General features: G+C 43.0%; 2 protein-coding genes across 2 annotated transcripts in view; both read left to right on the top strand.

Moving 5' to 3' along the window:
- The window catches only part of jmjd7 (jumonji domain containing 7), a 10,944-nt gene extending 5,578 nt beyond the window's left edge, over nt 1-5,366 (top strand). The window contains exons 6-9 of the mRNA XM_079528213.1: nt 944-1,039; nt 1,454-1,530; nt 1,625-1,784; nt 2,861-5,366. Coding sequence (XP_079384339.1) covers nt 944-1,039; nt 1,454-1,530; nt 1,625-1,784; nt 2,861-2,973 — 446 coding nt within the window. The 3' untranslated portion in view covers nt 2,974-5,366. The remainder of the gene's footprint in view (nt 1-943; nt 1,040-1,453; nt 1,531-1,624; nt 1,785-2,860) is intronic.
- Nucleotides 5,367-11,557: 6,191 nt separating this feature from the next.
- Nucleotides 11,558-25,957, top strand: LOC306942076 (peptidyl-prolyl cis-trans isomerase E). Its single transcript, XM_079527776.1, has 10 exons — nt 11,558-11,682; nt 15,291-15,389; nt 17,271-17,314; nt 17,465-17,491; nt 17,934-18,015; nt 18,130-18,233; nt 20,285-20,408; nt 23,482-23,667; nt 24,570-24,712; nt 25,619-25,957. Exons 1-10 carry the CDS (start codon nt 11,598-11,600, stop codon nt 25,685-25,687), a joined length of 963 nt encoding a protein of 320 aa, XP_079383902.1. The 5' UTR covers nt 11,558-11,597; the 3' UTR covers nt 25,688-25,957.
- The last annotated feature ends 46,132 nt before the right edge of the window (nt 25,958-72,089 follow it).

Below are 72,089 nucleotides of genomic sequence, written 5' to 3'. Positions count from 1 at the left end.
ATGGACCCTGACAGGTGTGCAACTCTGGTTCCATTTGTTCACTCTCAGAGTTATGGGAGGCCTTAAAATGAAAAACGCTTGCGAACCACTGATATATATACATTCCATTAATAATCATTAAAGTGCAGCTACAAGTAGTAGTATTTAAAAAAAAACCTTTTAAAATAGTTATATATAATAGCCGATCTACAAGCTCACAATGTCTATGTAGATCGGCTAATTGAACTATTTTAAAATGTTTTTCAAAATAGTAAAAAATGGCAAATACGTTTAGGGATAAGGGATAAGGGATAAGGGTTAAGGGATTATGGATAAGGGTGGCGCAAGATGGAGCCGAGTATAAAACACAGGTAGTGCAACATCAACTGAAGCGTTCCAATTAGAAAATTGATTACAATCATCACGTGATAAATTATGTTATGGGAATGGCATAGACTGGCATACTCGCCGACGCCGATACCAACATTTTAGAAATATGGAGATAAAATGTCCTATAGTTAGTTAGTTGCTGCGAGAGTGAGGTCTAGCCAACACCAACTCGGGATTCCTGGATCGCTGCCCTCCACAAATTCCTATCCAACATCAGGTTCTTGAGCTCTGCAGTGTTGTCAGCCAAGCTGTCGCGCCGCAGCACGTCTACATAGGTGGTACGCTTCTTTCCCCTCCTGGCTTTGCCCTGGGTTGGCTCCCATAGGGTCAATTTACTTGCCTCAAGTTCTGGGTGCCTGACGCAGTCCCCTGCCAGCCTCATCCTTCTCTCTCTGACTTTGTCCGTGACGCGTGGTAGGTACTAGGTTCCCATAGAGGTCCACATTTCTGATACGGTCCGTCCATGTGACACCTAGTGCCATTAGTAATAGTAATTAGTAATGTCCTATAGTAATGTTTGTGCATGTTTCACTAATGACTGCAATATGTCAACATGTTTCTCTGTGTGTTTCAGTGCATAAGGACCACTATGAGAACCTGTACTGTGTGATCTCCGGAGAGAAGCAGTTCATCCTCCTGCCTCCATCAGATCGCCCCTTCATACCCTATGGTAAGTAACCATGGTAACATAGCTTTACCACGCCTTGCACTAACCCTGGTGATAACACGTTAACCACACCTTCTGGTAACCGTAGAAACCGTAGCGGTGGTGCAGAAGGATCCAAATGATGGCCTTCAAGAGACAATAAAGTGGCCGCACACTCGTAGCCAAAGTGCTGATTTATTCTGGATGAAAACCAACGTTTTGGTAGCTAACTGCCTTCTTCAGGATGTGAAAAGGGCAGGTAGGTGCCGAAACGTTGGTTTTCATTACGCAGAATAATTTATTATGCGCGCAGAATGAATTATTAGCACTATGGCTACCAGTGTGTGCGGCCACTTTATTGTGTCTTGTAGACTATCATTTGGAACCGTTGAAACATTATCACACCTTTTGTCTACTCTCTCTCTGTCTCTCTCTCAGAGTTGTACCAGCCTGCGGTCTACAGACAGAAGCCTGATGGAGATTTTGAAATAGTTGATGTTGCGGCGTCCGAAAAGGTGAGCCATTTTCTTTCGTACTTCTCGTCTTCCATGTACAGAAGAACACCATCTCACCGTCCATCCATCCATCCCCTCTCCTCTTCCCGTAAAGGTCCCGTGGATTCCGTTGGACCCGTTGAATCCAGACCTGGTCCGTTACCCAGCGTACCGCGGGGCGCGGCCACTGAACTGCACAGTGAAGGCAGGAGAGATGCTGTACCTCCCCTCACTGTGGTTTCACCACGTTAGACAGACACACGGCTGCATAGCAGGTACATAACAGTACACACAGGCCCCTTTTCCACCAAAATAACTTTGGTTCTAGAACTGGTTCGTTCTATATTACTTGGAAGTTGGAATCATGGTGCTTTCACCGTTTCACGGAACAGGCGGCCATTTTTTGTTTCCAGTTGGCAGTTCAGTGGAAACACTCTGAACTGGTTCAATATTAGGCAAAAAAGAACCGAACCGTTTCAACCCCGATGGAAAAGGGACCACACAGGAGACTGAAGAGTTCTCTGTATGTCAATTGGTTGAACGCAATGTCACCGATGTAGGATCTATTCGTTATTATTAGCTAGACCCTCCTATGCCCAGCTGTGTGTGTGTGTGTGTGTGTGTGTGCGCACGCACGCACGCACGCACGCACGCACGCACGCACGCACGCACGCACGCACGCACACACACACACACACACACACAGCTGGGCATAGGAGGGTTTAGCTAATAATAAGGAATAGATCCTACATCGGTGACATTGCGTTCAACCAATTGACATACAGAGAACTCTTCAGTCTCCTGTGTGGTCCCTTTTCCATCGGGGTTGAAACGGTTCGGTTCTTTTTTGCCTAATATTGAACCAGTTCAGTGCGTGCGTGATTGGCAGATGTAGGCTACAGTATGATAAGAGCGCCTGTCACTTCACATGAGTTGGATTTTTTGATTGATTCAATACTTGTAGTCAGAAATGTAAACAGCACACAAGGTACAGTCAGACATTAAGGCCAAAAGGATAACACAAAAAAGTCCTGGGGACTTGTTTGTGGTCTATTGTGGTCCTATGTATTCAGTTCATCAACATAGCATTAAAACGTAACACAATACAATAATACATACAAAAACAAATACAAAACACTATGTACAAAGGACAGGCTCCCCCCTGGGGACCCTGTCCTTTGTCCTGGAATAGTAGGGGTTGAGGCATTACATTTCAGTTCTACAGATAAATATTGTAAGAATATCAGATCTGCAAGCTCACAACACCTTGCAGGATCTGATCATTATACTCCTTTATTGGGTGATTGTCTGATGTCACTGATCTGGGATCTGATCTTGTGTGTTTCTGCAGTGAACTTCTGGTATGACATGGACTTTGACATCAAGTACAACTACTTCCAGCTGCTGGAGTCTCTGGCCGGTCTCACGCTGATGACATCAGAGGATGGCCAGCCCACATCATAGATCTCTCTGCATGGCGTAATGATCATAGACATAAGTAGGTAGACAGACGGCGCCTTATTGGCCAGTGGGGGGTGGTCCGACAACTTCAGCCTACCTCAAAGCTCAAACCCTAAAGTAACCATAATCGCAAGCACGGAGCAGCGCATGTTCGCCAACCTTAACGCATGTTCGCCAAACTTAATCCAGTCGTTTTCCGCAAGTCGGACCAATGACTGGGCGGAAAAGTGTATGGACCCCTTCAACAACCCACCCCCCCCCCCCATATCATACAGGGACATGTCAACATGTCATAACTCTATTTACGTACAGTTTGTCTGAGTCGTACCTGAGACTAAAAACGTTTTTCTGTTTTTACAAACGTTACTGTCACTATCTTTGTAAGGCGCCCTTCACACTCGAGAGACAGCTTTCTCCTCGGTGTCTCCTGTGTCTTCTGTGTGTCGCACGGCTCGCAATGCATTTTCAATGGGAGTCACGTGGTTTCCCTGGCTGTCTTCTGACCTCTTCCCCCCATGGAACAAGGTTCCATATATCTGAGATGAGGACACTGTGGGGACAGTTTCGAATTGCAGCCATCCGTAGGTGCCCCTAGCTCCTCCTATGTCCAGCTTTGAGGGTTTGTGTAAACACAAACATAGTGTTAACATGTTAACACAAACATTGAATGCCATAGACAATTCAGTATTTTAGCCGTGACGTAAGCGCCCCCTCCAGAGCTACTTCCGGGTCCTACTGTTTGTGTCGCTTTTGTGTCCCCATAGAGTTATACTGTGTCCCTCCGTCTGACTAAATCTGAGACTAAAACAGCCACCGCTTTCCTTGCAACAACAAAGCTACTAGTCTCCCATATCGTGGCTGTGACATGCCGTCTGCCCCACACTGAATACTATCGCCATTATATGTCATTGTGTCAACTAAATCCTCCATTATCCATCGTATTAATGCAAACTAGATTCAACGTACTCAACCCTGCACACATTCTAAATATGCCCCCGAAATATTGTACTGAGTAAGGACTGTTACCACCTTCAATAATAATGAATATTAATAGTCTTTATTGTCTCCACATCATATATCTTCTTTGTCATGGACACTTGTACAGAACATTAATAATTCTACTCGAGTTGGAAGCATTAAGACCCATTTTAACCCTCAATGGCTTCCTTTCTGAAAATTAACATTATTGTAAAAAGTTTCACACGTTTAGATATTTACAATGAGAAGCCGACGGGAGCTGGTGCCACTTGGACCTGGACATAATGTAGGACTACAAAATTACGTTGGACTTAAATACAGAATGAATGGCCAGCTTGAACATTGTGTTAACACAAACATTGAAGACGAAGGTGAGGACGCAAATTGTGATTGGCCGGAATGAGATGATGTATGATGATAAAAGCGCCCCTCACTTCACACGGGTGTGATTGTTCAATAGTCAAAATAATTTGGCTGGCTTGTTTGGGCTAGCACTATATAAGCATACCAAATAAAAATGTATAGGCATAGTTCCTGCTCAGTGAAAATTAACATTTGAGTATTCTGCCTCTTAGGCCCCTTTTCCACCAGTTGATTCGGTTCAGTTCTTTTTGGTTCTTAGTCCATGAGCCAGAGCTCCAAAATTGGAACTTGAATTATGAATTGAGTGGGCAAAAATATACCTATATTAGATTGTTATCACCATGAAACGTCCCCAGTTGATTACTTACACAAAGACAATGATTTATTGTATTACAAATTTAATTTTTTTAAATATGCAAATGAGGCATTATGTAGGAAAATATGCAAAATAATAGAAAATGTGAAAAAGCTAAGTTGTGGAAGGGTTATCATGTATTAATTTACTTGTATTGATCCTATAAACAATTTAATATAGGTCTAGTTTTTCAATTTTGGAGCTCTGGCTCATGGACTAAGAACCAAGAACTGAACCGGTTCCCATTGGGAACCAACCGGTGGAAAGGGAGTCTTAAGGTGGTTGCACACCGGCCGCGTTTTTCGGAAAACCGATGGAGAAACGCTGCTTAAAAATCCGAATTTGCGCCCGGTGTGTGGAGACCTTTAGTGCCATGCTCTGTGCCCAGAGCATGCCATGCCTGGGTCGCCTGCCTCATGTTTTCCCCCCTTGTTCCCCGTGTTTGTCTCCCCTCCCCTGTGCTGCATTGAGACTTTCCACCTGGGGGCACGGCTGAGGGCAGTTGGACTAATTCATGACTCTACTATTAAGTGCCTTGTTTCTGGGACTCTTGTGTTGGATGTTATCAGTTGTGTTCGCCCCTCACCCCGTGTGCTGCTGTTCTACTGAGATTTCTACTTGGTTGTATAAGTTATTGTGCCCTGTGAGGCGAAATCTCTGTTTCCCTTCTGAGTTGAAAAGTAAAGTGTTTTCAGTTGCACCTTTTGTCCGCTTTCTGCATTTTTGGTTCCATGCACTGTCCGGGTTGGCATACATGACACTTACAGTATATCAAAAGCAGTTAAGATAATTTAGAAAATATTTTTTTTCCCACAGGTAGTCATGGGTGCCAGTTCCCACCTGATATCATGTGGGAGTTCTGACTGTTCCAGACCGTACTGAATAACCGCTAGCTTGCATAATGTCTGCAAATCTAGAATGGAAAGGTTATTGTGTGCGTGAAAAGATCGAAAGAAAAGGATAGGGGCGCGCATACCCTCTATATTATAGAGGGTATGCGCGTGACATCATCATCATACCCAGAGGTTATGTGGCTCACTGGCTACGCCTACTAAGTGGCAAAACACTACTTTCTGGCCTTGACAGACCATACATCCAAACAGAAAAGTCCTAACCTATTGCATTAAACGATGTTAAACAATGTTAAACTCACATTGTCACTCAATTTGCCATTCACTTTAAGCATGTGCATAGGTAAAAGGGGGAAAAAGAGGAATAAATATATACAGTACGGGAAAAAGGGGGTGGGGAGGGGGCAGTATCGAATTGCAGCCATCCGTAGGTGCCCCTAGCCCCTCCTATGTCCAGCTTTGAGGGTTTGTGTAAACACAAACATTGTGTTAACACAAACATTGAAGACGAAGGTGAAGACGCAAATTGTGATTGGCCGGAATGAGATGATGTATGACGAATACTCAAATTAACATTTGAGTATTCTGCCTCTTACTGTCATGCTCTGTGCCCAGAGCGTGTCATGCCTGGGTCGGCTGCCTCATGTTTTCGCCCCTTGTTCCCCGTGTTTGTCTCCCCTCCCCCATGCTACATTGAGGCCCCCGCCCCCCGTGTGCTGCTGTTCTGTGTCTACTGAGATTGTTACTTGGTTGTGTAAGTTATTGTGCCTTGTGAGGTGAAACCTGTTTCCTTTCTGAGTTGAAAAGTAAAGTGTTTTCAGTTACTCCTGGTGTCTGCTCTCTGCATTTTGTGTTCCATGCACTGTCCGGGTTGGCATACATGACACTTGCAGTATATCAAAAGCAGTAGATAATCCAGATTTTTAAAAAAAACATTTTTATTTTTGAGTGGTGCAACCACTCCCTTACGGAGCTATGTGTGTGGCTGGCTGCCTGGCTGGCTGGGTGCCTGGCTGCCTGCCTGGCTGGGTGCCTGGCTGCCTGCCTGGCTCGGTGCCTGGGTGGGTATGAGCACGTGACGAAAATAGCATGTTTTTTTTTCACCACCTGTGCGCAACCTAACACACACACAAACACACACGCACATATTAACTGTATATATGATGATCTCGGGTGTGCCAGTACGGTACAGTGACAGTACAGTAGAGCGTACAGTAGAGGGAGCCCCACACGCTAACTCTGTCATTTCTCAACCGTTCTCAAACTTTGTGCTCCACTACAACATAGAGGATGGCATGGCCATATATTTTAGGTGCTGCTTTCAGATGCACCGTCCAGGACACCATTTCTCAGACTGTAGATCAAGTTGGAGAGTCCTATTGTGCGTGCTACAACACCTGATACCTGGGTTGGTACAGAGATTTATTTCTTCCAAGTTGGAGTTTAGAGCTGGTAAAAGTCTTACATATGTAGTCTTGCAGATGTAGTGCAGATGTAGTCTTGGTGGAGGCTATATCGGTGAGCTGCTTCTTAAGAGTTCATTGAATTCTCTTTGTATCACCGTTGGATCTGGATCTAACTCTTACATTCCCTTTCCTTTTATATGGTTGGCTATATCATATATCAATCATATCCATATATGGAGTCATAATTTCGGTCATTCATTCCCAAAGATTGAGTCTATAATGTCAGAATTGGATAGGTATTTCAGTTAGCTCCTTATGGATTTCCATGCATTCTGTGAAGTGGTCTAACTCTAACTCACGGTGATATTCACCAGAAAGACGCCCTAAAGGGCGAGGTCACATGCACGCATCTGCCTGGGTGTATACTTGAAGTAGAGTGGTCTTTTGGGACAATTCAATTCAATTCAAAGGAGCTTTATTGGCATGAGAAAACATATGTTTACATTGCCAAAGCAAGGCAAGCAACGCAAGTTTCACAATAAAATAAAAACTGTTGAAAATGGGGAAAGTATAAGTTGGAGGGGGTACAGTATTTTGTGTAGACAGAGCTATGTCTAAGCTTGTGATTGTGGCCCCTAGGTGTCATAGAGACTAATGTTTTGTGGGGGAGCGTTTTACCTATTGCTGGCTGTGTGTCTGAATTATAGAAGAAAAAAAGTCATTACAATTTAGTCCTGTACCTGCCTGTAGACCTCGCAATTTGGTGTTGGGGGAATTTCTCACTTGAACTGAGTCAATGGGTCCCTAGACATGAAAAATCAACGAGGTGCTCGTCCGCCATAGTGCCACGAATGGCGCAATGGCCACATCAAATATGACCGCCATCGGCTATGATGAAAATACAACTTTTTTGTTTCTGGGTGTATTTGCACATGTAATACCTCCATCCTGACTAATTCAGGTATGTGGAATTCATTTCTGATATTTTAACCATTGTGGGTGATATTGACCTTGAAAGGTCATGGTCAAGGTCATTTTGCCATTCTGAAGACCTTGGCCATAACCTGGCCATTGTTAGGAGTAAGAACAGGTGCAATAAGTCTAATGCAACTAATTGTGACATTTTCAATTCATTTCTGATACTATTTTGACCATTAAGGATCATCTTGTCATTGAGATATAAATATAAATGTTTTTATTCAATAATTCAATTCCGATTTTTGTCATTACTGTCACTTTTATTGTATTTTTTCCACAATTTGTTTTATTTATAGACATGAACCTAAAAATATAACAATTGTAAATGTCCCCCATAAAATCTAAACAAAAAAAACAGTGCACCATTGTGTGTATGCAAGTTAGTGTGATGGGTTTTTACTTTTTACATGAGGGGTTTTCCATGGCAAAATATTATGCATGGAACTCCATCAGCACAGCAGCCACATCGTCAAGTGTCACTTCCCTGCTCACTTGCATACTGTGAGCAAACTGGGTGGTAAGGGCTTCAGACATTTTGATGGCAGGAGTGTACCAAAGTACTCCTCCCATCCATGTTCCATTGGCTCTAGTCTTGACTTGGGTTCCTTTGCTGTCTCAAGCAGGTGGCAAGCCCTATGCACCAGAAAGCACCTCGTTGGATGTGACCTCTGATCACACTACTTGTGGGAGGGAGAGCATCAATTTCAGCACTGGCACTGGTATAGCTTTCCACCCTGAGGTCATCAAATGTCTCAGCAGTTGTACTTGACCTGGCCCCCGTCCAGACACGCACCAAGTACTTGCCAACGCTGCCAACGCTGCATCTTGTTCTGTAAAGGTGTCAGTTAGTTAAATATTTTACTGGGTCAGAAGCCATAGCTGCATGTTTGGTCCCCACCTTGCTCATGCAGTCTTCTCCAGTCAGGATATGTGCCTTGATCACTGTCTTTGCTAGTGGTGGTCCAAGACGAGAGACTGCTTGATGCAGTGGAAGCATGCACAGCTTCTCACCAGTGCAATACTGCTGCCAGATCTCCTTCAACCCCAGTGATTGGACGTATGGGGTGTAGTGTAGCAGTAACAGGTGTCTGTATGACAACTCTCTTGCTCTGCTTCACTCGAACAGCCCACTCCACATGCACCACCAATCTGGTGTCAGCCTCCTCAATCCAGTTCAAGAGGTCTGGGAACTCTTGCTGGGAGCACCTCATCATCACAGACAACAAAGCTGACAATGATGGTAGCATTACCAAATTTGCCATAGACTTGATGGCACACCATATCCCGAACTAGCAGCTGGAGATTCCGTTTGTTTTCCTCAGACACCCAGAATTTGTCAAGTTGCTGAGGGATAGTCTCTGTTCATGCCAACAATGTCGATTCCTGTTCTTGAATCTGTGCGCCGCATGCGCACCCCTTCCTTTAGAGACATCTCAATGTACGAATCGAGTATGATATGGATGAACTCTGGGATGATGTTGACCTGATGATGGTATTGAAGACAGCACCTAAAGTAGGGAATTGTGCTAGTGGCATCTGCTGCATTTTCGCCATGAAGTCTACTACAACATGAGTGGCAAGAGTAGACTTTGGACTCCATTGGGTGAGGTCAAGTTCAGGCTCAATCTCACTGGCAGGTTTTGACTTGTCGACATGAGCTGGGAGGTCACCATCAAGCAGCGGAAATGCTGAGAGCACATCATGAGTAAGTATCTCCTGGATATTCATGTCCCACTCCTTAGCAATGTCCATACTCCTATGTGCCTCGGCCATGTATTTGGACGAAACTAACTTCTACTCCTTCAGAATGGTTGTTGGTGTCTTCTGTGGTTGCTCGTTGAAATGAAGTATTTTCCGCTTTGGTATGGTTGTGCTCAATGTCTTGGTCTTCCCAACTAACATTTCCTGTCTGTATGAGCAGTACACACGCTCCCCATTTTTAGACAGTTTAGCAAGCGTGCAGCGACCCTTCGGTCAACAGCCTGCTTTGTGAGCAGATTGTGCAGTGTCACAGGCACATTGACCGCTATCGAGTATGGATTCTGACGCTCTAGCACAAAGTCCATCAGCTTCGCCACATTATGATTGAATGTAAGGCTCAGTGCATGTGGGAGATGGCATTCTGTGTCTTTCATGGTGTGGTTGTTGGTGAGAATGTTGGGGACATTGGTGATTGACCCAATCTTGTGGAACAAGAAATTCTGCCACAGAATTTGCATTGTGTGTGGCTCCTACTACATAGTGACCACCTAGACCCTTTGACACTCACTGAATGGTCTGCTCAACCTTCATGTCACCTCCTACAGCGCAGAACCAGCCTGGGTGATCCTGAACAACTCAATGGCCTACAGAGAAGCGCCTGTAGAGCTCAGGATGTGTGAACTCTAGAACCTTTATTTGTTCAAGATACCATGAGCCATGCCAGGTACTTTATGCAGTCACATTCTGCAAAGATTGGCATAGAGTCGTTGATAGTAGCCACATGTAGATTCCAGTTTCCATCTCTTTTGGAGACTACAGCATTCTTGATGATCCAGCCAAACTCCAAATAATTGGCATGCCGATGTGGCAGCCGTGCTGCTGGAGTCTCATGCATGTAAAACCCATCACACTAACTGGCATGCACACAATTGTGCACTTTGAGTAAAAGTGTTATTTCATTTTGTGTTATTATTTTGTTTGTATAAAACATTTATTTTCTGCATACTTATATTCTAATTAAAGCACTCAATTAAAATAAAAGTTAAAGAGGGACATTTAGAATTGTTATATTTGTATGTTCATGTATTTTGATATAATAAATAAGACATGATTATGAGAAATACAATAAAAGTGAAAGTAAAGACAAAAATCGTAATTGAGTTATTGAATAAAAAGATTTATATTGATACCACAATGATAGGATGATCCTTAATGGTCAAAACAATATCAGAAATGAATTATAAATGTCAGAATTAGTTGAAATAGACTTATTGCACTTATTTTTTACAATGGCCAATGTCTTTGGAATAGCTAAATGACCTTGACCATGACCCTTCAAGGTCAATATCACCCACAATGGTTAAAATACTATCAGAAATGAATTCCACATACCTGAATTAGTCAGGATGGAGGTATTACATGTGCAAATACACCCAGAAACAAAAAAGTTGTATTTTCATCATAGCCGATGGCGGCCATATTTGATGTGGCCATTGCCCATTGTGTGTATGTCCCCCAAGGGGGCAGGCAGACTTTCCAACGTTGAAGCTCTCCTCCCTAGTGGTAGGAGGAGGGACTACAGGCGGACCCGTGGATTCATGACCGGGAAACCCCGTGCAGCTGGGCTTTAACATTGAGCGCTCGGTTGCACTTCCGCATTTGACCACCAAAATTTGGTGGTCACCAAAATTTGGTGGTCAAATGCGGAAGTAGACGTTCTGAGATGGTACTTCCGGCAGTCTTCCGGGTGCTTCAAAACGCCACTGAGCAACTTCCACTGACATGAATAGCTGGGGGGGCGGAGCTTCGCGCCAGTTCAGTCTCTATTATATATATACTCTATGATGTCCCCCAACACCAAATTGCGAGAAGGTCTACAGGCAGGTACAGGACTATTGCTTATAGCTACTTTCAAGTATATTTTATACCGCCAACAGCAGGTGGCGCTGTGACAACCTTGCGGCCTCCCACCATCCATCCTTTGGTAGCAAACCAATGACGTCAGTCACGCTGCTGACTGAGGTCAAAGTTGAACGCTTTCGATCCAACATGGCGGCGACCAAACGAGTGCTTTATGTTGGTGAGGATAATTTAAAAACATTTATTTTTACCCAACACACATTTAAAGCGTTTCTTTACCCAAGACGCGTGTAATACATGTTGTTTCAGTGGTGTTACATTACTTGAGTTATTCAGGAGGAATGTGATTTTTATGTCACGCTTTGTCTTTGAGACTCACGTAGGCTTTGTTTTCTATTCTCCCGTTGGGTTGGCTCCTCCGAATTATATCGGATCTATAAGCTCAGCTCCACTCACAAAGCGACTCGTTGTCGACTTGTAGATCGGATATTTTTCTACGCTCGGCTGGACACCGTCATACGACGAAATAGCCTACTATTATATATATAATCGGGCGACGCTACAGAGTAGCCCCGAAACATGGAGACAGAGAGGACCTTTTCTGTTACCTTTTAGCCTTAATGTCTGACTTACTGTACCTCGTGCTGTTTACATCTCTGACTAATAAAGTATTCAATCAATCAATAAAAAAAACTAAACTAAAAAAACTAAACAGGGCTTGTTTAGTTTTAGCAGTGCTTCCCAAACTTGTTCATGTCAAGGAGGAGTCCGTACCCCACGGACCCCCATTGGAGTCCGTACCCCACGGACCCCCATTAGAAAATATATACAAATATATGTGAAAAGTATATATTAGCCGCAATTTGCAACTCTAGATTTTTTTATAATGGGATGAATCTAGAGTTTTAATACCCTCCATTGACTCCCCACTCATCCAATTTGGTTTGTGATCTGCTTGTCTTAAACGACGTTAAACTCACAAACATTGCAGCTATAGTCCAAGCTTGAATTATCCTCTTTCAATCTGCCGAGCTTGTTTTTCATAAAAATCCCCCATAGACATGGTATGAGCTACTTTCTGTCAAGACATCCTCTGCAGGTGATTCTTTTTCTAAGTGTTGCAGTTTGGAAGCACTCGTTTTTGTTAACGGGTCGCGCTGCTGCCTCCTGCATTATGTGCAAATTCAAAACAGGTGGTACGCAGGGCCGTTCAGTGACTTATGACGAGTGCTTCCAAACTCCAGCACATAGAAAAATAATCACCTGCACAGAATTTCTTGACAGAAAGTAGCTCATAACATGTCTACGGGGGATTTGAAAGAGGATAATTCAAGGTTGGAAGTTCGGTTGGACCTGAATTAGGCTACGGTCCCCTATTTAATGGCATTTCTATCTCTGGCACCCCAATTTATATTGTAAAATCAAAGTTAATTGAACTCTGAGAGTGTACAAATGGGGCAGTGATGTAAATAGGTTTTCAATGTAATGAGTTCCGGGATGCAGGGATGGTCTTTTAGATTATTCCCAGGGACATATTTTGCCATTTTTACAAATTGCAGCATTTAACTCCCATTTCATTTTATATGGTTATAATGTGGTTATATCATATCATGTAGAAAACAGAAGAAGAAATGATTATTATAACTAATGCTAGCAAAATAAACTAGAATAAAAAAACAGTACAGTAGTGCATCCCATGGATGCAGAAGTCGTTGTTTTATTGCGTCCCTTAACTATAAACTGCATTTTGGAATGCAAAATGCACCCTATTTTAATCTCTGATTTGTACACTCTGAGTTACAGACCCATAAGGGTTCATTTGGTTCCTAATTATCATTTAGCTGGGGACCCCCTGGAACTCTCTCAAGGACCCCTAGAGGTCCCCGGACCCCACCTTGGGAACCACTGGTCTACAGAGTACAGACAACAATATAGGTGTGAGTTCACATTCAAACATAGCCTGTATTCACAACCAAGTGTCACTGTTGCGCAGCCTAACACACACATATTAACTGTATATATGATGATTTGGGGTGGTACAGTACAGTAGAGGGACCCCCTGGGGACCCCCACACGGTAACATTTCTCAACCGTTTCGGAAGCGGACAGCTCACCGGAATCGGCCCGGCCCCCTGGGTAAGTTCCTAGGGGTCTGGATGTTCCGGAGACCCCCAACATGGTAATTCTCATTTTTCCCCGGACTCCGGGGACACGGAGTTGCACCACTCACTTCACACGGGTGTGATTTTTGTAGAAGAGGCAAACTAAAATTATTTATGCCATTTGCTTTGATTGAATGATTGATTGAACACGTACGTTTATGATTTGATTTGGGTGTTCTACATTTAAGTGTTAGTGTTGATTATCGTGTATTAATCTAACTAGCCCTTACCAGTTGTGAGATATCCCCCCCCCCCTTGTGGCCACAGGGGGTACTGCGCCCTGGGTGCGTTTTTAATTCACTAATAAATTCATTATTAATTTATAAGTTGTTAAATTGGAAAAAGGGCTTCGTTAAGACCTCCATATTATTATGGTCAATGCCTGTGTGAAAAGTGGGAGTGATTGGTGCAGGCAGTGAGGAGCTACGGCAGTCACAGTGACACACAGACAGACAGACAGACATTGTCAGAATTATAGTATGATGATGGTGGTGGTGACGATGATGATGATGATGATTATAGTATGATGATGATTATAGTCAAACTAATACTATTATACTAAAAAAAGATAAAGATCAAGGGAAAAGATACCTTTTTACAGTACAATAATGTTTCAAGTTTACACATACTACAAATAAACGGCATGAACAATATTAGTTTGCCTCTTCTACAAAAAGTCTACAAAAAGATCCAGCATAGCTATATCCACCATGAGGACAGTCAAGATGTCACAGGCAGTGTCGGTAGGCCAATCAGAGGCAGACGGGGCGTTACCATGTCTATGCTCGGACGTAGAATAGATATACGCATTTCAAACACGTCTGTGCTGTGCCATTTAACTGCTAGAATAAACTAACAGTTGAAACCGAGGCATCTTCACCAAACCTGAAGTGTGGGAAAGGGTAAAGTAAATAGTTGTTGATAAAGTTAAGCTAGTACTAAGTACGGGACGGGATGTCCTTCTTTCGAGATAACAAAATATGCGGATAGTGATGACATTCAATATCAAAAATATATACAGTATTTATGGCAAATGGCATATTTTAAATTGAGATGATTATGGTGTTTGGAAATTGGAATTATATTTAGCTACCAATTTGTCATTGTCTATTATTAAATATTGTGCAACGTTCTACTCTGGATTTGAACCCGGTTTCCCTGCACAAGTGCTGACATTTTTTTTTACCAGAGCCTGCCTGCTTGCTCAGGGGATAAATTGAATCTTAATTCAAGATTCATGTCAGATCCTGTGTCTAGGTGAGACATGACCTGGCTTTGACACCATCTGAATGTCTAAATAAATGGTGCATTTTATTATATAGTGCCTTTATCCAAGGCACTTTACATAGAAAACCGATGGAGAAGCGCCGCTAATAATCCAAAAAACGCGCTCTGTGTGCAGGGACCTTAACCCTAGAGGAGCCTGGGATTGAACTGGGAACCTCACGGTTGCCATACAGCTGCTCTACCGGAGACAAAATACAACCACCCCAATTGTATAAGTTATATTGTATTAACATACCATACAGAAAAGATTAATTAATTTAAAAAATAAGAGTTGCATAGTGCCACTTTAACCAGCCGCTGTTTTTTCCCCCCTTTTTTTAAACTTTTCTTTTGACAGTTTTGATACATTTATGTAAGATATTTGTTGTGTTTGTGACAGGTGGCCTGGCCGAGGAGGTGGATGAGAAGGTGATGCATGCAGCATTCATTCCATTTGGTGACATCACAGACATTCAGATACCATTAGATTATGAAACTGGTAAGGCATCAATTAGTTATGTTGTATAAGTGTGATAATAGTGCCACTATTATTAGTGTATGTAACACCAACACCTAATAATAACAATAATAATTATAATTCATCAAACTTTAATAGATACAGATTTAGCATCTCTATTTTGTGTCATTCATTACTAGGGATGCACCGAAAGGGAAATTCTTGGCCGAAACCGAATATAGGAAACCGTTGGCCGAAAACCGAATATAACTATTATATATATTTTTACCTACCATCGCTGCCATGGCCGTACCTTAAAGCTACCAGATTTATGGCAAAATAAATGGTTATGGCAAAACTTAACTTAAATAATAATCACTATAATGGGTCCATAAAACCTTTATTCAGCTCTTTTGAATGCATTAATTCTATACACTATTCGGTGATATATTTTCTGCCTATTTGGGCCGAAACCGAATAGTCCGAAAATGCTTTTTTAGCCATTTTCTGCCGAATATTTTCTGCGGACGAATATTCGGTGCATCACTACAGGAAAAACCTCTCTCTCAAACAGTGACATTTATGGATGGAGATGAAGTATAAAATGGGGCTTAAACTGGTTAAAGCAAAAAATGAAGTAAAACTACAAGAAACGGCTAGAAATAGAATGTTAAGATTTGTTTAAAAAAATATTAAGATTTTGTATTATCGTGAGAACAATGGCTTCCATTATCGCATTGCAACCTTTCAGGAATAGAAAGCCTGCCGTTTCTATTAGCTTGGATTCCCCATCGATGATGTCACTGGTGGACGGCTACTTGGTGGGGGTACTCTAAAGTTTAGAGCCTTGTAGGTGGCGAGGAGTGTTTTGAGATGTCTATGCATGTCGACTGGGAGCCAGTGAAGTTGATGCAGGACTGGCGTGATGTGGTGATTGTGGTCACGGTTGCATAAATCACAACGGCAAAACGCAAAAGTGTCTCTACTTCTATGGAAGTCATGGCTGAAAGACGTCTGTGTTACTGTTGACAGCCACCATCTTTGTTTGGTGATCTGATAATGACCATAACCGATGCTTCTTCACTTGGAACAGATGCATGTGGATTGCTTACTTCCTCTGTGTAACAGGATAGGTGGGCAGTGCACCAGTGTTGTTTTTGGCAGCACATTTTGATTTTAGTTTTAGTCATAGTCTTAGTCACATTTTAGTCACCTGGAATATTTTAGTGTTAGTCTAGTTTTCGTAGACTACATCTATAGTTGATTTAGTCGACTACAATGTGTTTTGGCGGTGCCTTGATGCTGTCGTAAAGACTGATTTTTGCACCTGCTGAAAATAGCCTTGTAGATCTGCCATTTTCAGCATGTAACCAAGTGTAAAATGACTTATACTGGATTTCTTGTCCACTAGTCCCTTCCTAACATTTTAGTCTAGTTTTTATTTGTTGACGAAAATTGTCAGTATATTTAGTCTTAGTTTTAGTCAGCATAGCTTAGATTTCATTTAGTTTCCATTTAGTTTTCGTCAGTGAAATAAGTTATAGTCGACGAACATTTTTCGTCAACGTTCTAGTCATCGAAATCAACACTGCTCTGCAGGCCAAAGAGTACGCCGACGTGGTTACTGATCGCATGACACCAAGGTTTAGACCTCAGTTCTAGGCTAATCAGAATGGGGCGACTGTTATATTATTTCCACACAACTCTTAAGTTATAATAATGATATAGTTCCATGTTGAAAATGAGCATTTTTCAACACATTACATGTTACATTTGTTTTAGTTTTTCTTTTTGACAAAAATACACATCGTTATTGTACATCGAGGTGACCTGGATGTCCCTAGTGCCGACCTATCCTGTATCCGTTTTATATGCATGACTTTTTGTTGTAGATTGTTGACTTCTTCATTGGTTGTTTTTCAGAGAAGCACAGAGGATTTGCCTTTATTGAATTTGAGCTGGCAGAGGTAAGTTACTGCTACTGTGTGCAGTGACTTGTGTTGTTGTACTGTAGATTGCCACCTTGTGGACGTTGTAGGTCATAGCTTTGTCACAGAGTATGAGTGTTTGATCTGCATTTGTGATTGACATCTCTTTCTGAATGTTGTCTTCCATAGGATGCTGCGGCTGCCATTGACAACATGGTGAGTTGAGTTCACCTGACTCGCTTAAACCACTTTGAAGCTGGCGTCCCTGTTTTGGGCATGTCAATAAACAGATTTATAAAGAAATATAGCTTTATTTACTTTTTATTTTTTCCAAAAATAGATTCACCATATATTAGCTATTCTACTTGGCATAAATGGTAAATGGTGCATTTATATAGCGCCTTTATCCAAGGCGCTTTACATAGATTGTGCATTACATTCACCCATTCACACACACATTCATACACCGATTGCGGCGGAAGCCATGCAAGGTACCAACCAGCACATCGGGAGCAATTTGGGGTTCAGTGTCTTGCCCAATGAAGTACATTATATGTGCTTAAGTGATGACAAGTCCACAATGTCCACACATACAGTATGTGTCAAATTTCTAGTATAGTGAAGAAATGACACTGGGCCTCTGCTGTTTTCTCCCCAGAACGAGTCTGAGCTGTTTGGACGAACAATCCGGGTAAACATCGCCAAACCGATGAGAATCAAGGAGGGCTCATCCCGACCAGGTGATTATTAATGTATGACTAGTCTAAACTAAGTATGCCCCCCCTGGAGGGTATGTACAGATCTAAACTCTGTGACCGTCCTTCATCCTGGCTCCCTCTGTCTTCGTCCCTCAGTGTGGTCCGATGACGACTGGTTAAAGAAGTTCTCTGGGAAAACCGCCGAGGAGGGTGAGACGGAGGAGTCCGCTGGGGACGCCGCCAGTACCACAACGCAAGATGTGAGAATGCAGTCTTTTCAATTCACCCTTTGTCAGTAGTGCTGCCAGAATTGGCCAAAAATGATATTCGAATATTCCTTTTATATTGTATTCGAACAATTTTCGAATGATTTCGAATGTCGAATGTATATGATTTTAATATGAATATTGCAGCCTAATATGCTGTAAAACTTGATCTTTCTTTATCTATATGGTCCGGTCCTGTATGGGCTGTGGTTGGTGCTGAGAAATGCACTCTCTTGAGTCTTGCAATATCAAATGAATGATTCATAATTATCTTAATAGCCTAATTTTTGTATAATGTTTTAGTTTACGTGGCACAGTAAGTCTCGGCAGAACTCACACAGCAATTTTATTGTTATTTTTTTAATTTGAATCTTAATTTAAAATATTCGATTGTTCTTTTATTTTTTACATTCGAATATTCATTTGAATATGGAATATTCGTTGGCAGCACTATTTGTCAGCCTTCTGATTGGTCCCTGACTGAATAACCTTGTTTCTGCCTTGTTCATGTTGAATTTGCTAAAACATCATTGTTGGGGAAAAAACTAAAAACAAACATGACATGCCGAGTCACCATGTGATGTTCCTTTTTACTGACACCAAGTTTAACCCATTTTGGGCGGGAACCCCTTTTGGTGTTTCAAGCATTATGTTGTACTTTAGCTATTGAAAAATAGCAGATCTACACTGGGTGCCGTGCTACAAGCTTGTACATGAAAAAGGTTGAGATCCACTGACATAGAAAACTAGGTTTTTCAGAAAAGTCTTAGAATTTAGAAGCCTTTTTTAGACGGGTGAATTGTGTGTTGACATGGTCTGGTCTGTCTTTTTTTATTTTATTTATTTGGCAGGGACAGTACAAAACTAGAAAAAGTGCCCTTCTGGGCACAGGTCTCCACCAGGAGGATAGGAGTGTGAGTGTGATGTTTGGCAAAATGTTTAGAAGCAATATAACCGTGTGTGTGCGCGTGCGTGCAGCGTACATGCATGCGTGTGTGTGACGTGGCTTGGCCTGTTGTAGCGCCACCATGAGGCTGATTTGAAAACTCAAATGGCATTTCTTCCAAAGCCTAGTGGGAATATGCATGCACAGTTTCACCACAATCGGACGCTGCGTTGAGTAGTTGTGGCGATTTGTACAAAACGGGTACAAAGCGGGCTACTCCTGAAAAGTTTAGAAGCCAATCGTAGCTCTAGAGAGACTGTGTACCAATTTGCGTGATGTTTGGACAAAATCTGTAGGTGTACTGTCCAAAAACTTGTTTTGCACAAAGCGGCCTCCTGGTGGCGCTATAACAGGCCGTTCTGGAAATTTTGGGGCAGAGGTTCATCGTTGGCATCCAGGTGTGTGCAAAATTTGGCATCGACCGGGTTTACGGTGCCGGAGATTAGCTGATCACAGACGGACGGACGGAGTGCAAAACATACTCTCTCCCCATGCCTTCGGCCTGGTGGAGACAAAAAAACAATGCATAAAAACATGAAACCGTTGCGTTGGTTTATAGCCATGGCTAATTTGCAACCCCAGTCCATGGTTAGGCCTTTATATACAAAATATGATCTACCTATGCTATGCTAACAATAATCGTTTACAGAGAATACATGCAAATGCATCTGATCTAATAATATACTACTGGTATGCTAATTATAGTTTACAACAAAATGACAGTACACATTACATTAACCTACAAAACAGAGCAAACATAATCACTCCGATAACCAGTCAGAGACTATACATGTGAGCACAGTTGATTTGATTTCTACCATAGTTTGAGTCCTTTGTAGAACACGTTACCGTCCGTCTCTAGTTTTAGTGCCGTAGGTAAGGCGTTCCAAAGGTTTGGCCCCTTTACTGAGAAGGCAGACTGTCTGAATGAGTTGTTGCACCTGGGAACAATACAGTTAGTTACCACTCGTGGAGGCTTGTGTAGTTGCTCTACCAGAGCTCGTCTTGTGGATTATGGTCTGTCTTGTGGGTCAAGACAGTATGTTGTGATTGTCTGTTTGAGATTGTGATAATATTGTCTTATTATTCTTGTTGCCAGGGTGAGCCCCCAGCCAAGAAGGGCAGAGTCAACCCTCAGGTCTACATGGACATCAAGATTGGGAACAAGCTGGCAGGAAGACTTCGATTCCTACTGCGAGCTGACATCGTTCCCATGACTGCAGGTCTCTCTCTCTCTCTCTTTCTGTCTCTCTTTCTCTCTTTCTATTTAATACAGCTTTCCGTTAGACTCTGCCAGAAGGTTTTTTTTTTTCATTTTTCTTTTTTTTCATTTTTATTTATTTATTTCGAACATATTAAAACATAAAAGAACAGGCAATGGAAATAAAGGAAGAACTAGATTTAAAATAATAATAAAACAAGAAATAAAACAAGGTATATCTAATATCCTTATATTTTATGTTCGAAAAAGGGATAGGAAGAAGTTTAGTTAAAAACTTATCGGGTCCTACCCCTTCTTTGTGTATCAAAAAATAACATAAAATAAATAGTCAAGCATATACTGTATACAAGACAGTCAAGGGTCAAGGTTGACTCTTGAGGACATACATTTATACACTCACAAAAACATATGCGTACACACTGTACCCAGCTATTCTATCTTATATATATATTTATTATATCTTTTTTAAACTTATTCCATGTTTCACATCGTTTCAATTCATCTTTGCATTTATTCCACAGGATAACCCCTTTCACTGAAACACAGTGGTATTTTGCATTGGTCCTCACTAACGGCTGATTAAACATACATACCCCTCTAAAATCATAATGACTCTCTCTCTTCTGGAACAACCTCTGGATGTTGTTTGGTAATAATTTGTTTTGTGCTTTATACGTTAATTGGACTGTTTTCATGTCAACCAGATCTTTGAATTTTAATGCTTTTAAATTGATAAAGAGTTGGTTTGTTGGTTCTCTGTAGGCAGTTTTATTTACAATTCGTATTGCTCTTTTTTGGAGGATAAATATTGATTTAGTATTTTCCCCACACTTCCTCACAGTATGTTATGTATGGCAATATAAAAGAATTGTATAGCATATATAGTGAACTTTTCTTTAAGAAATCTTTGACTTTATATAGTATTGCTATAGATTTGGCTATTTTAGTTTTTATATAATTTATATGAGGCTTCCAACATACTTTATTATCTATTATTACTCCAAGGAATTTGACTTCATCCACTTGTTCAATTTCCATTTTGTTTATTGTAAGTTTTTTATTTGTATTAGTTATACGATTTCCAAATATTATGTATTTTGTTTTACTTAAATTTAGTGTCAATTTATTAAAATCAAACCAACTCTTTAACCTTTTTAGTTCCTGTTCCACCGTCTCCAGAAGTTGTTCCAGGTTATCTCCACTACAGATCAAATTAGTATCATCTGCAAATATTATTGTTTTCATTAGTTTTGAAACCTCACACATATCATTTACATACAAGATGAAGAGCAATGGACCCAACACGGAACCCTGAGGAACCCCACATTCCACATCTAATAATTGAGATTTATAATTATTTATTTGTACATACTGTTTTCTGTTTTGCAAATAACTACTTACCCAGGAGAGGGCTAACCCTCTAATTCCATATTTTTCTAATTTATATAATAATAAGTCATAATGTACCGTATCAAATGCTTTACTAAGATCAAGAAAAACTCCTATTGCATAATCTTTATTTTCTAGTGCCGTAGTTACTGTCTCAACAAATTCCATTAGTGCATGAGATGTTGTCCTATTTGCCCTAAAACCATATTGTTGTTCACATAATACTTTGTGTTTGGTAATGAATTCTTCTAGCCTCTTATAAAACACTTTCTCCAAAATCTTGGAAAACTGTGGGAGGAGTGAAACTGGTCTGTAATTTGTGAGTTCGTGTTTGTCTCCGGTCTTGAATATCGGCACAACTTTTGCTATCTTCATCTTGTTTGGGAATATTTCTTTTTTTAATGATTGATTACAAATGTATGCTAGAGGTTTCGCCACATATTCGATAATGCTTTTGACTAATGCCATGTCAAATCCGTCATTGTCTGTAGACGTCTTAGCCTAACGCCAGGGCTCCACCGGACGCGTTGCGTCTCCGTCGCGTGCGTCACAAAACGCACCGGTTCAATTTTAATGCACGCGTCGCGTCTCCGTCAACGCAACGCAACACGGGCAGTGGAGCCACCCTTCATTGATTAAAAGGGAACATTCCCTGACGGTGACGGTGACGCGACGCTGACGGAGACGCAACGCGCCCGGTGGAGCCGGGCCGTTACACTTATTGACAATGTCAATTATTTCTTTTTCATCTGTTCCTTTTAAAAACATAGAGTTTGACACCTTTATGGTTTGGCTCTCCACAGTATTTGTATTGCCAGTCTTTGGGATCTTCCTTGCCAAACCAGGACCAACCTTAACAAAAAAATCATTGAATTCATCTGCCACTAAATTCATTTCATTAATAGTTGTGTTATTCATTGTCCGAAAATAATTTGGGTATTCTATTTTCCCATCGCCCTTTTTTATAATTTGATTAAGTACCTTCCATGTATTTCTAATATTACTCTTATTTTCATCCAATATTTTACTGTAATAGTCCCTTTTACGGCTTCTCATTATTCGTATCAGTTTATTTTTATATATCTTATACTTGATTTCTGCCTCTACTGTCCTCTTTTTTTAGGAATTCTTTATATAGTTTATTTTTCTTCTTACATGCTTTTTGTATTCCCTTAGTTATCCATGGTTTTCCACCAAATTTCTGCTTGACAGTTTTCTTCACTAGAGGACAGTTCTTATCATAGAGAGCAGTTAATATGGACAAAAAAGTATAATATGAGTCATTCACATCCTCAATGTAAACGTTATTCCAGTCCTGGTTCTTTAACTCTCTTTTAAAGGACTCAACTGTCTTTTGTGTTTTTATTCTACTTAATATTTGAGTTTTTGTATCCTTGTTGGTCCTGATTCCGCCCCTAGTGACCGCAAAGACTGGAAGGTGGTCAGTTGCATCATTCATAATTATTCCACTTATTATTTTCTTATCAATAACGTTAGTAAAGATATTATCAATGAGTGTAGCACTATGCGTTGTTATTCTAGTAGGTCTTGTGATGGTGGGATACAAGCTCATACTGTACATGGAGTTAATAAAAGGTAGATTTGAATGAATTGTTTGTGTAATAACAGGTTGAAACAATCCTGATAAAGGCAGATGTATGATGAAAATATGTCTTTTATTCTAGAGAACTTCCGCTGCCTGTGTACACATGAGAAAGGCTTTGGGTTCAAAGGCAGCTGCTTCCACCGTATCATCCCTCAGTTCATGTGTCAGGGAGGCGACTTCACCAACCACAACGGAACCGGCGGAAAGTCAATCTATGGTCGCAAGTTTGACGACGAGAACTTTGTCCTCAAACACACGGCTCCAGGTGAGACCTGAGTTGCTTAAGTGCACACTAATATTCCAATTGCTGGTATTAATCAGGTTGTGGCATATATTTGATTGATGTTTTTACATGCATAATTGGGGTGTCGTGTTACAACGTCGAGCAAGACATTGTTATTTATGCATGTTAAAATCCCGACCGAAATCGGACAAGTGTCAGAAGATTGTGTGGGGAGAAAAAACATGGTGATTTTGGATGTACAGTCATTTTAACCTGAGACCAGATTCTACAGAATGTGTTCCAAATCCTGACAGTTTTCTGAAGAACGTAACAGTGGTGCTCAAACCTTTTCATGTCAAGGCACTTACACCCGCCTTCTAATGAGAGCGCAAAATCTGTCTTGGAAGAGCCATCCATCGACTAATCTAATATACGGCAACCTTCCCCGTGTTTCTTCACTGGTCCGATCCAGAAGAGCGCAGTTTGCCGGCCACTGCTACAGAGCTGACAATGAGGTTATACAGTATCTTTCCTTCTTCTCTGGAGTCCTGCCTCAGGGCGGACCAGAGGTAGAAAGCTGTCGTTCCCTGATGTCATCGCTAGGGACACATGCTTCAGTAGGCAGGAACTGGGGGTGGCAATGAAGGACCGGGAAGTCTGGCGTAGCATTGTGGAATCCATGATCTCGACCGCGGTCAAAAAATGATGATGTCAAGGAACCACAGATACTATCTGTATTTACAAGCTTGTAAGCTGTATGCCGCGCCACAAGCTTGTAGATCTGCTATTTTTCAACAGATTGTTTAAAATAAAGTAATGGTTAAAGTGGTTTAAAGCTATAAGGTGACACAGATGCGTCCTCTGGTCTAAATGAGTTAAATTAGGGTAAGATCAGCGTATTTGTTGCCTAGTGTATTAACTAGGCTTCTCTTTTGGTCATATAGCACAGCTCTCCATGGCCAATTCTGGTCCAAACAGCAACGGCTCTCAGTTCTTCATCACAACGGACAAGACGGACTGGCTCGATGGCAAGCATGTGGTGTTTGGAGACCTGATAGAGGGCATGGAGGTGGTCCGTGCAATGGAGGTAAGATCTGGTGTATGTTGTTATTGTATACAGTATCATTTTCAACAATCATCACAATTAGCCCTTTGCTAAATCCCACCCGAAAAAGCCATTGTCCAATGCCAATCCAAATAGTTTAGCAACTGTTGCTATGCAGGTCAAGCTTTCGCCACCTCATAGCTGTCAATGTTATTTTGCATGGCTGAGTTGTTGAACATATACACGGCTTAATGTCGAGAAAGTTACACGACTGACCCACCCAGGTGATGGCAATAATACTAATGACAGTAGTCTACCGTGCAACATGAAAACTCCTGTCGGGTGGTCGTTAAAAGTTGATTTCTCCCTCTGTAATTTCCTCATATTTCTAGTTTATTTAAATAGTGTCATGCACATTTGTCCAGTGCATAGCCTACTACAGGCCTGGTAAGACATTTTGATGCTCTTGCTACTGAAATGATCTATTATGGAGAAATCCCATTATTTTACATGCATCTCAATGGGGGAGAAGGAGAGCTTGCCCTGTCTCCTCACTGCTAACGTGCCTATTGGACAAGGACGGGTTGGGAAGGGACTTAGCAAAGGGCTGCTTGTAGTTTCTTCCCCCAGACCATCAGAACCCTGAATGCTCGCCATATACTCGCCCCAAAACAAACCTCTTGAGATGAATAGCACTTTATCTATATTGCACTTTGGATGCATCAGCACTTTCTGTTACAAATGTGACAAGCTAAGTTGTGGAGAACAGTATTGTTCCCCTGTATTCCTAGTGTGTATTGTGACAATAAAAAACTGATTCTGATGCATGATTAGTAATTGAAACATTTGTACCATGTGCATTTTATTTAGAGACTGTCCAAGCAATGGCGGTCGGTTCCAATGCTAGTCTTGTAATCCTCAGCATGACCCTGTCTTGTGTCCGTACAGGCTCAAGGAGCAAAAGATGGCAAGCCCAAGCAGAAGGTGATCATCTCTGACTGCGGAGAATATGTATGATGTGTGTGTGTGTGTGTGTGTGTGTGTGTGTGTGTGTGTGTGTGTGTGTGTGTGTGTGTGTGTGTGTGTGTGTGTGTGTGTGTGTGTGTGTGTGTGTGTGTGTGTGTGTGTGTGTGTGTGTGTGTGTGTGTGTGTGTGTGTGTGTGTGTGTGTGAGACATGACAGATGGGGATGACAGAAGTGGAGTTTTTTTGTCTACTCTATTTTGAACTTGTGTTCTCTGTCAATATTTCAATAAACCTTTTTTTTTTATTATTAAGAATTAGAACCAAATTGTATCTTTGTCATGGCTGGTGTGCAGTTTTATTTGTTTTTTGTGCAACTATGTCAAATTTGTCTCATAAAATTGCCAACAATTTTATATGGTTTATATGGTCCACTGATTCCCCACATTTTGGCACGAAGAGCTTCAATCTGAAAGAAAACCATCAGTGTCTGATATAATTGTACAACACTGTTGTTAGAGCTATTCTACTAAAGGCAATATGTGTTCCCTTTCATTCTCATATGACATTCCAAATAGGTCATTGAAGTCACATCCAACGGTAAAGTCTTGTAATCCTCCTCAGCACGTCTTGTTTACATTCAGGTTCAAGCAAGCAGAAAGCATGCATGTGTGGACAGGAATTAAAACAAATCTTTGGGCGTCAGGTTCTACCTACTCCGCTCATCAGGCACTTCAAAAGACCTATAACCAGAACCAAATTGTATCGCCGTGTTTGCATTTTAAAATTGCATATTTTATCCTCATCGATTTGACAATTTCATGTTTCATTTTATTAATACTCTTGACTAGAGTAAAGACCCAGCGTAGAGTTTCTGTTGACCGTTATGGAGATTATTATATTTTTTTCTGGCATACATTAATCTATTTACAGAGAAACGAGTTGGTAGAAGAAAAAGTGTTAATGGAACTTCTATTTGTTCACTGTCATATCAAGCCGTTGACCCATTTAGACCTGAAGACGATTCTACAAATGTCTTCTAAATCCTTTTCTGAAAAACACATGTTTCTATGTCAGTCGTTCTCAAACTATTTCATGTCAAGGACCCCAAATGATATGTAATAGGCCGCCGACCCCCATCTGAAAATATGTTGTTCCAGGCACCCCTCCAGAAGCAAAGATTTGAGTAAAAAACGTTCGCTCTGAAATATTATATTCAAAGATTTTGCCACATTTTCACGATTTTTCAAAAATAAGATCTACAAGCTCGTAGTGTGGCACTCATGAGCTTGTAGATCTGCTATTTTTCAATAGCTAAAGTATAACATAATGCAGTTAAAACACCAAAAGGGGATCCCGCCCCAGTTAGGGGTTTAGTGTCTGGATTTGAACCCCACATTATTTTTTTCACTGTCCAATCATGCTCCTGTTTGTGAACCCGGCCAGCAAGTGAACTCAGTGAAAGAAGGAACAAAGAAAGTGAAATGTGTCAACCATGTGTTGTGTTGTGTAGGACAGGCTACCTTAGGCCAGGGGCTCTCAACCAGTGGGTCGCGACCCAAATTATTTTGGGGTGTCCCCAGATTTTTTTCTTTTGTTTCAACTGAATGTCTGGTAAATGGAAATGTCCTTAATGATTATATCTGGTTTCAGTATTTATTTATGATGTATTTTCTCTATTAAGGTTATTGCAGCGGTCAATTTGTATTGGGGAGGGGGACGGGGCGCGGGTCACGAGACATGGTCAAAGCATTTCCGGGGGTCACGAGCCAAAAGCGTTGAGAAGCCCTGCCTTAGGGCTACATGAAACTTGATCGAGTGCTCTCATCAGTGTTTTAAAAGCCCTGATGAATCATTTTGGACTATTTGATGTGCATATACATGGTTCATATAATGTAGCCTATCTTGCCTCCATGTAGACTCATTTTGTTAGTTTAATTTAACAATTATTAATGTAACTTTCTATTTTGATTATTTTAATTCAGCAGCAGTTTATAAGACATAAAAGCAATGGTGATTTTCAACAATCTTTTGGAAACGTATGCCCAAAAAGGTTGCCCAAAATGCCCACTCAATTTAGACTATAGGCCTATAGACTATACAGAAGGAACAGGCCAGGGGCTCAGACTTTGCCTGCATCATATTCATAAAATAAATGGATCAGCTTCTGAGATTATTTTCTGGAGGGCTCCCTTCACTTTTATTCGGGGATCCCCCACAGTAGTGTCAAAGTGTCCTTGAGCAAGACTCTGAACCCCTAATTGCTCCCGATGTGCAGGTTGGTGCCTTGCATGGTTTCTGCCACCATCTGTGTATTGTGAATGGGTGAATGTTATGTAATGCACAATCTATGTAAAGCGCCTTGGATAAAGACGCTATATAAATGCACCATTTACCGTTTCACTTGAGTAAATGAAAGTGCTATGCATGCAAGTGTTGCGTGCTACCTTCATGTGATTAGTTAAATATTACATTGTATCGAAAATCCACAAAAAAGTTGATAATCAGGTGTACCACACATGTCTTTGTCTTGGTTTCATTCAGGTAGTTGCCGTTGGACTAAATAATCTTAAAATTGTGTGAACTGTTTGGACGCCATCTAGTGTCCATCAGTAGACTACATGCACAGTCAAGCACAGTTCAATACAATGTCTGCTATTAAACATCCATTGTGTCCATACTATAATACTATACTATAATATGTAAATCGTCTCACTATGCACTATTGAAAAATGTATGAAGCCTAGAATTGCTATAAGAAGACCAAGATCATTGCTGAATGATGAATGTCCAAAACCATTTATTTTTTTGCATTATATTTTAACCCAAACAAAATGAAAATAGATGGACTTTTACGTATGGTATATGGGCTATGTTTATATCATGTATCACTACTTTTACTTAAAAAAAAACCCCATAGCGTCTACTTTATTTATTATAATGTAATTAAATATAAAAAGTTCCACCACTAGCCATCTAATTTCTAGGCTATTTTCTATCTTCCATCATATATACACTGTATAGTTGTTCTTTCCCTTTTTACCTCCTTTATGATGAATGAATCCCTGGATGAATTGAACAAGGTGGACCCTCTTGTAAACAAGTGTAATGCTTTATTGGGTTGTCCACTCACAGTTAACAGTCTTTGTTTTGAGTTGTGCTTGAAATGTACTGTAATTCTGCAAACTGTTAATAAAAATGTCAATCAATCAACATGTGAGACTTTTTTGGTGCAAATATAGGCCTGGGGTTAGGATTTGTGAGATCTTTATTTTGATGTATTGGTGAAATGAGTATAAATATACATGTATGTTTTTTAAAATGGTTTTAAATTGTTTTTAATTGTTGCACTAAAGTGTCTGAACAGTTTATTTTTACATCAATGTCTGGGTCCCCACCCACTCACTCAGGGGTGACGAGTCACACCTGTAGTGATGGGAGGGGCACCAAAATGTGGTGTTCTGATTGGTTAATGGGGGCACTCCCTGAATATAAAAGTACAAACTTTTGTCTATGTTCACATGACCTGATGATCATAGATTGACCAGTGTACCAGTGAAGAAGAAGAAGAAGAAGAAGAAGAAGAAGAAGAAGAAGATTGTCAGAACATGAAACGAAAAACCCCAAAGGAGGTAAATGCTGATGTTTGATTTATTTTATTTTATATCAATATCTTTAACACTATTAAACCTTTTATACACCAATAGCCTATATCTATCGAAGTAAAAGTCATAGCTTACTCGATAAAACACGTATGGTAGTCAAACAAACATCTGTTCCAAATAGATATTGTTGTCCTAAAGTTTAAACCTTAAACTACACTGGGTTTTAGCCGCTAACTGGGTTTGTACTTTGTAGTTCTATCCTTAATTAAAGCATACATTAATGTGTGTAGTGTGTTAAACCCTGGATGGTCAAGAGACACCCAGGGATTGTAGCCTATTATACATTGAGATGTTTTGTTTGCTCAGTACACGTAGGCATATAGCAGCATCTAAGGGTGGAGAGCACATGGTTTTTGATTGATTGATTGAAAAATGTATTAACAGTTTGCAGAATTACAGTACATTTCAAGCACAAACTCGATACAAAGGCTGTTAACTGTGAGTGGACGACCCAATTAAGCATTACACTTGTTTACAACAGGGTCCACCATGTTCAATTCATAAAAACATTTAGAGACGTACAAATAGACACTTCTATATAGACAAAGAACAGAACAGGAATTCATCATAATGGAGGTAAAAAGGGAAAAGAAACCTATACAGTGAGGGGAAAAGGGGGGGGGGGGGGCGGTGGGGGGGGATTCAGATTTTACTGGGGCCAGTTTCGAATTGCAGCCATCTGTAGGTGCCCTTTGAGAGCGGTTTTGAAGGAGTCAAGGGATTTGCATGTCTTAATGACTGTTGGTAGGGCGTTCCACATTTTGGTGGCATAGGAGCGAAAAGAATTTAGTCCCTTGTTTGTGCCGAATCTGGGTTGTACATGGTTCGTTGCACTCCCTCTGGTGTTGTGGGTGTGGACTTCGTTAACATTAAGGAAGTATCTAGACAGGTACATGGGTATCTTGGTGGTGTATCGAATCTTGTGGACCAGACCCATTGCAAGATGCTGTACTCTGTCGTCGACCCTAAGCCATTCCAGCCTGTCGAAGTGGGCAGGGGTGAGGTGGGTTCGGGGGGCGAGGTCAAGTAGGAGCCTGACCAGTTTGTTTTGAGAAGTCTGGAGCCTGGTTTTAAGGGCCTTTGAGGTGCTGTGGTACCAGGAGGTGCATGCATAGTCAAAGAAACCCTGTACAAGGGCTCCTGTTAAGGTCTTCAAGGTGTTTTTGTCGACCAGTGAGGAGATCCTGTAAAGGAATCTTGTTCTATGGTTGACCTTTTTGATTACGTTGGTGGCCATTTTATCACCGGAAAGATTAGCCTCCAGGATGGAACCTAGGTAGGTAATTTCATCTTTACGTTTGATAACATTGTCACCCACTCTAACCAAGAAGCCATTTGCCTTGCTGAGATTACTATTAGAGCCAAAGAGACACAGCATCATCATCATCGTGGCATCATTCTTTATTTCAAGTTGTCAGTCAGTCTCAGTACAGCATCATGGTAGCATGGTCCAGCAGCACTCTCCCCCAGTTCCCTCATCAATGACATACAACCCCCTTTTATTGTCAGGCAAGCCCCAGTATACAGGAAATAGATAGTCAATAACAGGTGGTCATACAACATCTCCGTTTATGGTCGCAGTTAAGCAAGCAGGGAAGCAGGAAACTACCTATTCCAAGTGCTCTAAGATGAGAGCACACTATTAGTAAGTGAGCATTGGAACTCCAGCTGTCAGATTGACAGCTGTCGTTGGTGGGTGTTTGGGAGAGGAAGACATAGGTGTCAGTCTCCTTTCTGTTCTAAATAGGAATAGTTACGCAAATACACGTTTGCTGACAGAGTTTATAGTAGGCATGGAGATTCAGCTGTTCGAATGCGTATTTGTGATGGCCCATTCAATTTGACTGAATGGGAGAACTTATATATTTAATAGTATAATTGACATTCTAAAATTGCCATTACAGGCAGTAGCAGCAGCAACAACACCGCCGCTGCAGCAGCCAGCAGCAGCCAGCAGGTACCACTCTTAATATTTTACTTAAGTAAAAGTATCAAATACTGTTAAAAGTCTGGTATTTTCCCTCCCTCTCTCGTGCACGCACACGCGTGCGCGCACAGTTCCACCTCCTTTTTAACAATCACAACAGAGTCCGTAGTAGCTAGTGATGGATGGGACAATGTTTTCAGCGCAATTATCGTGCGGCGGGCGCCCCTCACCCCCCTGCCCTTCCCCCAAAAAAAGCATTACGGTTTGTGCTCTCCTGTCTCTACTCCTGCTGAAATCATCAGCTTGTTCTGTTCATCAATGTGTTGCTTATGAAAGGGGGCTTTAGCCCCTGCCTTTTTGACCGTCTGAAACTGTCCTCTCTAAATCTGCACTGCACTAAACCTTTCTTAATTAGCGCGGTGCCGTGCAGGCGTGGAAAGTGCGCACACCGAATCATAGCAGATCTACAAGCTCACAACACATCACAGGTGACATTGTGAGCTTGTAGAGTGGCTTTTTTTCGGTGTGCGCTCTGCGGTACTGTCGCGCAACGAAGTTGAAGTGTGTGTGTGTGTGTGCATGCATGTATGTATGTATGTATGTATGTATGTATATGTGTTGACCTGGTTAGCGGTTAGGTCATTTTGCTGGGATTTCTTTCAAAATAGCAGCTCCCACAGATTTTGCTAGCCAATATTACAATGTCACCTCACCCCTGTGATCTTGTGTAGCCTAAGTAAATCGGAGGGGATTTATCCCCCATGTTTTTGCAACAAACACAATTTCTTTTGCATTTGTGGCACTGGCGCCCCCTATGGGTGTGCTAGCCAATTACAATAGCCATGTTTATATGTCACTTTCTAATCGGGTTAAAACAAGGTTTTAAATACACCCGATTTAAAATATCCATGTATACACCTAAATTTAAATTCTAATCGGGTGCAGAGGGGTGGTCTAGACTTTTTTTAAACCCGATCAAGAGGACATTTCTTCCATGTATACACCAAGTTCTTTCTGCACATCAAATCGTCGGGCAATTTCTGTTATAATTATATTTATAGTTCTATTTGGCAGTGCGATGAGACTGTATTCCTCTCTCTCGTTCCCTCTCCCCCTCTCTTTCTCTCTGCGAGTGCACACACACACACACACACACACACACACACACACTTCTCTCTCTCTTGCTTTCTCCCTCTAGCCAGATTCTATTCGAATACAATTGTAAGCTTTTGGGTACCTGCCTGGTGACGCAATTCCATCCATGTGGTTTTCCCTCTACATGTTTTTTTTGGTTTTCCATTTGGCAGAAGCAGCAGGTGATTATTTGATGGTGAGCCGTCATTGATACACAACGCTCTTGTGGTGCGCGAGGAAAGTGGTTCACACACACACACGCTGCCTCTGTGATGCAGATCTGTTTGGCTGAAGAAAGTTGAGATATCCAATAGGCTACTATGCCTACATGCCATTATGGTTTAAACTTGAAGCCGTGCTGGTCAGTTTAGTGTGCTTCAAGTCAGAGTCGGACCAGCTCCGCTCCGCTACAGCTATAGTTGACCCAGTTTCACGTCTTTTGCTAGTGATATAATCAATTCATAATTTGGAACCACCTGCGTAAAATTCTACATTAGCCTATTTAACATTATAAGTGGCTTGCATGCCATGTACTCTTAATATTTTTCATTGTATAATGTATATAGATATTTAATATAATCTTTCCATTGCAGGAGGGTTTCAGAAAGGGAGCGCATTAGCGCACAGCTTTTTGGCCCCGTCCGGCCCCCTCCACGCAGCCGCAGCAGCAACGGCAGCAGGCAGCAGCCGGCGGCGGCGGCAGCAGCAGCCAGGTACCACTCTTAATATTTTACTTAAGTAAAAGTATCAAACACTGTTAAAAGTCTGGTATTTTCCTTCTCTCTCTCTCTCTCTCTCTCAGACAGTCCGTAGTAGCTAGTGATGTGCGGACCGGCCCGCACATCACTCCTTGTTTTTGGCAGTGCGATGAGACGGTATTCCTCTCTCTCTCGTTCCCTCTCTCCCCCTCTCTCTCTCTGCGAGCGCACGTGCACACACACACACACACATAAACACAACAAAGCACAGCACAGCCTACTATAATTGTTGCAGCCACTGAGATAATGGATGGTGTATGTGAGAAATCACTCGTTAGTACCTGAAGTTGCATGCGCTGCCCCCCGCTGCCTCTGTGATGCAGATCTGTTTGGCTGAAGAAAGTTGAGATATCCAATAGGCTACTATGCCTACATGCCATTATGGTTTAAGTTTAGTGTGCTTCAAGTCAGAGTCGGACCAGCTCCGCTCCGCTCCAGCTATAGTTGACCCAGTTTCACGTCTTTTGCTAGTGATGTAATCAATTCATCATTTGGAACCACCTGTGTAAAATTCTACATTAGCCTATTTAACATTATAAGTGGCTTGCATGCCATGTACTCTTAATATTTTTCATTGTATAATGTATATAGATATTTAATATAATCTTTCCATTGCAGGAGGGTACATTGAGGGTAAAATGTGAAAGCTGAATTAATAATAAATGGTATAAAGACGAGACGACTCAGACCACAAGGGTTATTAATTACTAGCCACAAAATAAGCTGGAAATCAATCAACTCCGACAGCTGAATTGGCTCTACCATTCAGTAGGCCTACCATAGCATTGCTAAACAGACACAGTCCAACTTGGACTGTATCAAACTTGGACTTAAATAATGTATGAGACCTAGACCACTGGGTACTTTGTGCATCTTGGAAAGTCTGGTGACGCAAGGTTGATTAGGTGCGTCTTCTCTTGAATCTAGGGCCGGGGACGCGTTCTAGCGTGCACGCACAATCGCACATGTACCGTTTCGTTCTGTCCCTGCGCGTGCACGTCAAAAAATTACTGGTACAAGTATAGGCTAGTTGCATTCTCGACAGAGAGGAAAGATGGAAGATAGTGTAGGGCTGTAGCCTGTAGGCCTACACACACAGCAGCGTTGTAACAGTAGGCCTATAGCCTATAGCAGGTGCGCCCACACTTTTTTGACTTGAGAGCCACTTTCAAAATGCCCAGCTAAACGTGATCTACCCACCCAAAAATGTGTTATCCCATTGCTGAAAAATGTAAAAACAAAATTACCTTTGGAGTACGGACGCTGATGTTACACATAATAGAAGGGTGAAATTGGATTTTATTTTTTTGCATATTACTTTGTAATGCTACTGACATTTGTGTGCAGCACTCTTGAAAACAAAAAATCACACCCGTGTGAACTGAGTGGTGTAAGGTCTTATATAGCCTGTCTGACGTAATGAAATCATGTCTGACGTAATGAAATCACACCCGGGTGAACAGGGTGAACATGGCAACCATGCTCATTTTTTCTGCACACACAAAGCCAGTTGTAAGAGTGGTTTACACCACTCAACAAAAATATATTGTATTGTGAGTTTGAGCTGACAAGCCCTTTTTGATGGCAATCAGTCAAGTCAAGTTGCCTTAATTCAAGTGGCATATGCTTTTTTTTTAATAAATTATATATTTTTAGGGGCACCATGTGATCTACCTGCACAGCCTTTGTGATCTACAATCTACCTTTTGGGCACCCCTGGCACCCTTCTGCTCACCTTCTCCACTCTGCATGGGTCATTTCCCCCATCAGAAAAGTTGAAGTCAAACTGCTCTGCTGCTTCATTAACGAAACAAATCCAATACATATCCATACATCCAGTGGCGACCTATATGTTTCAATCGTTTCAATTGAATCGAGCCTCCAGTGGCCTCCCTGTTAAAAAAAAAAACAGTTCAGTGTGTTTAAAGGTGGGAGGGAAGAATGCGTAAAAGTGGGGAAACACATGATGATTATTAATAATAATAGGGTTAGCTGTGTGTATAATGTATTATTGAGTGGTGCAGCCACTCCAAGGAACGGCAATGTGTGTCCCTATGTATTTGGTTAAAATGGGTAAGGTTTTAACAAAAGGCAAAACCATGCTCTGTTGCACTGGCCTAAAAGTGGGTCCTCTAAAACTGCTTCAACTTCTGAGAATGTGTTTGGTTCATTAGCCACCAGATGGCATACCTTGTATGTATTTGGTTAAAATGGGTAAGGTTTTAAAAAAAGGCAAAAGCATGCTCTGTTGCACTGGCCTAAAAGTGGGTCCTCTAAAACTGCTTCAACTTCTGAGAATGTGTTTGGTTCATTAGCCACCAGATGGCATACCTTATATGTATGTATTTAAAAGGGGGGCTTTTTTGTAAAATCCCAGCCTACAATACCTTCATATATTTAAAATCCAAGGTTACCAGTGAAGGGCAACCTGCCTATTCACTGGGGACTATGCAAGGCAGAGGCGTCCACCCCCCTGAGTCCAAGTTAGACTAGACCGCATACCTAAACCATCCTCTAAAACACAATGGTAAAATGGATATACTTGGTAAAAAATGGACATTAATAAAACAACCTAAAAACCTTAAAAGAGTAAAAGTTCACAGCAAGGCCTGGATACAATTTAATTGAACAGAAAGATGAACATAAAAATGAATGAGGTGTGAGTGTACTATGTAGGTGTTTGATAGTCAGCTTCTTTCATTTAGACCAGTGGGTGTTACAGTTTACAATTTTTTAATCCATCTATGCTCCATTAGTTTCCGCTGTCCACTGGTCCATCGGACTCCACATTCCAGACCTGAAACGATGAGGTTAGCGATGGGATGGGTTTGAAAGTGTGTGTACAGGGTAGTGTGTATGTCTGCTCGTTTGATGTGATATAGGTGTTGTTTGAGGCGTGTTTCTAGTGTGTGACTGGTTTCTCCTATGTAATGTTTATGACATTGTGTGCAGGTGATGATATAAACTATATTGGGGGTGGTCAGAGACAGGGGATCCTGAATGGGGGAGGAAGTGTGACTATGGGGGTTGTTGATGAATTTGCGGGGCTTAAAATGGAGTGTATGTGGCTGTGGGGGCTTGGGAGGTAAAGTGGAGAATCTGGAATGCACAAGGAGGTCTCCCAGGTTCCTGTTCCTTCTGAGTGCAGAGATGACCTGATGTGTTTGTAATGGGGGGTAGGATTGTTGTGTAGTGGCGAAGTTCTGTTTGAATTTATGGTGTAGTGGTTGGAGAGTATGTGAAAATGTAGTTATTAATGGGACTAGTGTTGTAGTGGTAGAGGAGCCGGTGGACTGTAGAGTGAGAAGAAGAGTTGGAGAAGGGAGGACATAGAGGAGAGGGTAATGCGTGGGCCCCGTCCAGGTCCGTCCCAGCGCCAGAGAGAGGCCTCTGCTCCTGCTGCATGCTCTGATGTTGCTGGGGAGGAAAGCTAGGGCTGAGGTTAGGGTTAGAATTAGGGGTGGGAGGGTTAGGGGTGGGCGGCAGAGTGTCTGAGAGTATGTTGGTGGAAAGTGACCAGGTGGGGGCGAGAGAGAGGCCAGGGCATTGCTCTTGATTGTCCGCAAGAACCTCTTGCTATAGCCTCTCCTACGGAGGACTGTGGAAATTGATTAAAATGTTCCCTATTTGATGAAATCCTGAAAAACCGAATGATTTGTGATTTGATGATTCCTTTGGGTGGTAGCTGTGTTTATGGAGTAGTGCGTGTGTGTCTGTGTCCTTAAAATATATTTTTGTCAGTAGTCGTTTATGTGTATGATCTATTGTATGAAAAAATACGGTGGAAGTTAATCTCTGTTGGATGAATGATGTGTTTGATGGTTATGGAAGCATGGTGTGTGTGTTCAAAATCTGTAAAAATGCATCAAACTGTTGTAAGGTGTGTGGCCAGAGCCCTATGATGTCATCTAAAAATCTGAAATACATGATGGGTTGTAGTGGACACTTTGCCAAGGCCTCTCTCTCCCACTCACTCATGTAGATGTTTGCATAAGCGGGTGCAAATTTCTTGCCCATAGCCGTGCCCTCCATCTGTAAGTAGTGTTTGTTATTAAAGGTGAAATCATTGCAATTGAGACTGAGTTCTAATAGTTGTAAAATGGCATTGTCTGGTCTAGTGTTGTCCGGGTGTCTGGAAAAGATTTCTAACTGCCTGTAAACCAGTGGCTGTATGTATGTTGGTGTAAAGGCTGTCAATGTCTATGGTGAAAATGTGTGTGGTGGCACGGCTATGGGCTTGATTTTTTTCTAGGAAATCATATGTGTCTCTTAAATAACTGGCGTGTATAGTGGAGAGGGGGTTGAGGAAGTGGTCTATGTATTGTGCTATGTGGTAGGATTCACGGCTGCAGTCTGACACTATAGGTCTGCCGGGAGGCACCTCGAAGGGAATAGTCCAAGTCTGTGGATCCTTGTGGATTTTGGGTAGTAGATAGAATATTCTAGGTCTGGGGTTATCAGGTCCATAGAGGAAGTCGCGTTGTTTGGATGTGATGTAGTTTTGGTGATAGAGTGTTGTAATGATTTGTCTGAGTTTGACCTGAGTCTGTGGCTGTATGCTGGCTGCTATGTGAGTGTAGTATCTTGTGTTGGATAGTTGTCTGTTGGCTTCATATGTGTATTGGAAATTATCTAAAATTACTATTTTTGAGCCTTTGTCAGCTGGTTTAATAACTATTTGTGTGTTGTTCCGCAGTGTTGTGATGCTGTTCCGTTCGTCTGTGGTCAGGTTGTCAGGTCTGTCTGGTGATGGGTGGTACTGATTGAGTGTATGGTTATCTAGCTGTATGAGGCCTCGTATCCTGCCGTCCACCTGGGAGAGTTTTGGCTCCCAGGTGGAGGGCAGGACAAAAGGTGTATGTCCGTCTGTCTGTGTGTCTTTGAAAAAGTCTATTAATTTAAGTCTCCTATGGTATCTGTGGGTGTCCCTTCGAAGTGCCTCCCAGTCTGTCTTTGTGGGTCGAGGAATGTAGGCGAGGCCCCTCTCCAGCAACTGGGCCTGTGCGGCCGTGAGACGGACAGACCTGGACAGGTTCAACACATTGGAGTGGGGGTCAGGTGCTAGTCGGAGGGACTGAATGGCTGTTGGAGGTTGAGAGGAAGAGGAAGAGGGGGGGAAGGAGGAGGAGGAGGGGAGCCTGTTGGGAACAAGGTAGGTACCAAAGGAAGAGGAGAGGTAGGACAGGAATCCAGGCTTCGGCTCCTGGTTAGGGAAAATTTAACTGTGCACCAATGGTTAAAAATTGTGACTGCTGTGGTGTGTGTCCAGTGTATGTTGTCGGGTTCTGTGTGAAACTGGCCGGGGTCAACTGGTGGAATGTATGGGAAATGTGTTGATGTACTGGTTCATGAGTGTGATGTTCTTTTTCTGGTTGGTTGTTAGGAATTGGGAGAAGTTGATGGGAATATGGATGGTTGCGTTCGGAAAAGTCCGTTGTGCCTCCTTGTGCATTCCATTCAGCTGCCTATAGGAGGTCTGGTCCGTATCATTGTCCTTGCAGTTGATGCCCACCGAGAGAATCACTTCTTCTACCCTGGGGTGAACCTCCGCCTTTTCAAAGACCTTGGTCAGGTGGTTGAAGGTCGCCCCAGGGTATCTGTCTATTTGCATAGTAGTGTGGTGGGATTCTATTTAAATTAGAGTCCCCCAAGAGGGCCACCGGCTTTCGGACCACAATGTTCCAGTCCTGCACCTTTCTCTTAGGCCTGGCCTTGTGATATGTAGGTATGCAGGGAAGTGCTGGGGCCGGAGGGGGTGGTGACGTGTGTGGCTGTGAGGCGCCAGTAGTGAGAGGCTGCGGTATCGGGTGGTTCTGACAGGGTTCAGAGCGGCCTGTTTGGTCACGGTTGTTACCGTATAGTGGCCTACTCATCATTACCCGGGATCCTAGGGTACCGATCCCGCGCTTCACACCGGCGCCTCCTGTGGGGGAAAGGGAAATGGAATTTAATTCAATGACTGATGCTGGTGAGTGGTGGGTGTGGTGGGAAGGACTAGTGAGGTGGGTTGGAGTGGGCTTGGGGCTGTGGACTCCTCACAGGTGGAGTACTCTATGGGTTGGAAACGGGGAGAGGTTCCAGTGGTCCTGTGGGTATAGGCTTGGGTGTCGAGGAGGCAGAAGGAAGGGGATGGGGTGAGCTGCCCGCCACCTCCACCTCCCGAACCCCGTTAGGGGGTCCGGGTGCAGAAGAGGAAGGCAGTGTTGAGTCCTCCGGGACCGGGGGGATGGGGGTTGTGGGGGGAAACCCGGAGCTGGTCCTAATGGGTTTTGCTCTCTGTGGCTGGGGGGGCGCCAGAGTAAAGGCCTCCGGACGTCTCCCCAGGGACAGAGAGCATATGGGTCTGGGTAGTGGGCGGGGGGCACTGGGGATGACAGGTCGCTTGTCTGTGGGGGTCCTGAGGAGGGGTGGAATGGCCGGCCGCCTGGTTGTAGTGATGGTGAGAAGGGGTGGGATGGAAGGCGTTGGGAGTAAGGCTGGTGGCGAAGTGTTCCTGCCTAAAGGAGGGGGGAACACTTGGGCTGGGGTCCTAGGGTGTGGGAGAAGGCCAGGCCGAGCACTAGCGGAGCTACTGGGAGGTCTCGAGTGAGGTGGAGGGGGGGGCGGTGTGTGTTGAGTATGTGTTTGCTTGTGTATGTATGTTGTAACGGTTTGTGTGTGAAATGTTGCTGTGTATTGAGTTGTGTCGGTGTATGTTGTGTGTGTTGTGTGGTTGGCTGTGTGTGTTGTGTGGTTGGCTGTCTGTGTTGTGTGTTGTGTGGTTGGCTGTGTGTGTTGTGTGGTTGGCTGTGTGTGTTGTGTGGGTGTCTGTATCTGTAGTATGTTGCTAACCCGGGTTAGGGTTGCATTTGTCAGTCTCTGTGTGTATCGTTTATGTGCCCATCCTATGGCAATGGTATAGGCCATAGGGTTATGTGGGTGTATGTCTGGTGTGAGTGTGTCTATGGTGTCTGTGTAGTGTGTTTGTAATGTATGCATGTTTGTGTTCATCCAGTGGTGTGTGTTGTGGGCCACCTGCGTGGTGGTGGTCTCAGTGGGGCAGGCAGGCTTGATGAAGGTGGTGAGTTTATTCACCTGTCTCATCATCCCAACAGGGAAGGACCCTGTCCGGAGCACCCTCTCAGCCACCTCTCCATGGTGTACAGCTTGAATTAATTTAAAATACAGTTTGGCTGTCTGCCTGGTGGCTTCATCGGGAGGGTGACCAAGGGGGGGCTGGCTGTTAGGTACAGGGTGATGGGGGCGTGTAGTAGGGGTATGTGAAGACAGGGGTATAGGGGGATATCTGTTGGTGAAGGGTGGTCTAGCTACTTGGGCATATGTGGGTCTACGGGGAAATCTGTGTGCAGAGGGATGTTGCATGGTGAGGGTGGTGGCTAGGTCCTAACAAAAGGGAATGGGGTTAAGTGTGGAAGCACTTAAATCAACAAATTAAAATTAAAAACACAATCTTTTATGAGGTGAGCAGCTGTAGTGTGTGCTGCCCAGGGTTGGGCCCTTACCACATGTATGTATGTATGTATGTCCGTTCGTCCGTTTAGGGTACCAACAGGTGACAAAGTGGCGCTGTTGAGATTCACACCGTGCACAGGTGCATGATGGGAAGTTGAGATTTTTTTTTGTGGACTGTACTGTACTGTACTGTACTGTACTTTGTAACACGCGGGGCCCCATGACGATTATAAAAACATTTAGTCTCTGGTGGAGGGTATTGAGCCAAAATAAGAATGTTTTTCCAACAGTTACATTTTTTGCATTTGTGGCGCCCCCTATGGATGAAAATCTAATTGCTTTTGGCTCTGTGTTGATGCCATCACCCACAACATATCATTAAAATTTGGGATTGATTGGACATTCCTTTCGTGATTTGTGGCATATTTTATCTAAAATAGGCCACTCCAGCAACTACACCACCAACGGCAGCCGCCACAGCAGCAGCCAGCAGCAGCCAGCGGGTACCACTCTTAATATTTTACTTAAGTAAAAGTATCAAACACTGTTAAGGTATTTTCCCTCTGCGCACAGGTCCGCCTCCTTCTCTTTAACAATCACAAAAGAGTCCGTAGTAGCTAGTGATGTGCGGGCCGGCCCATTGCCTGCAGGTCACGAGGGTTGTCCCACGGGGCGGACGGGACAATGTTTTCAGCGCAATTATGGTGCGGTGGACCCCCCCCCCCTTCCCCCAAAAAGGAGGGAAAAAAACATCCCGGTACTGGCTCTCCTGTCTCTACTCCAGAGGGGTGGTCTAGACTTTTTTTAAACCCGATCAAGAGGACATTTCTTCCATGTATACACCTTAACCTGATTAGAATCTGATATGTTCTTTCTGCACATCAAATCGTCGGGCAATTTCTGTTATAACCTCCTTGTTTTTGGCAGTGCGATGAGACGGTATTCCTCTCTCTCGTTCCCTCTCTCCCCCTCTCTCTCTCTCTCTCTCTCTCTCTCTGCGAGCGCGTGTGTGTGTGTGTGTGTGTGTACACATGCGCTCGCAGAGAGGGGGAGAGAGGGAACGAGAGAGAGGAATACCGTCTCATCGCACTGCCAAAAACAAGGAGGTTATAACAGAAATTGCCCGACGATTTGATGTGCAGAAAGAACATATCAGATTCTAATCAGGTTAAGGTGTATACATGGAAGAAATGTCCTCTTGATCAGGTTTAAAAAAGTCTAGACCACCCCTCTGGACACACACACACACACACACACACAGCACAGCCTACTATAAGTGTTGCAGCCACTGAGATAATGGATGGTGTATGTGAGAAATCACTCGTTAGTACCTGAAGTTGCATGCGCTGCCCCCCGCTGCCTCTGTGATGCAGATCTGTTTGGCTGAAGAAAGTTGAGATATCCAATAGGCTACTATGCCTACATGCCATTATGGTTTAAACTTGAAGCCGTGCTGGTCAGTTTAGTGTGCTTCAAGTCAGAGTGTGAGCATTCTAGCGTGCACGCACATGCACAGTTTTGTTCCGTCCCTGCGCATGTACGTCAAAGAATTACTGGGACAAGTATAGGCTAGTTGCATTCTCGACAGAGGAGAGATGGAAGATAGTGTAGGGCTGTAGCCTGTAGGCCTACACACACAGCAGCGTTGTAACAGTAGGCCTATATCCTATAGCAGGTGCGCCCACACTTTTTTGACTTGAGAGCCACTTTCAAAATGCCCAGCTAAACGTGATCTACCCACCCAAAAATGTGTTATCCCATTGCTGATTAAAAAAAAAACGAAATTACCTTTTGAATACGGATGCTGATGTTACACATAATAGAAGGGTGAAAATGGATTTTTTTTTTTTATATTACTTTGTAATGCTACTGACATTTGTGCGCAGCACTCTTGAAAATAAAAAAGATATTGTATTGCGAGTTTGAGCTGACAAGCCGTGGCCTCCCGGTTAAAATAAATAAATAAACAGTTCAGTGTGTGTAAAGGCGGGAGGGAAGAATGCGTAAAAGTGGGGAAACGCATGATGTGGTGACCCATTTTATAGTAATAATAGGCCTATTATTAATAATAATAGGGTTAGCTGTGTGTATAATAATAATTATTGATTGGACATTCCTTTCGTGATTTGTGGCATATTCTTTTCTAAAATAGGCCACTCCAGCAACTGCCCCAACGGCAGCCGCAGCAGCAGCAGCAGCCACAGCAGCAGGCAGCAGGAGCAGCAGCCAGCAGGTACCACTCTTAATATTTTACTTAAGTAAAAGTATCAAACACTGTTAAGGTATTTTCCCTCTCTCTCTCGTGCGCACACACGTCCGCCTCCTTCTCTTTAACAATCACAAAAGAGTCCGTAGTAGCTAGTGATGTGCGGGCCGGCCCATTGCCTGCAGGTCACGAGGGTTGTCCCGCGGGGCGGACGGGACAATGTTTTCAGCGCAATTATGGTGCGGTGGACCGCAAAACATCCCGGTACTGGCTCTCCTGTCTCTACTCCAGAGGGGTGGTCTAGACTTTTTTAAACCCGATCAAGAGGACATTTCTTCCATGTATACACCTTAACCTGATTAGAATCTGATATGTTCTTTCTTCACATCAAATCGTCGGGCAATTTCTGTTATAACCTCCTTGTTTTTGGCAGTGCGATGAGACGGTATTCCTCTCTCTCGTTCCCTCTCTCTCTCTGCGAGCGCGCGTGTGTGTGTGTGTGTGTGTGTGTGTGTGTACACATGCGCTCGCAGAGAGAGAGAGAGGGGGAGAGAGGGAACGAGAGAGAGGAATACCGTCTCATCGCACTGCCAAAAACAAGGAGGTTATAACAGAAATTGCCCGACGATTTGATGTGCAGAAAGAACATATCAGATTCTAATCAGGTTAAGGTGTATACATGGAAGAAATGTCCTCTTGATCGGGTTTAAAAAAGTCTAGACCACCCCTCTGGACACACACACACACACACACACACACACACACACAGCACAGCCTACTATAAGTGTTGCAGCCACTGAGATCATGGATGGTGTATGTGAGAAATCACTCGTTAGTACCTGAAGTTGCATGCGCTGCCCCCCGCTGCCTCTGTGATGCAGATCTGTTTGGCTGAAGAAAGTTGAGATATCCAATAGGCTACTATGCCATTATGGTTTAAACTTGAAGCCGTGCTGGTCAGTTTAGTGTGCTTCAAGTCAGAGTGTGAGCATTCTAGCGTGCACGCACATGCACAGTTTTGTTCCGTCCCTGCGCATGTACGTCAAAAAATTACTGGGACAAGTATAGGCTAGTTGCATTCTCGACAGAGGAGAGATGGAAGATAGTGTAGGGCTGTAGCCTGTAGGCCTACACACACAGCAGCGTTGTAACAGTAGGCCTATATCCTATAGCCTATAGCAGGTGCGCCCACACTTTTTTGACTTGAGAGCCACTTTCAAAATGCCCAGCTAAACGTGATCTACCCACCCAAAAATGTGTTATCCCATTGCTGATTTAAAAAAAAACTAAATTACCTTTTGAATACGGATGCAGATGTTACACATAATAGAAGGGTGAAAATGGATTTTTTTTTTCTTATTACTTTGTAATGCTACTGACATTTGTGCGCAGCACTCTTGAAAATAAAAAAGATATTGTATTGCGAGTTTGAGCTGACAAGCCGGGGCCTCGAGCCTCCAGTGGCCTCCCGGTTAAAATAAATAAATAAACAGTTCAGTGTGTGTAAAGGCGGGAGGGAAGAATGCGTAAAAGTGGGGAAACGCATGATGTGGTGACCCATTTTATAGTAATAATAGGCCTATTATTAATAATAGGGTTAGCTGTGTGTATAATAATAATAATAATAAATATAGCTGCAAGCAGCGATAAAGCGGGACCAAGATGGAAGAAGAACAATGCACAATAAGAACAACATGCACAAATGAGACTGACGAGCTGAGTTGTCGGTACCGGGATTTGAACTCGCAACTTTGTGGAACGAAAGCGGGAGCTCTACTGACTGACCTACACAGAGACAATCAGTGACTATATTGTACACGGTAAAACCATTCAGTGATTTGGTAACAAGAAGGTATGTCTTTCCATTACTACAGTGTTTTCACGCACAGTTAAAGTGTGTGGGTGTGGGTGTGCGCGTGCGTGGGGCATGCGTGTGTGTGTGTGTGCGTGCGTGGCATGCGTGGCTGCGTGTGTGTGTGTGTGTGTGTGGGTGCGTGTGTGCGTGCGTACGTGCGTGTGCGTGGCTGCATGCGTGCGTGTGTGTTAGGCAGACAATCGTTCATAACCATGGATTTGGATTGAAGATCATCTCTTTAGTTTTTGTGGTGTTTAACATAAGGTGGCTATTATCACACCAGTCTTTAAAGTTATTGATCTCACTGATATAGCCCACAGGGCGTTCAACAATATGTACAAATAAGACTGACAAGCTGAGTTGTCAGTAGCTGGATTTGAACACACAACCTTGCGGTCCAAGGGCAAGAGCTCGACTGACTGAGCTACACGGAGACAATCAGTTACTCCATTGTTAACAGGAAAATCATTCAGTGTTAGTTCAGCATAAGTACTCAAACTTGTGTGTGTGTGTGTGTGTGTGTGTGTGTGTGTGTGTGTGTGTGTGTGTGTGTGTGTGTGTGTGTGTGTGTGTGTGTGTGTGTGGCTCATAAAAATGTGCTAGGATTATTTGTCCGTATAGGTCCAAAGTTCACGTGTAGAAGTTTTCGTGCATTTTGAGCAAAGATTCTGGGAGGAGTTACATTTGAACTGTTTTTCATATAATTCAAAATGGCGGGTGATCTAAAGGTCAGAGGTCAAAAGTCAGAACACGAAAGTTGTTCGGCATGAGGAGACACATATGTGTATCAAAGTGTCATTGCAAACGGTTCATGAGATATGCACGTTCAAAGTTTGCAAGTTTGCAAGTTTTGCATCAATTGAGTGCTATAGTGCCACCATTTGGCCAATCGTGATGGGCTTCGCATAGTAAAGTGACATAAGCATATGTGTGTATTGAACTGAACTGAACAGGAAAATGCAAGGGCGAAATGAGAATATTCTTACAAGCACGACAAAACTGAACTCATTTCGGAACAAACTCGCCATCTGGCGGCAGGCAAGGGCAAGCTGGACATGTTTCCTTGCAGCAACGCTGGATACAAAACCAATCGTGTCTTGTGTCGGGTCATTTCTGAGCATCTGGAAACTCTCGAGGACAGATTTGCAATTTATTTCCCCCCAATTTCCGCCGAAGACTTTGACTGGGTCCGTGACCCATTGAAAGCGCCAAACGTGAACAGCCCAATGCTGGAGCGAGAGCAGTTATTGGACATACAGGGGGACTATGAATGGAAAAAGAAATTCAAGGAGCTAAGCCTGGACAGGTTTTGGTTGGCTGTTGGCAAAGAATATCCAGCCATCACAGACAGCGCAATGAGAGTGCTGCTTCCCTTTTCCACAACCTACCTGTGTGAGCTTAGCTTTTCAAGCCTGACATGCATAAAAAACAAACGCAGAGAGAGACTGAGAGCAGTTGACGAGGAGCTCCGTGTCAGTTTGTGTCCAGCATCTCAGCCAGGATAAAAACTCTTTGTTCAGGAAAACGAGCTCAAGGTTCACACTAAGACAGAACTATTTTCATTAATTTTTATCAAATATGTTTTGCGATTATTATTTTTTTGTACAACGTGCTCAAGTTTAAGTCAAGACCATTGTATTGTGGCAAAATATTTTTGTTCTTGTTTTTACAACTCCTTTTTTTTATTTAGAAGTATTACTTTGCATTGACAAATTGAACATGTGTGCTATATTTTGTATATTGAGTTTTCAAAAATAAATTGATGAAACTGAGGCACTGTCTCCGTCCCTTTCTTTCTCTTTAAAGTTATTTGATGAGTGCTGTCATGTGTGTTTTTAAAAGTATATTGGGTTCAAAGAAGTTTTACTCTGTCAAAAGTATAATGTGTTTGGTATCAAAGACGTTTTACTATATATATTATATATATATATATATATATCTACACACACATGCACACCCCCCCTATATCTAGGTGTGCCCCGAGATTTTTAGGCTATGAAAAGTGTGCCCCGGGACAAAAAAGGTTGGGAAACACTGCTGTAGCCTACTGCACTGATACTGTACTTGCACTGAAGCTTACTGTAGCCTACTGTACTGATACTGTACTTGTACTGTAGCCTACTACATTAGTACAGTATGAGCACAGTATAGTACAAGTAAGTACTGTACAAGTACAGTACAATGTAGTAGGCTACAGTACAAGTACAGTACAGTACAATGTAGTAGGCTACAGTACAAGTACAGTAGTGTAACCCAGCCAACATGGCAACCCGAAAATGGCAACCCATGTCAACTGTCAATCAAGACAGTATAAAGGTGACATCAGTTCCTACACTCTCCACTCCCACCTCATTCAAGATGGCCGAAATGTTTGGCATGGCAGCAGCAGGTTCCTCTTCACTACTGTGACAATCCTTGGTTACTCTTCGGTGAGTTATATAGGCTTGGTGTCATGTTAACTTGGATCAACTGGTTAACTGTTTGAGTTTATATTGAAAGTATTTGATTTATGATTTATGTTTGAACTTTTGGTTTAATAATTAATATTGATATTATAAAATACCTTGAATTTTATTTTCTAAAAGCATGCATGTAATGATATAACTGTTACTAGAAAAATGATTAAAGAGATCGATACTGATCACATCAAACTCTTTATTCATTAATAGTTTTTGATTTAAAGTTGTACAACGATGATTTGTGAACAAAATACTGATTTAGACACCTGGCCTTGCAGGTCAGGTTTTTATGTCCTTAAAAGGAATCTCCTTTGGATGGTTCTGGTACCTGGACCTGGCGAGCCGACCCGGATCTCGACACCCCCCCCAGCCCCCCCCCCCCCCCCCCCCCCCCTTCCCTTCACAAATGTGGTAACCCTGTTCTCCACACTGGAGAGAGACAGAATTCCCCCCTAGAAACATAGGAACTCTTTGACCAACAGGGTCGTGCAGGTAGGCTCCAGGATCTCCGTCCCTGGAAAGCCGCCCACCGCTTCCGCTCCTGTAGTCAGCTGCCCTCCTGCGCCGAGCACATCGGGCCCATTGCCCGCAGGCTCGTCTCCGCTCCCCAGCTGCTCTTCTGCTGCTGGTTCTATTCTCCCCACCTCGACGTCCGCGGATCCCCTCTTTGATGAAGGCTGCGGAACGTCCGCGTTGTCCTCGCTGGCAACCCCGGCTCCGCCCCCAGCCGTAGGCACCGTCTCTCCGTCCGTGGGTCCCCACGGCACCGTATCACCCACTGGATTCTCCTCCGACGTGGGCTCTCCTTTCCTGCTCTCTGCAGGCGATTCACCGAGGCCTCCCCCCGCAGTGTTTGCGACACCTCCGGCCTCTCTTCGTCTTATCTCACAGATAGCCTCCATGACCTCTTTGAAGCTAAACTGTGAGTGTCTTTCTATGCAAGCACCTAATTCCTTGCCCTCTCCGTCAGCCAGCTCCACCTCGCCCAACTCTTCCAAAACACCAGAATATGTCTTGGACATGTCTATGACATTTTCTAGAGCGAATTGCAGCTCCTCAAGGTCTTCAGGTATTTTGCTGACTGAGCCCATTGTAATGGACCTTTCTAAGCTAGATGCTACTAGAAAATAGACTTAGTCTGATAGCTTCCCATTTCTAGATCATAAAGAGAAGCCATTTTCCACCCCGTGTCCTCCCTCCTAACTCTTGATAAGCAGGATTTAGTATGACAGGGTTAGTGGTTAGTGGACTTCTCATACATTCACAAGTAAATGGTTAGTTTTAGCCCAGCCCTATTTTAGCTGGAATTCTGACACAGGCTCTGTGTCTCTTTTCACCGGGCGCAGTTCTACTGGGCTGTCGTTAGCTCCTTTAACGTGCAGCAGCGCCTCCCCCCCCCCCTTCAGCACGCTCTTAACATCCCTTATGCTAATTGACATGCATACTATCTGGCACGCAGAGGAACCCCATAAACCTCTGTCAATGCCTACACCAAATCGCTTTCCTGTGGACCCACACCCACACAAAAAACGTTTTTTAAGGTTGCCGCATTTAGTAGCCCAAATCAAACTATGTTCAGTTTAATTTGTGGACACTAAACAGCGGCCGATTCCCATGCGCTGTTATCAGCACAGGCTCCTTCAGTTTGAATCAAACCACACCAGACATACACAATCAAATGGGGTGCCGTTGGCACTGCCTCAATTGTGGTTCCCTAGTGAGGCACGATTCAAACGGCACCTTCCTACTCCAAATTCTTTAGCGACAGCCAATTTAAAGTCTTTAAGACGCGGCAGCGATTCAAACCGTAATATCCAAACGGTCTCGGTTTAGGCTGTATTACTTTGAATCACCCGGGCCCGCAAATTAAAGCTGTCTGTGTAAACGGTCGGTGTTTAACCGGCCACGTCCGTTTAACTGAATTATTTTTAAACTAGGCACTTTAGTGACCTTATCATTTAAAACTGGATATGTTCAGACCCGCAGTTCAACTATATCCTGTTTTAAATTGAGTCACTTCGGACGCAATTAAAACTGCAACATGTCTTAGACTATACTATGTTTTAATTGCGCGGGCCGTGTTTACAACTCTGTACGCTGATCCCAGCGTACGGCACTTTCCTTGCACGTCTGCGTAAACGGTCGGTCTTTTCTATTTTAACCGGCCTCGTCCGTTAACACAACTCTGTTTTAAATCGTGGTTACTGCGGACGCAACGAATTAGGACTGTAATATGTCTTAGACTATATTATGTTCTAAATTGCCCGGGCCGTGTTATAAAACTCTGCACGTCTGTGTAAACGGTCGGTTGGTATTCAACCGGCCACGTCCGTTTCCACAGAACTCTGTTTTAAACTTTAGTGCACCAACGACTTAAGACTGCACGTCTGTTTGAACGGTCGGATTATTAACCGGCCTCGGATTTAGGGAGATTGACCGAGTATCCGACAAACTCTCAGCAGCAGGTGAGATTTACTAAAGAATTAACACACATAAGCTAAACTAAATGTTCCAATAATCGCTTTTCTTACAAACTCAACATGCTTTTTTGAGTGGTGTAAACCACTCCTACAACTGGCTTTTGTGTGCATAAAAAAATGACCATGGTTGCTATGTTCAAAATAATTTCTGACGTAATTAAATCACACCCGGGTGAACTGGATGACCGTAGCAACCGTGGTCATTTTCTCTGCGCAAAAAAAGCCAGTTGTGAAATCACATCCAGGTGTGATTTCATTACGTCAGATCAGAGCTGATCAGGCTACATAATACCTTACCTTATTTCATTACGTCAGACATTACGTCAGACCACAGCTGATCATGCTATATAAAACCTTACACCACTCAGTTCACACGGGTGTGATTTTTATAAGGTTCTATTAGCTCGTTATACAACATAAACACATACAACATACACACTGGTTTGTTTCTCCCTCCCCCTGACACAGGACGGATACAGTACTCTGGATCTTCGCCTAATAGCCTGTTCCCACCTATCTGTCTGTGAGGAGTTCAGCCCCTGTCGATCTTGGCACTATTTAGCTCAACACTACCAACCTATATTCACCTATGGTAGTCTACAACCTATGTTCACCTATGGTTTACCTATGGTTTTAAATCTGATTGTTGATTGTTACGTGGGAGACAACAAGAAGCACAAATACATACATTGTTATAATCTAAACATCACACAACACAACACATGATATTAATTAAGCACATTTGTATCTATATTTACCACTGGCCACTCGCCCTCCTGCTCCCCTGGTGTTCTCCTTCAATCTACCCCACAGCCAGTTCACACCCACGAATACAGCAGGCCCTGAATGGGTCCCACCTCCCCGGCCAATCAAAAGCCCAGTGGCCCCTTCTCCGTCTGAGAGAGGCGGTTCAAAGCCTCTGCCTGACAGCAGCTCCCACCACACTTCCTGTGGTGTAAGACTAGCTGCTGTTTCAAACTAGCTTAAACTGGTCGACTCTTAGATATCATTATAAAGGTGTTTGGTAACCCAATATCTAAGTATGGACTCTAGAACACATATTGATCACTTGACAGGAATTAAAGTGGTACTTGGTTACACATTGTCCCCCCCTGCCATTATATGTGTGTGCTTTGTTTGTCAGCACCCCTTCCTCTGTAGGTGTCGTAAAGACCTCTCACTCTAGCAGGAACCCCCCACTCTGCATCCAACCCCCGCATGCAGCCTGTTTATTGCCCCATGGAATGTGATACTATTGACAGTTCCTTCTTTCTCCCCAATTTCGCCATATCTCGTCCATCCATAATTGGACAATACACATACCATTGCTAAACAGACACAGTCCAACTTGGACTGTATCAAACTTGGACTGGAGTGTATGAGAGTTTTAGACGTGCACAAACACGAAAGTAAACCTAGACCACTGGGTACTTTGTGCGTCTTGGAAAGTCTGATGACGCAAGGTTGATTAGGTGCGTCTTCTCTTGAATCTAGGGCCGGGGACGCGTTCTAGCATGCACGCACAATCGCACATGCACCGTTTCGTTCCGTCCCTGCGCGTGCACGTCAAGAAATTACTGGTACAAGTATAGGCTAGTTGCATTCTCGACAGAGGAGAGATGGAAGATAGTGTAGGGCTGTAGCCTGTAGGCCTACACACACAGCAGCGTTGTAACAGTAGGCCTATATCCTATAGCAGGTGCGCCCACACTTTTTGACTTGAGAGCCACTTTCAAAATGCCCAGCTAAACGTGATCTACCCACCCAAAAATGTGTTATTAGTCTAGTAGCCAGCCCATAGAGCTCCATTGCATCTGCGTTCAGTGCGTTGATGCTAATGCTACCATGCTAGAAGTCAGCAGCAGCTGAGGAGCAGATGCAAGCATAGCGTCTGCGGAGCCTGAATAAACTTTCTTAAGTCCACACAATTTAATCCCAAAGAGATCAGGCACTTCGGGGATATGGCATTATTTTGGTTTTGACGTTACAGAAGAGAGTTTTGTGCAAGACCTGTCATGGTGCAGCGACAGTAAAAACATCCCGCGGCAACACCACAACTTCATTGAAAAAGAGCTTACACCAGGACCCGTGGTGGGGAAATAGCCGGCCAAAAAGCTCAAACATTAAAGTTAAAGTTATGAGCTTGTCTTAAACCTCAGACAAAATTATCTCTAATAATAGCCTAATTATGTCATCACATCTGTCAAAATGTAGCCTACACTTATGCAATGCATATGCTTTTATTTGGTTAAAAAAATCCCACCCGTGTGAAGTGAGGGGCGCTCTTATCATCATCATGACGTAAAATAGACACTAGGCCTATGTCTTTGCTCAGACACTGACATAATGGGAATTTAATGTTTGTGTAGGACGTTTGTGACCATACACTAAAGGCTGGATATTGGAGGGGCTATAGTGCCCCTCAAAAACAAATAAATCAATTGAACATTACATAATATCTAAATGTGAATATTAAATGAGAATCACAATATTGTGCTCTGATGATTAGATAACTGTAGCCTAATAGCAATTGCACTTAAATAGAAAGTCTGGAAATGACATTGCATTTATGGTCTTTATCCAAAGAGCTGTTTACAATTATTTCTAACATTACAATTCTAACACACATTCTTATTGTAGTTAATTAAACAAGGTCAATTAGCCTACATTATTTTGAGCTGTCTCACATCATGTGAATCCTGACATCACTGCCTGGTAAAGTAAATGAATGGTATGCCATTTGGTAATGTTTCATTACTTTTTAAATGGACACAGTGAATACTAAATTGAAGCTTTACTTTTTAAGTGGTGCAACCACTTCATTACGGAGCTTTGTGTGTCTGTGGGTGGGTGGCTGGCTGGCTGGCTGGGTCTGTCTGAGCACGAAAATAGCATTTGGTTGGTTTTCACAACCAAGTGTCACTGTTGCGCAGCCTAACACCCACACATACTAACTGTATAGGCCCTATATGATGATTTCGGGTGTGACATTACAGTACAGTGACTGTACAGTACAGTATAGGGACCCCCTGGGGACCCCCACACGGTAACTCTGTCATTTCTCGACCGAGTCAATTCGCAATCGCAATATTGGTCAGCAATTAGATTTTTTCTCAAAATCGTTCAGCCTTACACCCCACCCGTGCCGGCGGAGTCGCCCCCCTTACAATTCTGTCTGCCCACCTGAGTGGGGCTGGCTAAATCCGGCCCTGGCTCCATTGTATGGGTCCCCAGCATGTAGAAACTGCCGGATGCTAACTTGCATATGTTGAGCAATTTTCATAATTGGCACAATATGTGACCATATTAACAACCTATAGAAGTCAAAATGTCATGTTTTATGTAGCATGTGATGTGTCAAACTACATTAACATTAATTTTGCAAAAAAATACTCATTTGGCTAAAAACGGCCAATGCCGTCATCACAAATGTGAAGTGGGCATGGCTGTTTTAAGCCCAATGAGTGTTTTTTTTTGCAAAACTAATGCTTGGAATGGATTCAGCATCATGAAAACCCCCTAGTTTGACACATCACATGCTAAATAAAGCATGATGAAAATTTGAATATTTTGCCTTCTTTAGGTTGTTAATAGTGGTCACATATTTTGCCAATTATGAAAATTGCTCAACATATGCAAGTTAGCATCCGGCAGTTTCTACATGCTGGGGACCCATACTCAACATTTCTAACATAAAACGTTGGTCTACTCAACATGTCCGGGTTAACCTTTTGGCTACTAGACTATATCCCATTGCTGAAAAATTTAAAAACAAAATTACCTTTGCGTACGGATGCTGATGTTACACATAATAGAAGGGTGAAATTGGATTTTATTTTTTTGCATATTACAAAAAATATATTGTATTGTGAGTTTGAGCTGACAAGCCCTTTTTGATGTCAAGCAGTCAAGTCAAGTTGCCTTAATTAAAGTTGCATATGCTTTTTTTTTAATAAATTATATATTTTAGGGGCACCATGTGATCTACTGGTAGATCACAATCTACCTTTTTGGCACCCCTGGCCCATAGGTCTTTGTTCTTCTGCTCACCTTCTCCACTCTGCATGGGTCATTTCCCCCATCAGAAAAGTTGAAGTCAAACTGCTCTGCTGCTTCATTAACGAAACAAATCCAAATACATCCTTATATATATATATATATGTTTCAATCGTTTCAATTGAAACGGGCCTCGAGCCTCCAGTGGCTTCCCGGTTAAGAAAAAAACAAAAACAGTTCAGTGTGTGTAAAGGCGGGCGGGAAGAATGCGTAAAAGTGGGGAAACACATGATGTGGTGACCCATTTTATAGTAATAATAGGCCTATTATTAATAATAATAGGGTTAGCTGTGTGTATAATAATAATAATGAATTATTGAGTGGTGCAGCCACTCCAAGGAACGGCAATGTGTGTCCCTCTGTTTGTATGTACCTTAAATCCACAAATACATTCCTTCCTTCAATATAAAGCCGCCCCCCTATTAATTACCGGGGGTGGCGTTGAATTAAGTATATAAAAACCGTCCTTTTATTAGCCGGGTTTTTTTGTTTTGTTTTTTTCAAGTGCCGTATCTGTTACCTTCGCTGCCCTGGCTGGCTGGCTGTCACTAGTGTCCAGATGCCGGTGGTCGCATTGCTCGCGCTCGTGCACAACGCAACAAACTAACAAACAAACTTTGGGAGAGAACGCCACTATAAGCACTTTTCATGGCCACGGACAATAAAACTAACGAGAGCACTCAGAGCAGCAGTCTAACTGCGGAGGGAGGATTATGACACAAAAACAACAAGTGAGAGCTGTTTCTGTTTGTGACATGACGTGCTGCGAGCTCGCAGATCTACGCTTCATGCAACGACTGTACCGTACGTTTGTTCTATTAAAGGGTCACGTTAGCTGTTGCTAACGTGACCCCCCCTCCTCCTCCTTCTCTCTCTCTCTCTCTCTCTCTCTCTGCGTCTGCGTGTCTCTCTCTCTCGCAACTCTCTAACGCGACTCTCTCTCTCTCCCCCGTTGAAGTTGCAATAGTTGGATCAATGCAGTGTTGCACTGTTCATATTAGCTGCTTTGATATTATAGGAAATAGCCTACCATACTGTATATTTGATTTTATTATTTGCTTCTGAACTTGTCAGTAGCCTAACTGTAGGCCTAGATTGAATGTGCAATAAATAGGATGGACCACAGTAGGCTACTGTGGTAGTATGTATCAGTTGAAGTTATACATTTGTGCCCAAATTTGACTGGACTGCCATTGGATTTTATTTTTCATGTCATATGAAAGCAGGGAATCATAGCTTCAAATTGACATTGGTTGTTCAAGTTAAATTGATGTGTTGATGAAGTTATAGTATTTACCATAGCAATATTGTTATAACTTCTGAGAATGTGTTTGGTTCATTAGCCACCAGATGGCATACCTTATAAGTCTGTCTGTCTGTCTGTTCGTTCGTTTAGGGTACCAACAGGTGACAAAGTGGCACTGTTGAGATTCACACCGTGCACAGGTGCATGATGGGAAGTTGAGATTTTTTTAGTGGAGTGTACTTGTAGCCTACTGTACTGATACTGAACTTGTACTGTAGCCTACTGTACTGTACTTTGTAACACGCGGGGGGAGGGGGCGGGCCCCCATGACTATTATAAAAACATTTCGTCTCTGGTGGAGGGTATTGAGCCAAAATAAGAATGTTTTTGCAACAGTTACATTTTTTGCATTTGTGGCGCCCCCTATGGATGAAAATATAATTGCTTTTGGCTCTGTGTTGATGCCATCACCCACAACATATCATTAAAATTTGGGATTGATTGGACATTCCTTTCGTGATTTGTGGCATATTTTTTCTAAAATAGGCCGCAACTGCACCAGCCCCAACGGCAGCCGCCGCCGCCACAACAACAACAACAACCGCAGCAGCCAGCAGGAGCAGCAGCCAGCGGGTACCACTCTTAATATTTTACTTAAGTAAATGTATCAAACACTGTTAAGGTATTTTCCCTCTGCGCACAGGTCCGCCTCCTTCTCTTTAACAATCACAAAAGAGTCCGTAGTAGCTAGTGATGTGCGTGCCGGCCCATTGCCTGCAGGTCACGAGGGTTGTCCCACGGGGCGGACGGGACAATGTTATCAGCGCAATTATCAGCCCAAAAAAGGAGGGAAAAAAACATCCCGGTACTGGCTCTCCTGTCTCTACTCCAGAGGGGTGGTCTAGACTTTTTTAAACCCGATCAAGAGGACATTTCTTCCATGTATACACCTTAACCTGATTAGAATCTGATATGTTCTTTCTGCACATCAAATCGTCGGGCAATTTCTGTTATAACCTCCTTGTTTTTGGCAGTGCGATGAGACGGTATTCCTCTCTCTCGTTCCCTCTCTCCCCCTCTCTCTCTCTCTCTGCGAGCGCATGTGTGTGTGTGCGCACACACACACACACACACACACACACACACACACACACACACACACACACACACACACACACACACACACACACACACACACACACACACACACAGCACAGCACAGCCTACTATAAGTGTTGCAGCCACTGAGATAATGGATGGTGTATGTGAGAAATCACTCGTTAGTACCTGAAGTTGCATGCGCTGTCCCCCGCTGCCTCTGTGATGCAGATCTGTTTGGCTGAAGAAAGTTGAGATATCCAATAGGCTACTATGCCTACATGCCATTATGGTTTAAACTTGAAGCCGTGCTGGTCAGTTTAGTGTGCTTTAAGTCAGAGTGCATTCTAGCGTGCACGCACATGCACCGTTTTGTTCCGTCCCTGCGCATGTACGTCAAAAGATTACTGGGACAAGTATAGGCTAGTTGCATTCTCGACAGAGAAGAGAGGAGAGATGGAAGATAGTGTAGGGCTGTAGCCTGTAGGCCTACACACACAGCAGCGTTGTAACAGTAGGCCTATATCCTATAGCAGGTGCGCCCACACTTTTTTGACTTGAGAGCCACTTTCAAAATGCCCAGCTAAACGTGATCTACCCACCCAAAAATGTGTTATCCCATTGCTGATTTAAAAAAAAAACGAAATTACCTTTTGAATACGGATGCTGATGTTACACATAATAGAAGGGTGAAAATGGATTTTTTGCTACTGACATTTGTGCGCAGCACTCTTGAAAATAAAAAAATATATTGTATTGCGAGTTTGAGCTGATAAGCCGGGGCCTCGAGCCTCCAGTGGCCTCCCGGTTAAAAGTGGGGAAACGCATGATGTGGTGACCCATTTTATAGTAATAATAGGCCTATTATTAATAATAGGGTTAGCTGTGTGTATAATAATAATAATGTATGTACCGTAAATGTACCGTAAATCCACAAATACATTCCTTCCTTCAATATAAAGCTGCCCCCCTATTAATTACCGGGGGTGGCGTTGAATTAAGTATATAAAAACCGTCCTTTTATTAGCCGGGTTTTTTTGTTTTTCAAGTGCCGTATCTGTTACCTTCGCTGCCTTGGCTGGCTGGCTGTCACTAGTGTCCAGATGCCGGTGGTCACATTGCTCGCGCTCGTGCACAACGCAACAAACAAACTTCGGGAGAGAACGCCACTATAAGCACTTTTCATGGCCACGGACAATAAAACTAACGAGAGCACTCAGCACAGAGCAGCAGTCTAACTGCGGAGGGAGGATTATGACACAAAACCAACAAGTGAGAGCTGTTTCTGTTTGTGACATGACGTGCTGCGAGCTCGCAGATCTACGCTTCATGCAACGACTGTACCGTACGTTTGTTCTATTAAAGGGTTAGCTGTTGCTAACGTGACCCCCCCCTTCTCTCTCTCTCTCTCTCTCTCTCTCTCTCTCTGCGTCTGCGTGTCTCTCTCTCTCGCAACTCTCTAACGCGACTCTCTCTCTCTCTCCCGTTGAAGTTGCAATAGTTGGATCAATGCAGTGTTGCACTGTTCATATTAGCTGCTTTGATATTATAGGAAATAGCCTACCATACTGTATATTTGATTTTATTATTTGCTTCTGAACTTGTCAGTAGCCTAACTGTAGGCCTAGATTGAATGTGCAATAAATAGGATGGACCACAGTAGGCTACTGTGGTAGTATGTATCAGTTGAAGTTAGACATTTGTGCCCAAATTTGACTGGACTGCCATTTGATTTTATTTTTCATGTCATATGAAAGCAGGGAATCATAGCTTCAAATTGACATTGGTTGTTCAAGTTAAATTGATGTGTTGATGATGTTATAGTATTTACCATAGCAATATTGTTATAAAAAAGTTAAAATGACCATTGAACACCTGCAACTGCACTGTTTAATATTTCATGAGGACTTGGTTTCAATACATGAGCCCAGTATTGACTGGGTTCTAACTGACACAAAATGTGGCTTATTCATTATGATCGGTTTGAAAAGTAGAAATATAGGCCTCCTTCTTATAGCTGCCTCCTTCCAATAAAAGCCGGAGACAAATAAATGAAGATTTACGGTACTAACTGTGTGTGTGTGTGTGTGTGTGTGTGTGTGTGTGTGTGTGTGTGTGTGTGTGTGTGTGTGTGTGTGTGTGTGTGTGTGTGTGTGTGTGTGTGTGTGTGTGTGTGTGTGTGTGTGTGTGTGTGTGTGTGTGTGTGTGTGTCAGACCCAAAAAAAAGGTCCGCTTCGTCTTCGAGAAAGCCAGGAAGGCGGTACCACAAAGGACTGTAAGTATGTTTTTGAGTACGATCAGCACATTTACGGCTATGTAGATTCCCAAATTGTACCAATTTAAATATGCGTGGCCCCCTACTGTGGCTGCTTCCTACCTCAGGCTCAGTCACACATCTGGGCAAGAACTGTATTGTCTTACCTGGAAGTTTGCCTAGTCTGAAAGTGAGATGTCCCTTGAATTTCACCATGCTCTCATCCACAGTTGATAAGCCATCGACTTGGAACAGTGCCTGCCTGGAATCAATGTATAGTACTGTCTGGGGTGAAACACAAAAGCCAGAGTAGATGTTAAAATGACCACACATGTTTAAAGTGAAATATCCTTTTTAAGTCAAAGTAACAATTAGAAATACAGGTCTGCTGAATGCTGACATCTTACCTACACAAGGCCTTTGTTCAAATGCAGACTCTGCATTGCAGAGCACTGTGTTTTCTCCGGATGTACCATCCCCCATTCCAGTCTCAGAAGTACAGCCTCCTGTAAACAAGAGTGATTATATTTAACACATACAAAGCCCATATAGTCAGACATGTTAACTTACTGTATATATGTACTTCAATTGTAGTGGAATGGTGAAAATAGGCAATCTACAAGCTCACAAATTGTCACAATGCATTGTGAGCTACATTGGCTATACATTCACTATTTATTTATAAATTATATCAATTAAATACATGCAATAAAATGCTTCATGAGAGCCTATAGCCAGTTCATGGCCACGGACAATAAAACTAACGAGAGCACTCGGCACAGAGCAGCAGTCTAACTGCGGAGGGAGGATTATGACACAAAACCAACAAGTGAGAGCTGTTTCTGTTTGTGACATGACGTGCTGCGAGCTCGCAGATCTACGCTTCATGCAACGACTGTACCGTACGTTTGTTCTATTAAAGGGTCACGTATAGCCACTTCCTTCATCCACTTTCTTTTGGGGGAGGGGGTTGCCCTCCCTACTGTACCGGCCTAGTTCCTATTATAGAGTTCCTGCATAAACGTATTTTATTACGTTTATATTACTTGATACTACTACTACTGCTGCTGGTTGCAGGCTCTTTTCCAGTATGGCGTTTATTCAACACAGATTGAAAGAGAAAAGAAGGATTCCTGGATATTATGCTCATATATCCACTTAATTCACTCACAGGGCATTAATGTACTCATGTGTATTAATGTATTAATGTTCTCCTAAAAGTGGTGATACTAAAGTATTATTGTAATGTGCATAAGATAAGAGGTGTGAATGATTTTAGTTAATATTATAAAATATATTTATTTGTATGATAACTAAATAAAATACTTCCCTAGCTACTCGTCAGCATGTTGTTGCAAAGGTGAAGTGGCTACATCCTCATCCAGACAGATATTTCTTTGGGAAGCCTGTAGGAATTTGCAAGGCACACAGACCACAGTGCACCATCATTTCTACCCATTGAGAGGATTGCAAATGCGATTTAGACACAATTAAGTTACAGTCAGTATGCATGCTATAAAGGCTTGTGTTGTATCATAAAACTATTTCTAATTACTCATCATTGAATAATTGCCATTATTATGCTGCATGAGATTGCAAGTTTCTTGCAAAGGTCAATGTGCAAGGACCAGACCCCTGCTGTCTTTGTTGAGGCAGGGGCGTAGATTGATGTAGATATACACAGATCTTCAGTAAACAAACCCGTATTTTAGACAAACTAATGTAAACATTTTCAGAAATTGACAAAATAGCCGATCTTGTAGGTCGGCTATTTATCCATACTGGATGCAGTAGAAGCATTGGGAATATTCTCCTTCAATATTGTTGTTAGTTCTATTCTATATGTACATGTACTCCACTAAAAAATTACCTGTGTCTTTTTAGTGGGATATAGCCTTTCTGGCCCAGCCGCAGACGCCGCCGTTTGAAGACAGGTAAATGTATTATATATGACGGGTACAATTTAGAAAATCAACTATCCCTCTAATGGGTCCCATCCTGCTACACACATACACCGCCCCCTCTATGGAGCTTTGAGACACATTCACTCAGCACACGCACGATCAAAAGCCTCCACAATTTCCATAACTGTTAAGTACTCTGACAATGTTTTAGTCCTATCATCCCGCCCTCAACGTCTTCGCCTACTGTACAGTTAATATAAAACCGTTTCATGCAGGCACAATACAGCTACCTCTTTTGCGCCAAAGACCATACACATCTAACGTCATCAACACCGTGCCGCTTCTGACTGTGACATATTTCACCAGGTCACCACTTTCCCCATAACACCGCCATGCTGGAGTGGCTGTGCAACTCGTGCACGTGCCCCACACAATATGCATGTGCTTTGCACCGCGATACAGAGTGGATTTGCGAAATATATCTCACTTTCCCACCACCACAACTTGCGATGTGACACACAGCGGGATGCATGCCCAGAGTGGGGACGCACGCCAATTGTGATTGGCCGGAATATGATGATGTATGATAAGAGTGCCCCTCACTTCACACGGGTCTGATCTTTAAATATTGTTGTTGCCCAATATTTAGCCTACCTCACACACTTGGCATTTGCTGCTACTACCTGGATGCATAGTGGCAAATGACCTTCATATTCAACATCTTTGCCATTGCCTATGCTTTGCACTGTTCCCCTGTTGCAACATACAATTGCTTCACTGTTCATGTTCATACTACATACTGTCATATTCACAATATAATTCAATGTACTACTATTCAGCCTTCCTTACATTTCTTTACATATACATATACAAACACTCCGATTACAACATGACCATAAACCATGTCACACAACATGTCACACAACAAATGCTATCTTTCTATGATCTTCTAAATTAAACTGCCTTTTAAATGTCTTGACAGGATACGTATCAGTTTGTAATACATTTATTTTGGGATCAAAAGTTAATACAAATACCCATCTGCATTTACACCCTACTCTCCATGTGCATCAACCACACTCATTACTCAAACCAACACCTTCCTTGCTCAATACAATTTGCAGTGCAACATTGCATGGCAGGTGACAACGTTGCAAGGGAGCCAATGACGTGTGGAACTAGAATCGAGACCGGCCGTATGCCGGTCGAGTTTCTAGTAGATTCAATTCAACCCAACATCAACAGGGAGATGATGACAGCCCAGCAAGCTGGTGGCACCGGAGCATTGGGATTCTGCCTGGGGATGGAGTGTGTAGCTGAGGGTTACTTACTTAATTAAAGCACTGTATGTTGGGAATAATTGGCACTCGCCCCTGTATGTTGGTTTGAACAAATGCAATGGACCACCTTGTAAGTGTAGCATTGCGCGGAAAGCGGGGATTGAACTGGGGGGGTGATTGTAGCCCCAAGCCAAGACCCAGCCCGCAACAGCCCTGCCAATCGGTCTCAGCCCTATTGGCACAGCAGGTTGCGTGTTGGTCTGGCGAGTGGGAGGCCCGGGTTCAATCCCCGCTTTCCGCGCAATGCTACATAAGCACAAGGTGAGAAGACTTGCTGTGCATTTCTGCCTGACGCACCTGCAACGGTGCCATGGTGCCGGCTGCAGCGTCATCAGCCTGGAGCCACCCTTCACAGATGTTTCGCTCCTTTAATCCCGGAACATCTCTGGGTGGTGGAGCAGCGACAGGGACGTCTCCCTGCCGCCCCCTGCAGCGGCAGTGCACTTGAAATTGACTTGCTCTTGACAAGACGGCAACAAAGTATGCAAACATAATAATGAATAGCACAGGCTAAATCGCAAACTGTAGGCCTAGTGCACATCATCTCTCTGCTCGACATTGCATGATAAATTGGCTATGAAACAAATTAACTCACTTTAACTTACATAATTTTTTCGAATAGCATACACATATCACAAACAATGGCACACAACTTTATCTAAACAAAACCTGAATAAGCACAAAATACCCACAATAAAATCAATTACTGTCTGTCTGTCTGTCTGTCTGTCTCCAGAACCATGATAATGGAGCCCTCGGTCGAGGAGGCGGACCCAAACACGTAAATGCATTTTCTTTTATTATCTCGGGTACAATTTAGAAAATCAACTATCCCTTTAATGGTTCACATAGATTAAATTCAAAGGTTCCTTACCCAACATCAACATGGAGTCCAACAAGCCGGTGGCGTTGGGATTGTGCCCGGGGGATGGAGTGTGTAGCTGAGGGTTACTTACTTAAAGGACTATGTTGGGACTGCACTCGCTTTGACTGAAGGACTGCCATTGGATTTTATTTTTCATGTCATATGAAAGCAGGGAATCATAGCTTCAAATTGACATTGGTTGTTCAAGTTAAATTGATGTGTTGATGAAGTTATAGTATTTACCATAGCAATATTGTTATAACTTCTGAGAATGTGTTTGGTTCATTAGCCACCAGATGGCATACCTTATAAGTCTGTCTGTCTGTCTGTCTGTTCGTTCGTTTAGGGTACCAACAGGTGACAAAGTGGCACTGTTGAGATTCACACCGTGCACAGGTGCATGATGGGAAGTTGAGATTTTTTTAGTGGAGTGTACTTGTAGCCTACTGTACTGATACTGAACTTGTACTGTAGCCTACTGTACTGTACTTTGTAACACGCGGGGGGAGGGGGCGGGCCCCCATGACTATTATAAAAACATTTCGTCTCTGGTGGAGGGTATTGAGCCAAAATAAGAATGTTTTTGCAACAGTTACATTTTTTGCATTTGTGGCGCCCCCTATGGATGAAAATATAATTGCTTTTGGCTCTGTGTTGATGCCATCACCCACAACATATCATTAAAATTTGGGATTGATTGGACATTCCTTTCGTGATTTGTGGCATATTTTTTCTAAAATAGGCCGCAACTGCACCAGCCCCAACGGCAGCCGCCGCCGCCACAACAACAACAGCAGCCAGCAGGAGCAGCAGCCAGCGGGTACCACTCTTAATATTTTACTTAAGTAAATGTATCAAACACTGTTAAGGTATTTTCCCTCTGCGCACAGGTCCGCCTCCTTCTCTTTAACAATCACAAAAGAGTCCGTAGTAGCTAGTGATGTGCGTGCCGGCCCATTGCCTGCAGGTCACGAGGGTTGTCCCACGGGGCGGACGGGACAATGTTTTCAGCGCAATTATCAGCCCAAAAAAGGAGGGAAAAAAACATCCCGGTACTGGCTCTCCTGTCTCTACTCCAGAGGGGTGGTCTAGACTTTTTTAAACCCGATCAAGAGGACATTTCTTCCATGTATACACCTTAACCTGATTAGAATCTGATATGTTCTTTCTGCACATCAAATCGTCGGGCAATTTCTGTTATAACCTCCTTGTTTTTGGCAGTGCGATGAGACGGTATTCCTCTCTCTCGTTCCCTCTCTCCCCCTCTCTCTCTCTCTCTCTCTCTCTGCGAGCGCATGTGTGTGTGTGTGTGTGTGCACACACACACACACACACACACAGCACAGCCTACTATAAGTGTTGCAGCCACTGAGATAATGGATGGTGTATGTGAGAAATCACTCGTTAGTACCTGAAGTTGCATGCGCTGCCCCCCGCTGCCTCTGTGATGCAGATCTGTTTGGCTGAAGAAAGTTGAGATATCCAATAGGCTACTATGCCTACATGCCATTATAGTTTAAACTTGAAGCCGTGCTGGTCAGTTTAGTGTGCTTTAAGTCAGAGTGCATTCTAGCGTGCACGCACATGCACCGTTTTGTTCCGTCCCTGCGCATGTACGTCAAAAGATTACTGGGACAAGTATAGGCTAGTTGCATTCTCGACAGAGAAGAGAGGAGAGATGGAAGATAGTGTAGGGCTGTAGCCTGTAGGCCTACACACACAGCAGCGTTGTAACAGTAGGCCTATATCCTATAGCAGGTGCGCCCACACTTTTTTGACTTGAGAGCCACTTTCAAAATGCCCAGCTAAACGTGATCTACCCACCCAAAAATGTGTTATCCCATTGCTGATTTAAAAAAAAAACGAAATTACCTTTTGAATACGGATGCTGATGTTACACATAATAGAAGGGTGAAAATGGATTTTTTGCTACTGACATTTGTGCGCAGCACTCTTGAAAATAAAAAAATATATTGTATTGCGAGTTTGAGCTGATAAGCCGGGGCCTCGAGCCTCCAGTGGCCTCCCGGTTAAAAGTGGGGAAACGCATGATGTGGTGACCCATTTTATAGTAATAATAGGCCTATTATTAATAATAGGGTTAGCTGTGTGTATAATAATGTATGTACCGTAAATGTACCGTAAATCCACAAATACATTCCTTCCTTCAATATAAAGCTGCCCCCCTATTAATTACCGGGGGTGGCGTTGAATTAAGTATATAAAAACCGTCCTTTTATTAGCCGGGTTTTTTTGTTTTGTTTTTTCAAGTGCCGTATCTGTTACCTTCGCTGCCTTGGCTGGCTGGCTGTCACTAGTGTCCAGATGCCGGTGGTCACATTGCTCGCGCTCGTGCACAACGCAACAAACTAACAAACAAACTTCGGGAGAGAACGCCACTATAAGCACTTTTCATGGCCACGGACAATAAAACTAACGAGAGCACTCAGCACAGAGCAGCAGTCTAACTGCGGAGGGAGGATTATGACACAACCAACAAGTGAGAGCTGTTTCTGTTTGTGACATGACGTGCTGCGAGCTCGCAGATCTACGCTTCATGCAACGACTGTACCGTACGTTTGTTCTATTAAAGGGTCACGTTAGCTGTTGCTAACGTGACCCCCCTCCTCCCTCTCTCTCTCTCTCTGCGTCTCTCTCTCTGCGTCTGCGTGTCTCTCTCTCTCTCTCACTCTCTAACGCGACTCTCTCTCTCCCCCGTTGAAGTTGCAATAGTTGGATCACTGCAGTGTTGTACTGTTCATATTGGCTGCTTTGATATTATAGGAAATAGCCTACCATACTGTATATTTGATTTTATTATTTGCTTCTGAACTTGTCAGTAGCCTAACTGTAGGCCTAGATACAGATATTTGAATGTGCAATAAATAGGATGGACCACAGTAGGCTACTGTGGTAGTATGTATCAGTTGAAGTTATACATTTGTGCCCAAATTTGACTGGACTGCCATTGGATTTTATTTTTCATGTCATATGAAAGCAGGGAATCATAGCTTCAAATTGACATTGGTTGTTCAAGTTAAATTGATGTGTTGATGAAGTTATAGTATTTACCATAGCAATATTGTTATAACTTCTGAGAATGTGTTTGGTTCATTAGCCACCAGATGGCATACCTTATAAGTCTGTCTGTCTGTCTGTTCGTTCGTTTAGGGTACCAACAGGTGACAAAGTGGCACTGTTGAGATTCACACCGTGCACAGGTGCATGATGGGAAGTTGAGATTTTTTTAGTGGAGTGTACTTGTAGCCTACTGTACTGATACTGAACTTGTACTGTAGCCTACTGTACTGTACTTTGTAACACGCGGGGGGAGGGGGCGGTCCCCCATGACTATTATAAAAACATTTCGTCTCTGGTGGAGGGTATTGAGCCAAAATAAGAATGTTTTTGCAACAGTTACATTTTTTGCATTTGTGGCGCCCCCTATGGATGAAAATATAATTGCTTTTGGCTCTGTGTTGATGCCATCACCCACAACATATCATTAAAATTTGGGATTGATTGGACATTCCTTTCGTGATTTGTGGCATATTTTTTCTAAAATAGGCCGCAACTGCACCAGCCCCAACGGCAGCCGCCGCCGCCACAACAACAACAACAACAGCAGCAGCCAGCAGGAGGAGCAGCCAGCGGGTACCACTCTTAATATTTTACTTAAGTAAATGTATCAAACACTGTTAAGGTATTTTCCCTCTGCGCACAGGTCCGCCTCCTTCTCTTTAACAATCACAAAAGAGTCCGTAGTAGCTAGTGATGTGCGTGCCGGCCCATTGCCTGCAGGTCACGAGGGTTGTCCCACGGGGCGGACGGGACAATGTTTTCAGCGCAATTATCAGCCCAAAAAAGGAGGGAAAAAAACATCCCGGTACTGGCTCTCCTGTCTCTACTCCAGAGGGGTGGTCTAGACTTTTTTAAACCCGATCAAGAGGACATTTCTTCCATGTATACACCTTAACCTGATTAGAATCTGATATGTTCTTTCTGCACATCAAATCGTCGGGCAATTTCTGTTATAACCTCCTTGTTTTTGGCAGTGCGATGAGACGGTATTCCTCTCTCTCGTTCCCTCTCTCCCCCTCTCTCTCTCTCTCTGCGAGCGCATGTGTGTGTGCACACACACACACACACACACACACACACACACACACACACACACACACACACACACACAGCACAGCCTACTATAAGTGTTGCAGCCACTGAGATAATGGATGGTGTATGTGAGAAATCACTCGTTAGTACCTGAAGTTGCATGCGCTGCCCCCCGCTGCCTCTGTGATGCAGATCTGTTTGGCTGAAGAAAGTTGAGATATCCAATAGGCTACTATGCCTACATGCCATTATGGTTTAAACTTGAAGCCGTGCTGGTCAGTTTAGTGTGCTTTAAGTCAGAGTGCATTCTAGCGTGCACGCACATGCACCGCTTTGTTCCGTCCCTGCGCATGTACGTCAAAAGATTACTGGGACAAGTATAGGCTAGTTGCATTCTCGACAGAGAAGAGAGGAGAGATGGAAGATAGTGTAGGGCTGTAGCCTGTAGGCCTACACACACAGCAGCGTTGTAACAGTAGGCCTATATCCTATAGCAGGTGCGCCCACACTTTTTTGACTTGAGAGCCACTTTCAAAATGCCCAGCTAAACGTGATCTACCCACCCAAAAATGTGTTATCCCATTGCTGATTTAAAAAAAAAAACGAAATTACCTTTTGAATACGGATGCTGATGTTACACATAATAGAAGGGTGAAAATGGATTTTTTGCTACTGACATTTGTGCGCAGCACTCTTGAAAATAAAAAAATATATTGTATTGCGAGTTTGAGCTGATAAGCCGGGGCCTCGAGCCTCCAGTGGCCTCCCGGTTAAAAGTGGAGAAACGCATGATGTGGTGACCCATTTTATAGTAATAATAGGCCTATTATTAATAATAGGGTTAGCTGTGTGTATAATAATGTATGTACCGTAAATGTACCGTAAATCCACAAATACATTCCTTCCTTCAATATAAAGCTGCCCCCCTATTAATTACCGGGGGTGGCGTTGAATTAAGTATATAAAAACCGTCCTTTTATTAGCCGGGTTTTTTTGTTTTGTTTTTTCAAGTGCCGTATCTGTTACCTTCGCTGCCTTGGCTGGCTGGCTGTCACTAGTGTCCAGATGCCGGTGGTCACATTGCTCGCGCTCGTGCACAACGCAACAAACTAACAAACAAACTTCGGGAGAGAACGCCACTATAAGCACTTTTCATGGCCACGGACAATAAAACTAACGAGAGCACTCAGCACAGAGCAGCAGTCTAACTGCGGAGGGAGGATTATGACACAACCAACAAGTGAGAGCTGTTTCTGTTTGTGACATGACGTGCTGCGAGCTCGCAGATCTACGCTTCATGCAACGACTGTACCGTACGTTTGTTCTATTAAAGGGTCACGTTAGCTGTTGCTAACGTGACCCCCCTCCTCCCTCTCTCTCTCTCTCTGCGTCTCTCTCTCTGCGTCTGCGTGTCTCTCTCTCTCTCTCACTCTCTAACGCGACTCTCTCTCTCCCCCGTTGAAGTTGCAATAGTTGGATCACTGCAGTGTTGTACTGTTCATATTGGCTGCTTTGATATTATAGGAAATAGCCTACCATACTGTATATTTGATTTTATTATTTGCTTCTGAACTTGTCAGTAGCCTAACTGTAGGCCTAGATACAGATATTTGAATGTGCAATAAATAGGATGGACCACAGTAGGCTACTGTGGTAGTATGTATCAGTTGAAGTTATACATTTGTGCCCAAATTTGACTGGACTGCCATTGGATTTTATTTTTCATGTCATATGAAAGCAGGGAATCATAGCTTCAAATTGACATTGGTTGTTCAAGTTAAATTGATGTGTTGATGAAGTTATAGTATTTACCATAGCAATATTGTTATAACTTCTGAGAATGTGTTTGGTTCATTAGCCACCAGATGGCATACCTTATAAGTCTGTCTGTCTGTCTGTTCGTTCGTTTAGGGTACCAACAGGTGACAAAGTGGCACTGTTGAGATTCACACCGTGCACAGGTGCATGATGGGAAGTTGAGATTTTTTTAGTGGAGTGTACTTGTAGCCTACTGTACTGATACTGAACTTGTACTGTAGCCTACTGTACTGTACTTTGTAACACGCGGGGGGAGGGGGCGGGCCCCCATGACTATTATAAAAACATTTCGTCTCTGGTGGAGGGTATTGAGCCAAAATAAGAATGTTTTTGCAACAGTTACATTTTTTGCATTTGTGGCGCCCCCTATGGATGAAAATATAATTGCTTTTGGCTCTGTGTTGATGCCATCACCCACAACATATCATTAAAATTTGGGATTGATTGGACATTCCTTTCGTGATTTGTGGCATATTTTTTCTAAAATAGGCCGCAACTGCACCAGCCCCAACGGCAGCCGCCGCCGCCACAACAACAACAGCAGCAGCCAGCAGGAGGAGCAGCCAGCGGGTACCACTCTTAATATTTTACTTAAGTAAATGTATCAAACACTGTTAAGGTATTTTCCCTCTGCGCACAGGTCCGCCTCCTTCTCTTTAACAATCACAAAAGAGTCCGTAGTAGCTAGTGATGTGCGTGCCGGCCCATTGCCTGCAGGTCACGAGGGTTGTCCCACGGGGCGGACGGGACAATGTTTTCAGCGCAATTATCAGCCCAAAAAAGGAGGGAAAAAAACATCCCGGTACTGGCTCTCCTGTCTCTACTCCAGAGGGGTGGTCTAGACTTTTTTAAACCCGATCAAGAGGACATTTCTTCCATGTATACACCTTAACCTGATTAGAATCTGATATGTTCTTTCTGCACATCAAATCGTCGGGCAATTTCTGTTATAACCTCCTTGTTTTTGGCAGTGCGATGAGACGGTATTCCTCTCTCTCGTTCCCTCTCTCCCCCTCTCTCTCTCTCTCTGCGAGCGCATGTGTGTGTGCACACACACACACACACACACACACACACACACACACACACACACACACACACACACACACAGCACAGCCTACTATAAGTGTTGCAGCCACTGAGATAATGGATGGTGTATGTGAGAAATCACTCGTTAGTACCTGAAGTTGCATGCGCTGCCCCCCGCTGCCTCTGTGATGCAGATCTGTTTGGCTGAAGAAAGTTGAGATATCCAATAGGCTACTATGCCTACATGCCATTATGGTTTAAACTTGAAGCCGTGCTGGTCAGTTTAGTGTGCTTTAAGTCAGAGTGCATTCTAGCGTGCACGCACATGCACCGTTTTGTTCCGTCCCTGCGCATGTACGTCAAAAGATTACTGGGACAAGTATAGGCTAGTTGCATTCTCGACAGAGAAGAGAGGAGAGATGGAAGATAGTGTAGGGCTGTAGCCTGTAGGCCTACACACACAGCAGCGTTGTAACAGTAGGCCTATATCCTATAGCAGGTGCGCCCACACTTTTTTGACTTGAGAGCCACTTTCAAAATGCCCAGCTAAACGTGATCTACCCACCCAAAAATGTGTTATCCCATTGCTGATTTAAAAAAAAAAACGAAATTACCTTTTGAATACGGATGCTGATGTTACACATAATAGAAGGGTGAAAATGGATTTTTTGCTACTGACATTTGTGCGCAGCACTCTTGAAAATAAAAAAATATATTGTATTGCGAGTTTGAGCTGATAAGCCGGGGCCTCGAGCCTCCAGTGGCCTCCCGGTTAAAAGTGGGGAAACGCATGATGTGGTGACCCATTTTATAGTAATAATAGGCCTATTATTAATAATAGGGTTAGCTGTGTGTATAATAATAATAATGTATGTACCGTAAATGTACCGTAAATCCACAAATACATTCCTTCCTTCAATATAAAGCTGCCCCCCTATTAATTACCGGGGGTGGCGTTGAATTAAGTATATAAAAACCGTCCTTTTATTAGCCGGGTTTTTTTGTTTTGTTTTTTCAAGTGCCGTATCTGTTACCTTCGCTGCCTTGGCTGGCTGGCTGTCACTAGTGTCCAGATGCCGGTGGTCACATTGCTCGCGCTCGTGCACAACGCAACAAACTAACAAACAAACTTCGGGAGAGAACGCCACTATAAGCACTTTTCATGGCCACGGACAATAAAACTAACGAGAGCACTCAGCACAGAGCAGCAGTCTAACTGCGGAGGGAGGATTATGACACAACCAACAAGTGAGAGCTGTTTCTGTTTGTGACATGACGTGCTGCGAGCTCGCAGATCTACGCTTCATGCAACGACTGTACCGTACGTTTGTTCTATTAAAGGGTCACGTTAGCTGTTGCTAACGTGACCCCCCTCCTCCCTCTCTCTCTCTCTCTGCGTCTCTCTCTCTGCGTCTGCGTGTCTCTCTCTCTCTCTCACTCTCTAACGCGACTCTCTCTCTCCCCCGTTGAAGTTGCAATAGTTGGATCACTGCAGTGTTGTACTGTTCATATTGGCTGCTTTGATATTATAGGAAATAGCCTACCATACTGTATATTTGATTTTATTATTTGCTTCTGAACTTGTCAGTAGCCTAACTGTAGGCCTAGATACAGATATTTGAATGTGCAATAAATAGGATGGACCACAGTAGGCTACTGTGGTAGTATGTATCAGTTGAAGTTATACATTTGTGCCCAAATTTGACTGGACTGCCATTGGATTTTATTTTTCATGTCATATGAAAGCAGGGAATCATAGCTTCAAATTGACATTGGTTGTTCAAGTTAAATTGATGTGTTGATGAAGTTATAGTATTTACCATAGCAATATTGTTATAACTTCTGAGAATGTGTTTGGTTCATTAGCCACCAGATGGCATACCTTATAAGTCTGTCTGTCTGTCTGTTCGTTCGTTTAGGGTACCAACAGGTGACAAAGTGGCACTGTTGAGATTCACACCGTGCACAGGTGCATGATGGGAAGTTGAGATTTTTTTAGTGGAGTGTACTTGTAGCCTACTGTACTGATACTGAACTTGTACTGTAGCCTACTGTACTGTACTTTGTAACACGCGGGGGGAGGGGGCGGGCCCCCATGACTATTATAAAAACATTTCGTCTCTGGTGGAGGGTATTGAGCCAAAATAAGAATGTTTTTGCAACAGTTACATTTTTTGCATTTGTGGCGCCCCCTATGGATGAAAATATAATTGCTTTTGGCTCTGTGTTGATGCCATCACCCACAACATATCATTAAAATTTGGGATTGATTGGACATTCCTTTCGTGATTTGTGGCATATTTTTTCTAAAATAGGCCGCAACTGCACCAGCCCCAACGGCAGCCGCCGCCGCCACAACAACAACAACAACAGCAGCAGCCAGCAGGAGGAGCAGCCAGCGGGTACCACTCTTAATATTTTACTTAAGTAAATGTATCAAACACTGTTAAGGTATTTTCCCTCTGCGCACAGGTCCGCCTCCTTCTCTTTAACAATCACAAAAGAGTCCGTAGTAGCTAGTGATGTGCGTGCCGGCCCATTGCCTGCAGGTCACGAGGGTTGTCCCACGGGGCGGACGGGACAATGTTTTCAGCGCAATTATCAGCCCAAAAAAGGAGGGAAAAAAACATCCCGGTACTGGCTCTCCTGTCTCTACTCCAGAGGGGTGGTCTAGACTTTTTTAAACCCGATCAAGAGGACATTTCTTCCATGTATACACCTTAACCTGATTAGAATCTGATATGTTCTTTCTGCACATCAAATCGTCGGGCAATTTCTGTTATTACCTCCTTGTTTTT

Source organism: Electrona antarctica (genome assembly GCF_951216825.1).
Source record: "Electrona antarctica genome assembly, chromosome: 18".
Taxonomy (NCBI): Eukaryota; Metazoa; Chordata; class Actinopteri; order Myctophiformes; family Myctophidae; genus Electrona; species Electrona antarctica.
This window is presented reverse-complemented; position numbering and strand designations above follow the sequence as displayed.

Coding starts and splice junctions, on each gene's coding strand:
- LOC306942076 (XM_079527776.1), top strand. CDS start 11,598: ATGACGTCAGTCACGCTGCTGACTGAGGTCAAAGTTGAACGCTTTCGA. Junction 18,234..20,284: donor CCAGTACCACAACGCAAGAT/GTGAGAATGCAG, acceptor TCTTGTTGCCAG/GGTGAGCCCCCAGCCAAGAA. Junction 24,713..25,618: donor AGGTGGTCCGTGCAATGGAG/GTAAGATCTGGT, acceptor GTGTCCGTACAG/GCTCAAGGAGCAAAAGATGG.